This window comes from Tenrec ecaudatus, unplaced genomic scaffold (genome assembly GCF_050624435.1).
Source record: "Tenrec ecaudatus isolate mTenEca1 unplaced genomic scaffold, mTenEca1.hap1 Scaffold_461, whole genome shotgun sequence".
Lineage (NCBI taxonomy): Eukaryota > Metazoa > Chordata > Mammalia > Afrosoricida > Tenrecidae > Tenrec > Tenrec ecaudatus.
In genome coordinates, this window is record NW_027459369.1 from 89,400 (window position 1) to 161,488 (window position 72,089).

Sequence of the window (72,089 nt, forward strand, 5' to 3'; positions counted from 1 at the left end):
GTCCAACACCAATCCACAAAGACCTCCTTCATCCCACAAACCACACGCAGTGATGACAACTGCAGGGGGAAAGCTGAATCAGTGAACGTGTAAGCATCTCAGCACTGGCAGGGGTCTCCATATGGCTCTTCCAGTTCCCAGGGCTGCATCAGGGTAGGTCCATGTGGCATCTCCTCAGAGATTTCTCACAGGAAGTGAGCAGAAGAGAGAGTCTCTCCGGACTCCAAAGAGGAATGTAGGAGGCCTTAGGCTGGTCAAGGTGCTAATTGGTGAGTGACTAATTAGTCACCTGTGCTTCTGTTTGCCTTGTAGATAAAAGCATTGTGAGATAACTCAGTTATTTATGACCTCTTTAAGATTCTTTTGAACTCTGCATGTCATTGTGCTTATCTTAGAATATAGTGCTTTTAGTATTCAAGTGTTTAGACCATGGGCCTAGTTAAGTAAAGTTTTACATAGATAAGAGTTTCAGAATGCTTTTTAGAGCAAGTGCTTTCATGTTTCTTGTGTAATCATTCCCTTGTAAGGAGAGTATAAAAATAAAGCTTTGAATATACTTGGTCCATCAGACTGTTGTCCTCCCAATCCCATACTTTGTACATGACTCTTTCTTTTCCTTTCATCTGCACGTCTCATTTCAGATGCAGTTTGATGTGGGATAGCTGGTCAAATCACCCGAACAGGGAATACAGGAATTCCCAGAATTCTCAGGAGAAGGCCATGCCCACAAAAAGGCCTCATTGGCTGTGACCTGATTGACAGGCTAGACTCCACCCCTTCACTCTTAATCCTCAAATCACAAATTGACACCAGATGATGTGATTACCACAGGGACTATACTCTATTTGGTGTTCTCTCTGCTTCCTTGATGGTTATCCTCTCCTCCTTTGTGATTTTGGGGGAATTTTCTTCCTTTACTATTTTAACTGTAGACTTACCTGTTTCTTCCTGCTCGAGCATACCAATAATTCAAATATTAATTTGCTTCATGGTATCCCACATCATCCTTAGGATTTCTTCAGACAACTTTGTTTGTTTTTGCTTCTCTCATTTGCTGATTTATGTTAGGTTGTCATCAAGTTCACTGTTTTGATATTATTTCATTTGGGTGTGTTGTTTCTAGTAGCTCCATTTTTTTCTTTTTAAATTTAATTGATTTATTTTTTAAAATCATTTTTTATGGGGGCTTGTACATTTCTTACACAATTCATCCATCCATCCATGGTGTCAAGCACCTTTGTACATTTGTTACCATCACCATTTTTAAAACATTTGCTTTCTGTTTGAGCCCTTGGTATTGGTTCCTCATTCCCGCCCCCCCTCCTCTGCTCTCCCTCCTTCATAAACCCTTCATAGTTTATAAATTATTATTATTTTTTCATGTCTTACACCAACTGCTGTCTCCCTTCACCAAATTTTCTGTTGTCCATCTCCCTGGAAGGGGATTTGTAGATAATTGTGATTGGTTCCCCCTTTATCCTCCCACCTACACCTTCCCCTCCTGGTATCAAAACTCCCATTATTGGTTCTGAGGGGTTTATCTGTCCTGGATTCCCTGTAGTTCCAGCTCTTATCTGTACCTGCGTACAGCTCTGGTCTAGCTGGATTTTTAAGGTAGAATTGTGCCTCATGATATTGAGGATGGGGAATCTTTAAAGAACTAGAAGAATATTGTATATTTCATTGGTGCTACACTATACCCCGACTGGCTCATTTTTTCCCCTGTGACCCCTCTGTAAGGGATGTCTAATTGTCTACATATGGGTTTAGGGTCTCTACTTGTCCCTCTGCCCCCAATTCACATTGATATGATTTTTTGTTCTGGGACTTTGATGCCTGATGACTGATCCCATCGACACCTCATGATCACACAGCCTGGTGTGCTTCTTCCATGTGGGCTTTGTTGCTTCTCAGCTGGATGTGTGCTTGTTTATCTTCAAGCTTTTAAGCCCTCAGATGTTATATTTTTTATAGTCGGGCACCATCTGCTTTCTTCACCACATTTGCTTATCCATGTATTTTATCTTCAGAGATCGTGTCAGGAAGCTGAGCACCTCAGACCCCAGGTTATTAGAACAAAGTGTTCTTGCACTGAGGAAGTACTTGAGTAGGGACCCATTGTCTGTCCTCTACCTTAATACTTAACACATAATTATATGTACCTAGATCTATTTCCCTATTATTATATAAATATATTTATATACATACAGGCCTATATTTAGACCTCCATAAATGCCCATTTCCCCCTTGTTTTTTCCTCTATTTCCCTTTATGTTCCTCTTGTCTCACTATCATGTTGGGCTTCCTTTCAGATTTCCGTAATTCCTCTTGGCTACATTGCCCTTGATAAAAATCCTACCAGGCACCCTACATGCACCTTGACATCAATTTTAGATCACTTGTTCTCTTGTCCCTGGGTTTATTAACACCCATTTCCTTTCCCCACCTCCCCCTCTCCTGTGTCCCCATGGAACTGTGGATCCATTTGTTTTCTCCTCTGGATTGCTTATCCTTCCTATCTTATCTAGATAGACCTGCAGAGAAAATAATAAGCACAAAACCAAGGCAGAGCAAAATCAAGCAACAACGGAAAAGAAAACAATAATAACAACAACACCCCCAATGCCCCCCCCCCAAAAAAAAGTCCATAAATATTTCACGGTCGGCTTGTTGACCTTTAGGAGTGTTTTGCAGTCCAGTCTGATGGGGTGTCACAATCTGGCCCCAAAGTCTATTTTTGGCATTCCCTGGAGCCTGGTGTGTTAGTCCTGGTAGACTAGACAAACAACTTAAAAAACACACATATGTGTATAAGAAAGACATTTATCTGCAGAACAGCAAGGGAATGGAGCAACAAGGTCCCCAGGGAATGCTGAAGGTGGACTCTGGGGCCAGGGCGTGGTGCCCCAACAGACTGGCGTGGAAAACACTCTTAAAGGCCAACCAACAATCCTTGAACTAACTATAAGCTTTTCTTTCTTGTTGTGTTTTGTTTTGTTCTTTGTCAGTGGTTTGTTGTTGTTGTTTTGTTGTATATTGTTGCTTGGTTTTGCTCTGTCTTGTTTTTGTGCATGTTATTATCTCTGTAGGTCTGTCTAAATAAGATAGGCTGGATGAACTATCTGGAGGAGAAAAGAATGGGACCTACAGTTCTGGGATAAGGGGAGGTGGGGGGAAAGGAAGTGATGACAACAAACCCAGGGACAAGGGAACAACAACGAATCCAAATTGGTGGTGAGGTGGGTGTGGGAGGCCTGGTAGGGCATTATCAAGGGTAATGTAACCAAGAGGAATTGCTGAAACCCAGGTGGGGACTGAGCATGATAGTGGGACAGGAGGAAAGTCAAGGGAAATAGAGGAAAGTTCTGGGAGGCAAAGGGCATTTATAGAGCTCTAGATAAAGACATGTACATATGCAAATATATTTACATATGAAGATGGGGATATAGATCTATGTGCCTATATTTATAGGTTTAGTATTAAGGTAGCAGAAGGACATTGGGCCTCCACTCAAGTACTCCCTGAATGCAAGAATACTTTCTTCTAGTAAATTGGCATTCTGTGATGCTCACCTTCCTGACACAACTGCTGAAGATAAAGCGGGTGAATAAGCAAATGTGGTGAAGAAACCTGATGGTGCCTAGTAATATTCATAAGAAGACTTCCTGTTAAGTATAGTAAATTCTTATGAGTATATTTTGAAGAGATGTATTGTTATAAGACAGTGTGTGTTACTGAGGTGGAGGAAGCAGGGTCTTGGAGCAATGGTGGTTGGGGTATATTATATAGGGAGAGTGCCACCCTTCTGTTATTGTGTTTATAACAGAAGGCCTTTTTATAATGGGTTTCTGCACAATGCAGTACTATATGCTCTTTACACTTGGTCAGGGTGGAAATAGGCTATTGGAGTGGGGCCTCAAAGTGGGTGGAGAAGGGGCACTTCCATTCAGGAGGTGGTCCTGCTAAGGACCTAAATCCCCTTGTCTACCAGACACCTAGATAGGGGAGGGGGAACTGCTGGGAAACATGAGACTACTGGAATCTGGTAACTCTGGAGGGAAAAAATACTTTTTTGTGGCTTTCCTCCTTAAAAGAAAATAGGAAAATATCTAATATACTCTTGTAACTCCGAGAGTTCAGTGTGTGTTCCTTTCTTACTGGAGATGGATCCCTTTCAAGTTACCTGGGGTTTTTGGTTTGGTAGCCATTAGAGCTTCACCCCTGCAACAAGGGGAAGAGAAGGGATCCAGTAAGGAAGTGTAACTATGATGACTCTGCTCCGTGGGCCTTATGAGCTCCAGCATCCAGTTTCTCCTGTGTTCTGGGAGGAGATCGGGCTGTGGACTCCACTTGGGAGACTGTCTGTATTGGGATATTCCCTGTCCTGGCAGTCACAGAATTAGGGGAGTATGGAGGAGCCTGACACTCTCTACCCCAAACACCCTGCTAAGGTAGCAGAAAGGGAAGACTGCAGAGGCCTCTGCTGCATTCTCTGTGAGCAAAAATTGGAGAGGGAGGTCTAAAATAATCCTGGAGTGCTGAGAGTCTTGGTCCCATGTCTAAAGTGCCAGAATTGGCCTCCTGACCTCTCAATCTCTGAGCCAGGCAAAGGGAATTCTAGGAAGGGGACTCTATTTCAGCACCATCTTCCCAGAACTCTGATCTTTTTTTCTTTTTAATTGTGAATGAGATAGAGGTCTACATTTCAGACCATTATTTTGATATTAAACAAATTTATAATTTATCAATTCTACCAATAGCTTTTCCTGTCTGCCATCGCATTTTTTTTCCCCACCTCCCACTTGTAGGATATTTTCTTCTCATTTATTGCTATCAACTACTTTTTACCCGATTACATCTTCCATTCCCCAGTAACCATCACAGATTTTCTTTTTTTCTTTTTTTTGGTATGAAACCTTTATCCATTTATTGATCTTTCAGATAACATGCCCAAAGTAAATAAGTGGAAGTCATTCCCATCCTCATTTCTGAGCGACATTGCAGATTGTAATTCTTCTAAGACTGATTTGTTTATTGTTTCAGTAGTCCATGGTATATTCAACATTCTTTGCCAGTCCTACAGTTCAAAGGAATCATTTATTCTTCTACCTTTTTTCCCACTTTCCAATTTGTACATGCCTGTAAAGTGACATATAATATTTATTATTAGTCATTTAGAAAACATATATTTCATGTGATTTGTTAATAACTTCAAATGTCATATTTAGTAATAGTATTAATTTTATAGACAGAAATGTGTGAAGGGATGGTGAAAGCAGGTCAGCTGCATGTATTCTGAAATATTTATCACTAAAGTCTTATATGCATGCTAGGCTCAATATGGTGAGATCCAAGCATTTCCATTTTCTTTTCTCTTTGTAGCCCTGTCTATGAAACTATGGATTTGAGTATAACGTTCCTGTAAAGTTTTTCCGCAGGTGTATCTTTTCTGCATGTTATCATGTTCTTCCCTTAGGAAGTGTTATTACTGACATTAAAGAAAGAAAGCATTGCTGCTAGACAGGAAACGCATGTTTAGCCTCTAGCAAAAACCACCAAACCACTAGCTGGGCTCATTTTACAAAGGTTCCTTAGAGAATTGTGAGGGCTGCAACTATAATCAGTGTCTCAATGCAGACAGCATATAGAATTCCACGTATCCTCATACTAATCCATTCATTCACAACTCATTATAGCAATGATTCAATAAATATTTATTTGCATTCTACTATGTCAGAATACAAAACCTACTCAAATTCATTAAATGAAGAAGTAGTAAGTCTATTTCATTCTCATGAAGATCACTGAGGCAGCCACTAGGCATTCTCATGGTGTATGTTTTTCTGGAAAGGGAGTAGATTATGAAAGTGTTTCTCTCTGGCAACATGATTGTCACAGTGCTATGTTATTACCCTCAGTGTTCTTGGGGAATTCTAATCACTTACTTTTTTCCCTCTATCACAAGCAGAGTACTGAGGGACAATGAGGGTCAAATATAAATATCTTTTGATGCTCACATAAATTCTTTTCTGAGGTTGTGCATGTGTGTGTGTTCGGGTATGGAAGAGTGCACCTGGATTTAATAAAACCCTGCAAAAACAGCCAAAATTTAAAAATGTTAAGAACCCACAAATACGTGGGTTGTCTCATAGAAATTTTTTTTCTGTTTTTCATGTCATCAACAATTGAGATGTTCACATTACCAAGCAAATATGAAAGACAGACATGTATAGTGGGACAAGCATTTGACTTGGCATCAGAATCTGGTATTATTGAACTTTCCATCTGCCATGTTCTCTCACTCACGTTTTCTTTGAATGGTCATCCAAGAATACTGTGTAGGCCCACATCTCCAGACCATGTTCTCCAAAATTTAAATATGTATGATCTTCCTCCATTAAATGATTAGAATACAATCAAGATTTGGCAGTCAAGGTTAGGCCTTTCTTTCTTCCCCTCCCCCTTCCCCTAATGAACAGCCATTGTTTGCATCGCTTCTCAGCTGCAGCTATCCCCATTCCCTTTGTGCGTCCATGCATTAGCTCACTTCTCTCAATTCAGTGTTTAAATTTTCTTTAAAACAGTTTTATTGGCATATAATTCACATATTACACAATAAATAGTTCTATCATATCAAATATTGCACAACCATCATCCCAATCAATTTCAGAACATTTTTTTTATTTTTTATGGTTAAATTGCTTTTGAAATATGTTGTTTAATCACAGTCAGTTCTAGTGCTCCCTCCCTCCTAGGCGGTCAAATTCTTTATGGCACACTCAAGCTTGTTCTGGCACCTTGTCCCCTTTCTTAATTTCTTCTTTCTGATGTTAGTTTTCTAAGACCCACTATAGTTCCTCTTTTATGAAGCTCCTCTGATCTCTGCCTTTTTGAGTGAGAAATTATTCTTACATGTAAAATGATGGACAATCTGTTCACTACAATTCCAGATCTGTGAGCAGAGTAGAAGTGTCTGGGCCTGGAAGGAGGGACATAGGTACAGGGATCAAGATCAGAAAAATATCAAGGTGAAGAGTGATTTCGTATCTCAGGTAGAGAGTAACTTAGGAGTGATGGGGCTCTATTAGAAGACACGTGGGTATACATGGCAGTTGTGTGAATTGAAAACCTTGGTGAAAAAAAGAGATAACTAAAAGGTATTTTGGTGATAGTTTTATGCAAATTACACTAGCTTTGTAAAAGATGATTTATGATAAACAGCTGGGTCCTTTCTCATGCTTTGAGGAAATAGATGGAACTTTTTTTGGTAGAAACACCAGTTATCTACAATGCTACGTACCCCCTCAGTATTCTTTGTTTGTTTAGTTTTTATATCATTCCACAACCCCCTGACTCCCTTTTCTCTTCTCTATCTTTATTTTGCAGTTTCATATAGAAAAACTAAACTTTCTTAGAATCAGAAGGGAAAAAAAGTATTAAGACTTGGGTAATTGAGATCTTCCACCCCTTTCTTATAAAATATGGAGTACTTGAAAGACCTAGAACATTTGGAAACCATGAAAGAGTTAGCTCAAGTCCTACCTCTCAACTTATTATACTGCATCATTTAACAAATCATCCTACTTCCCTAAGGCTAAGTTTATTCATTTGCTAAATGAGGATAATAACCATCTTATTTTATTGAAGAGAAGCTCTAGTGGGTGTGCTGGTTACACAATCTGTTGTAAGTTTGAGACTTAAGAGTGAATGGGGTAAAGTTTAGCCTGTCAATCAGGGCACAGCTTGATATCCTCATTTGGAGATGCTAAGGAGATAAATAGTTCACAGGAGGCAGGACACACACACACACTCTCCCTGTGAGACATTCCTGTGGACAAGACACATGGAGCTATGCTAGAGCCCAGGAGCTGAAGGAACCACGTGGAGACCCCTGCCAACACTGAGATGTTTCCACTGCCACTGGATCCACAATTCTTTCCACCCACTGGCATGTGATCTTCAGCATTCACCATGATTGCATTTTTTGCATGAGTCTAAAGAGGAATTCATAGATTGGTATCAAACATATAGGCTGATATTGGACTTATGGACTTGATATGAACTGGGCTGGGATGTTTTCTTAATGTTTCATTGCTCTTGTATATAAAGCTCTTTTTTATATACATATATGTATCTATGAATTTGTGTCTCTAGTCAACCCAGACTAACACCTGGTGTTATGAGTTGGTATCACATGATGTCAGCCCTGAGGTGCTCACCCTATCTATACAATGCCTACTTGCACAACACCATCCTGTGTGGCATCTGCACACTCATCAGTTCATGCTCCTCTCTTTACTCATGCACTATTTCTTCTTGTTCTTTTTCTCCTTTTCCTCTTGACACATATTTTTACTATACCTATAAATTTTTATTATGCTTCTAAAAATAAATTCTCCATTATTTGATAATTCTTTTTATCTTTTTTTGACCTTCCCCCACCCCTCCACATTTCTTGCCTTTCTCCCACCTGTTGTAACCACCTGGCTCCTATTAACCTCTCTTGTAGACAAATTCAACCACCCCACATGACCCCACTTGACACAATTGCTATATTATGATGCTATGGAAAATAGTCAACCACAGTACACACAAAAAAATCAAGGAAAATGGGTATCAACACCTGAAAAAAACGCCAGGTCCTAAAGGATTACTTCAGAGAATATTCCCTAGGAATAGATGAAATAAAATTCAGGAGAATGGTGTTTAGATACCTTCAACAAATGGAAGAAATAATTCAAAATACTAGAAATCCTACACCTATTAGACATCTAGAAAACAAACAATAAGGTAATGTGATTAGAATACATGGTAAAAGAAATTAGTGATAGAATTTAAGAAAAGAAAAATGTAATTAGTGAGCTCAAAACATTCTGTTGAATAAAACCAACGAGAGAAACAATTAACAAAAAAGCAAAGGAAACTCAAGAAAGCCTAAGAATGATGTGGGGTATTATCAAGAGGAGCAACCTAGGTCTTTGGGAATCCTGAAGAAAGAAGAAGCAAAACATTCTTCTGAGAAAATAGTACAAGAAATGATGAAAACTCTCCCAACACTATAATGGATGTGGTAGTTACATAATCTGTTGTCAACTTGAGACTTAAGAGTGAAGGGGTGGAATTTATCTTGTCAATCAGGTTCAGCTTACTGTCCTCATTTTGAGCCACTAAGGAAACACAGAACTCACCGGAGGTGGGACACTCATGCACTCCCTGAGAGACACTACTGATGATGAGCCTGATGGAGCTATGCGGATGCAGCCAGAGCCCTGGAGCTGACCCACACCAGTGCTGAGATGCCTCTACCACCATTTGATCCAGAAGAATTTCCACCCACTGGCCTGTAATTTTTCTGCATTTGTTGTCATTGAATGTGTTCTGTGAGTCTAAAGAGGAATTTATACATTGGTGTCAGACATATGGGCTAAAATCAGACTTATGGACTTGAATGGGACTGGCTGGAAGGTTTTCTCAATATTCAATTGCTCTTGAATATAAAGCTCTTTATTATATACATATGAATGTCTCTGGATTTGTTTCTCTAGACAACCCAGACTAACAAAAACAAACAAAAAAACAGAGGACAAAATGACTATTCCGGAAGTCAAGAAAATTTCAAACAGGAGAGGCTCAAAAAGAACAACAACAACAGCAACAACAACAACAACAAATTAGAAGTATTTCAGTCAAACTCTCCAGTATCAAGGAAAATGAGACTATGAAAAGAATCTTGAGAATAAATATTGGGGAAAGAATAATCAACTACAGAGCTAACTAAATAATAATCATCTCAGATTTCTCAGTTGAAGCTATGTAGTTAAATGTGAATGCAATCCTTACCAACACATGTTGAACAATTTTTTTTCTCCCAATAATAATGCTATCGCCCCCCTCTCAAAAAAGGAGAAGACATTGGAGTGACGTATATCAAACCCTAAAAGAAAAAAAACAACTAAGTAAATACCTTATATTCAGCAAAGCTCTTCTTCAAATATGAGTAAGAAATAGGGGTATTTTCAGACAATGAACAAGTAGATGAATTTATAAAAAACAAGAATAGCAGTACAATATTATTATTGGGAACACTTTGGACAGAGAATAATAATAGCAATAAACAAAACTGAGAGCAACATACAGATTTAAAACACCATATTAAAAATGCAATGAAAACAGTACAGAAAACAACACAGAAACAGAGGAAGAACAACAAAACCAATAAAACTAAAAAAAATAGAAAAGACATAGCAAAATGACAGCAACAGACCTGCATGTATCAATAATGACACTGAATTTCAATGAATTAGGAGCATTAGGCAGGAGACGACTAGTAGATATTGGATTATAAAATAAGATTCATGAATATGCTTCCTACAAGAGATACACCTTAAACACAAAGACAAAAATAATCTTAATATCAAAGGATGAAGAAAAAATGACCAAGATGATGGCAACCAGAAAAACTGGAGTGACAATATTAACTTCTGATAAAATAGAACTCAAGACAAACTTCATGAGAGATCAAAAAAGACATTAAATAATGACTAAATGAACAATATGAAAAGAAGACATAATCATATTTATGTGACATGATCCCAATGAAACACCTTCAAAATTTATTAATCAAATTCTCACAGAACTGAAGAAATATGCAGTATGGTGATAAGAGTAGGAGACTTTAATACACCACTCTTGAGGAAAGAAAGATGTGTTAGACCGAGTTGACCAGAGACATTCCTATGTGTGTATAAGAGAATTTTATATCAGGAAGCAATTATGCATCAATAAAATATCCTAGCCTAGTCCAGATCAAGTTCATGAGTCTGATATTAGCCCATATGTCCTATACTAGCCCATGAAATCCTCTTCAGACTCATGCAGCCCATGCAATAATGCTGAAAGCAGGAAGATCACAGGCTGGTGGGTGGAAAGTCCAGTGGGTCAATTGGTAGTGGATGCATCTCAGCACTGGCTCCTCGAGCTCTCTGAGTGTGGCTCCTCAAAAGGAAAGTGAAGCAGAGAGAAAGAGTACATCCCACTTCCAGGGAAGAAGAGAGGAAGTTATCAGAGAAGGCCATACCTACAAGGGGGGTGAGGGTGGGGTGGGGGAGAGATCTGGTTGACAGGCTAGAATCCACTCCTTCATTTAAAAAAATTTTATCAGGTTGCATGAAATCATGTATATACCTCAGCAGATCATCAGGAACTAACTACAGGAGTAAATAACCAACTTTACTTTCTAGACATATACTAATACTTTACCCAACAACAGCACTATATGCATTCCTCACCAGCACATATGGTAGTCTCTAGAGTAGACCTCATGTTAGACCACAAAGAAAGCCTTAAAATATTTTAAAACATTGAGATTCTACACTCCACTTCCATGGACCAAAATGCTATAAAACTAGAAATCAGCAATAGAAACAAGAACATAAAGCCAAGTACATGGAGACATCACAGGATACTACTTAAAAAATGGTTATAGACCAACTAAGTGATCGAATTAAAAAATTCCTTGAATGAAAACACAACATAACCAGACCTTTGGGACTCAAAAACACAGCTTTCGGAGAGCACTGCATAGCAATAAATGCACACATGAAAAAAGAGGATAAAATCAAAGTTAATATCCACCTTAACACAGCATCTTCAACAACATGAACAAGAGCAACAAAACTAAACCTCACCCTACAGGAGAACTGAAATAATAAATATTAGAGCAGAAGTAGATCAAGTGAAAAAGAGAAAAACAATGGGAAAATGAACAAGACAAGTTCATTCTTTGAAAGGATTAATAAAATCAACAATCCACTGGAAAAATTAACAAAGGAAAAAAAGAGAAGTCTAATAAGATTTCATACAAATGTTTATTTTCTTTTTCTCACAAGTATTTAAAATTATGTATCATTTGCTAGATTGTTGATACTATTATTAGAAATACCAAGTGTTCCCTGCAGGTTACCGATATAAGTTTATAATGTTACCTCTCTATGTATTTATACCTAAATCTAGATCTAGACATGAATGAATTTGAGCTCACAATTATAAACCCTAATTTAAAAACAATTAGATCTTATTATTTGGCTCTGCTCAACACTTGCTTTATGAAATGATCACTGAAGATAGGGGTGTTATAGAAAGGTCTTGTGAATAAAGCAGGTGGTGCCTGGCTACCATAAAACGAATAGCATAGCACCTGGAGTCTTAAAGGGTTATCTTAAAATGAGCAGACATCTAAGGTGTCAGCTAAGTCCACACAGAAGAATCACCCCAGCCCATTCAATCCAAGGACTGTAAATAATAAAATCCAAAAGTAGAGGAGGAAATTATATTAGAGATTAAATATTAAACATCCAGTTTTCAAAAGTCTGTGGTTGACAATGGAAGCCTGATAGACATTTGCAGAATCCATTGGAGACTTAGTCTCCAATATGAACCCCCTCTGACCATTGGCAAGATATGTGAATAGTTTTGTCCTTAGAGTGCATTGGAAAATGGGTTATTTGTAGATATAGTTAATTTAAAATTTATTATATTTTCTGCCACTGAATTTTTATGACTTTCTATTTATGAAATTCAGGGTAGGTAAATATAACCAGACAGTGACTAGATTAGTAGATCTAATAGTTTTATAGGAGTCAAAGGATGTTGAGGGGAAATAGGGAACTAATAGCAATGGATACAAGAATGAAGAAAATGATTAAACATTGTGGTGATTATTGCATAATTCTCAATATTTAAACCATTGAACTGTTTCTTAAAAATAATAGTTGAAAGAGAAAAAGAAATAACCTTTCCCATTGCAAGACTAACTCTGCTGCAAAACGCCTTTCTGAAGTGTTACAAAGCAAAGATCTCACATTCAGTACTAAGGCACACCTACGCCAAAGCACAGTATTTTTAATCCTTTCATAAAGAAGACTGAAAAGGCATTTATGCATTTCAATTTTTGTGTTGATGAAGAATTTTTAATATATCACGAGCTGTCAGAAGAATGAATGAATCAATCTTGGAAAAAGCACAGTCAGAATGTTCCTTAAAAGCCAGGAGAGTGAGACATTGCCTCACATACTTCGAACATATTGCCAGAAGGATCTAGTTCCTGAAGGAGAACATCATGTTTGGTAAGGTAGAGGGCTGCCAACAGAAAAGGGGGGTCAAGGGAGACGTTGGTCAGTGTAAGACATGCCCACTGTCAAAATAATAACATGACACCACAAAATAATAACAATTTATAAATTATCAAGGGTTCATGAGGTGGGCGTGGGGGGGTGAGTATGAGAAGCTGATACCAAGGGCTCAAGTAGAAAGAAAATGTTTTGAGAATGATGATGGCAAAAAATGTACAAATGTGCTTGACACAATGGATGGATGCATGAATTGTGATAAGAGTTGTACGAGCCCCAATAAAATGATTGTTTTTAAGTAGAGGGCCAGTTTTTAAAAATTAAGAAAAGGAAAACCTGAATGAGACAAATTGGCAGTGTCTACAGCAATGGACTCAAACATAACAATTGTGATAACAGTGCAAGGTCACCATTGTAACTGACTCAATGACACCTACCAAAAGAACATATTGAAAAAAATCCTTGTGGACTGGTTATTAAGCACTTAGTTGCTAACTAAAAGGTCAATGGTTTAAACTTTCCCCACTAGAGAAAGTTATGACAGTTTGGTTCCCTAAATATTATACATTGGAAACCCTATACAAAATAAAAACAAATTCACTGCTTCTGTGAATTTCCAAGACTGCAACTCTTTATGGAACTAGAAAGCCCCATTGTGACTCCTGGAATAGTGGCCGGTGGCTTCAAACTGCCTACATCAAAGATAGCAGCCCAACTCATAACCAGTGCACCACCATCTTGTGTGGTTGTTATCAGTTGGCGTCCACTCAATGCCACTGAGTTTGTTTGGGTGTTTATTATTGTTATGAAGGTCAAATAATAGAATATATGCTAAAGTGATTTTCAATCTACAAAATAATTTCATTATAATTCATTTCTTAGTCATTTTCAAATGAATAGTTTTTCTCCCCTCCTATGAATTAGTTTGTGGGACATCGTTTTGGAAAGGAGCACTGTGACAACACTATTTTTTTCCTGTCTAAATGGCTCATATCTAAACATTGGCTCCAAGCCTCCTACATCCAGCAAGGCTCTTGGCCCTGCCAGATTTTAACTAGTGTTTCACAGTGATGAATGGAAGGAGGAGAATTAATGGGGCTTGACATAATGGCATGGAGTGCTTCCAAAGCCTCTGCTCAGAGACTTCAGAGGACAGAGACAGAGAAATGTGACTTTAATTTTGGGAGTTAAGAAGTTTTGGAAAATAAATTTTCCCACTTTGGGATGAAATGCCTGGAGGAAAATAATAATGAAACAAAACTGGAGGAGGGATGTTATCTATATATGGACATCTTAACTTTTTACACTTCTATTCCTAGAAAAGAAAAGTTAAAAACAGGAGGGAATTGATTTGGTGGCACACCAGACTTTCTTTTATGCCAGAATCACTATGACAAGCAGAGATCTTTTCTACTCTTTTTGTATAGAAGAGAATAATACCCAGCTCATTACTAATTCTAAGCAAAAGTAGCAATAATGATGGTGAAATTTATCAGGTGCTTACTATGTGCAGGTACCGTGTAGACCACTTGCCAGAATGATCATGACTGAATCTTTCAACACTGCTTTGCTGTTGGCAAGAGAGACTACTGGGGTCCAGTATGTGAATCATAGCGCACGGATGTGGTTACCATTTGTTATTCTTGAATACACATCCTAAAGTGTGACTCTACATTCCTCATTAGAAAGTTATAAAACAGGTGTTATAGTTCTCACAATCAAGTTTCAACACAATCAACTCAGAACCACAGATTCAAAGACCTAAAAGTGACAGGGAAAGATTTTCAGTTATCCTTGCTTACTTGAATGGTCAGCTCTTTAGGCATGCAATGCTTGAGAAAGGGCATCTTATGCAAATAATAAAAACTCCACTCATTTTCTAATAAGAATATTAAGATGGTGCTGAGACTCAGCAGTATTCCTTGTCTTAATGTCTCATCACTCTTCTTGGTTTTTAAAGGAATATAAAAAGAAATGAAAATATTTTAAAGGAGGAGGCTCATTAAGTCAGGCCAAGGGAACCAAGAGTACCTTTCCAGCCAACTGCCCAGTGCTACCTGGACTGCTACCTCACTCATTATTTCTCAGGTAAGTATGTGAAAAGGCTTACAGCACAAATAATCTGTCTTGGAGGAAGTTTATCACTTTGGGGGGGGGGAGTGGGTAATGATGATGAATGGCTATAATAATGAATACAGACAATGCTTTATATTTTGTAATGATTATCGGTCTTCTAGAAGCTCTATTCACAAGACAGACCTTGCCTCCATAGTACAATGTGCTGACACAGCAGGTAGAGAATCACCTGGCAGTGCTCTCTTTGTTTCTATTTATTTCTTCCCTTCCTACAATTTTGCTTGACTTTTCATGAATCAATAACCCTCACCCATAAATTTGTGCTAGGCATGCTTTTTAAAATAATTCTTATTCGTATATAAATCACATATTATCCAATTAAAAATTTAATGGTTCAATCCTATTTCAAAACATTTTCTTCTTTCTCATAGTCCTTGTTGTTAACACCCCATTTCTTTCCAACCTCCTTTGTCTTGACTCTAGGTAATTATTAAACCTCTAAACCTCTAAAAATTTAAACCAGTTAAACCTCTAAAAATTTACCTATCCTAAATTTCAAATACAGGAAAACACACAATGTTGTAAAGCACCCTGGATATATCTTCTTTCCCATATGGCCCTTCTGTAAGGGACTGTCCAATTAATTATCTTACAGGTGGATTTTGGATCTCCACTTTGTTTACCCTTCTTACCACCAATTTGATAGCATGTTATTGAACTTCTGATACCTATTCCTATCAACGCCTCATGATGACATGAGCTGGTGTGTTTCTTCCATGTGGGCTTCCCTGCTAGATGGCTGCTTGTTTAACTGTCTGCCTTTAAGGCCCCAGATGCTTTATCTTTTGATAGGGAGACACCATCAACTCTCTTCATCACATTTGTTTATGCACCCATTGTGTCTTCAGTAATCAGGTCAGGAAGGTGAATATCATAATTGTGTGTTAGTCAGGGTTGACTATAGAAACAAATTTATCGATACTCATATGTGTATAAGAAAGAGCTTTATGTCAAAGAGTAGTTGTATATTAAGAAAACATCCCAGCCTAGTCCAGATCAAGTCCAAAATTCCAGTATTAGCCCATATGTCTGATACCAGTCTGCAAATTGCTTTTCAAACTCATGCAACACATGCAATGATGCAGAATTTAGGAAGATCACAGGCCAATGGGTGAAAAGTGTTGTGGATCCATTGGTGGTGGAAGCATCAGTGCTGGTGTGGCTCTCCAGATGGCTCCTTCAGCTACAGGGCTCTTACTCTATCAGCACAGCTCCATGCAGATTTTCAGCAGGAATGTGTAGCAGAGAATGTATCTGACCTCCAGTGAGCGATTTATCTCCTTTGAACCTCCAAATGAGGTCATCAAGCTGCAACCTGATTAGATCAAACATAGTGTTACGAGTTCTTTTCTTTTCATCCCTTTACTATTATGTTCCCAGTTTTACCTAATTTAGTTTGTTAGACCTGTGAACATTCATTTGTATAATGAAGATCATTCAGTGCATGAAATCCAAGATAGATAAACCCATCAGAAACATCAATGGGAGAAATGATTCCCTGGCATTATGGAAATAGAGCGGGAGAAGCGGGAGAAGGAGGAACTAATAGAAAAAATGACTATATAATCCAACCCTAGCATAACAAACAACAGAATTGTAGGGGAACAGAGACAGTAGACCTACATAGTCCAAGGGCTCGCTTGTTAACTTTGATAGTCCAAGTGCCCGCTGGTTAACCTAGATCGTCCAAGTGCCCGCTAGTTAACCTAGATCGTCCAAGTGCCGGCTAGTTAACCTACATAGTCCAAGGGCCCACTTGTTAACCTAGATCGTCCAAGTGTCCTCTAGTTAACCTACATAGTCCAAGTGCCCGCTAGGTAACCTACATAGTGCAAGGGTCCGCTAGGTAACCTACATAGTCCACGTGCCCGCTAGTTAACATAGATAGTCCAAGTGCCCGCTAAGGAAGGTACATAGTCCAAGTACCCGCTAGGTAACCTAGAGAGTGCAAGTGCCCGCTAGTTAACCTACACAGTCCAAGTACCTTCTAGGTAACCTAGATAGTCCAAGGGCCTGCTAGTTAATCTACATAGTCCAAGTGCCCGCTAGGTAACCTACATAGTTCAAGTGTCCGCTAGTTAACCTACATAGTCCAAGTGCACGCTAGTTAACCTAGATTGTCCAATTGTCCGCTAGGTAACCTACATAGTCCAAGTGCCCTTTAGGGAACCTAGATAGTCCAAGTGCCCGCTAGGGAACCTACATAGTCCAAGGACCCGCTAGGTAACCTATATACTCCAAATGCCCGCTAGGAACCTACATAGTCCAAGTGCCCACTAGTTAACCTAGATAGTCCAAGTGCCCGCTTGTTAACCTAGACAGTCCAAGTGCCCGCTAGTTAACCAGGATCATCCAAGTGCCCTCTAGTTAACTTACATTGTCCAAGGGCCTGCTAGTTAACCTACATAGACGAAGGGCTCGCTAGTTAACCTAGATAGTCCAAGTGCCCGCTAGTTAACCTACATAGTCCAAATGCCCGCTAGGTAACCTAGACAGTCCAAGTGACCACTAGGTTACCTACATAGTCCAAGTGCCCGTTCGTTAACCTACATAGTCCAAGAGCCCGCTAGGTAACCTTGATAGTCCAAGTGCCTTCTAGTTAACCTACATAGTCCAAGTGCCCGCTGGGTAACCTAGATAGTCCAAGAGACCACTAGGTTACCTACATAGTCCAAGTGCCCGTTCGTTAACCTACATAGTCCAAGAGCCCGCTAGGTAACCTTGATAGTCCAAGTGCCTTCTAGTTAACCTACATAGTCCAAGGGCCCACTTGTTAACCTAGATCGTCCAAGTGTCCTCTAGTTAACCTACATAGTCCAAGTGCCCGCTAGGTAACCTACATAGTGCAAGGGCCCGCTAGTTAACCTAGATAGTCCAAGTGCCCGCTACTTACCCTAGATAGTCCAAGTGCCCGCTAGTTAACCTAGATAGTCCAAGTGCCCGCTAGTTAACTAGGATCGTCCAAGTGCCCTCTAGTTAACTTACATAGTCCAAGGGCCTGCTAATTAACCTACATAAACCAAGAGCCCGCTAGTTAACCTACATAGTCCAAGTGCCCGCTAGGTAACCTATACAGTCCAAGTGACCATTAGGTTACCTACATAGTCCAAGTGCCCGTTCGTTAACCTACATAGTCCAAGTGCCCGCTAGGTAACGTAGATAGCCCAAGTGCCCGCTAGGGAACGTACATAGTCCAAGGGCCCGCTAGGTAACCTAGATAGTCCAAGTGCCCGCTAGTTCACCTACATAGTCCAAGTGCCTGCTAGGTAAACTACATAGTCCAAGTGCCCACTAGGTAACCTAGACAGTCCAATTGCCTGCTAGGTAACCAAGATAGTCCAAGTGCCCGCTAGGTAACCTACATAGTCCAAGTGCCCGTTAGGTAACCTTGATAGTCCAATTGCCCGTTAGCTAACCTAGATAGTCAAAGTGTCCGCTAGTTCACCTACATAGTCCAAGTGCCCGTACGTTAACTTAGATAGTCCAAGTGCCCGCTAGGTAACCTAGACAGTCCAAGTGCCCGCTAGGTTACCTAGATAGTCCAAGTGCCCGCTAGGTAACCTAGATAGTCCAAGGGCCCGCTAGTTAACCTAGATAGTCCAAGTGCCCGCTACTTACAATAGATAGTCCAAGTGCCCGCTAGTTAACCTAGATAGTCCAAGTGCCCGCTAGTTAACTAGGATCGTCCAAGTGCCCTCTAGTTAACTTACATAGTCCAAGGGCCTGCTAATTTACCTACATAAACCAAGAGCCCGCTAGTTAACCTACATAGTCCAAGTGCCCGCTAGGTAACCTATACAGTCCAAGTGACCATTAGGTTACCTACATAGTCCAAGTGCCCGTTCGTTAACCTACATAGTCCAAGTGCCCGCTAGGTAACGTAGATACCCCAAGTGCCCGCTAGGGAACGTACATAGTCCAAGTGCCCGCTAGTTAACCTAGATAGTACAAGTGCCCGCTAGGTATCCCAGATAGTCCAACTGCCCGCTAGGGTTTGTACATAGACCAAGTGCCCGCTAGGTAACCTAGATGTCCAAGTGCCCGCTAGTTAACCTACATAGTCCAAATGACCGATAGAAACCTACATAGTCCAAGTACCCGATAGGGAACCTACATAGTCCAAGTGCTCGCTATGGAACCTACATAGTCCAAATGCCCGCTAGGGAACCTAGATAGTCCAAGTGCTATCTAGGTAACCTAGATAGTCCAAGGGCCCGCTAGTTAACCTACATAGTCCAAGGGCTCGCTTGTTAACTTTGATAGTCCAAGTGCCCGCTGGTTAACCTAGATCGTCCAAGTGCCCGCTAGTTAAACTAGATCGTCCAAGTGCCGGCTAGTTAACCTACGTAGTCCAAGGGCCCACTTGTTAACCTAGATCGTCCAAGTGTCCTCTAGTTAACCTACATAGTCCAAGTGCCCGCTAGGTAACCTACATAGTGCAAGGGTCCGCTAGGTAACCTACATAGTCCACGTGCCCGCTAGTTAACATAGATAGTCCAAGTGCCCGCTAAGGAAGGTACATAGTCCAAGTACCCGCTAGGTAACCTAGAGAGTGCAAGTGCCCGCTAGTTAACCTACATAGTCCAAGTGCCTGCTAGGTAACATAGATAGTCCAAGGGCCTGCTAGTTAACCTACATAGTCCAAGTGCACGCTAGTTAACCTAGATTGTCCAATTGTCCGCTAGGTAACCTACATAGACCAAGTGCCCTTTAGGGAACCTAGATAGTCCAAGTGCCCGCTAGGGAACCTACATAGTCCAAGTGCCCGCTAGGTAACCTATATAGTCCAAATGCCCGCTAGGAACCTACATAGTCCAAGTGCCCACTAGTTAACCTAGACAGTCCAAGTGCCCGCTAGTTAACCAGGATCATCCAAGTGCCCTCTAGTTAACTTACATTGTCCAAGGGCCTGCTACTTAACCTACATAGACGAAGGGCCCGCTAGTTAACCTAGATATTCCAAGTGCCCGCTGGTTAACCTACATAGTCCAAATGCCCGCTAGGTAACCTAGACAGTCCAAGTGACCACTAGGTTACCTACATAGTCCAAGTGCCCGTTCGTTAACCTACATAGTCCAAGTGCCCGCTAGGTAACGTAGATAGCCCAAGTGCCCGCTAGGGAACGTACATAGTACAAGTGCCCGCTAGGTAACATAGATAGTCCAAGTGCCCGCTAGTTAACCTACATAGTCCAAGTGCCTGCTAGTTAAACTACATAGTCCAAGTGCCCACTAGGTAACCTAGACAGTCCAATAGCCCGCTAGTTGACGTAGACAGTCCAAGTACCCGCTAGGGAACCTACATAGTGCAAGCGCCCGCTTGGGAACCTACATAGTCCAAGTGCTCGCTAGCCAACCTACATAGTCCCAGTGCCCGTTAGTTAACCTAGATAGTCAAAGTGCCTGCTAGGTAACCTACATAGTCCAAGTGCCCGTTAGGTAACCTAGATTGTACAAGTGTCCGCTAGTTAACCAACATAGTCCAAGTGCCCGTTCGTTAACGTAGATAGTGCAAGTGCCCGCTAGGTAACCTAGACAGTCCAAGTGCCCGCTAGGTAACCTACATAGTCCAAGAGCCCGCTATGTAACCTTGATAGTCCAAGTGCCTTCTAGTTAACCTACATAGTCCAAGTGCCGGCTAGGTAACCTAGATAGTCCAAGTGCCCGCTAGGTAACCTAGATAGTCCAAGTGCCCGCTAGGTAACCTAGATAGTCCAAGGGCCCGCTAGTTAACCTAGATAGTCCAAGTGTCCGCTAGGTAACCTACATAGTCCAAGTGCCTGCTAGGTAACCTAGATAGTCTAAGTGCCTGTTAGCTAACCTACATAGTCCAAGTGCCCTTTCGTTAACCTAGATAGGCCAATTGCCCGCTATGTAACCTAGACAGTCCAAGTGCCCGCTAGGTTACCTATATAGTCCAAGTGTCCATTCGTTAACCTAGATAGTCCAAGTGCCCTTTTGGTAACCTACATAGTACAAGTGCCCGCTTCGTAACCTGGATAATCCAAGTGCCCGCTAGTTAACCTACATAGTCAAAGTGCCCGATAGGTAACCTACACAGTCCAAGTGCCTTCTAGGGAGCCTACATAGTCCACGTGACCGCTAGGGAACCTACATAGTCCAAGTGCCCGTTAGGGAACCTATATAGTCCAAGTGCTCGCTAGGTAACCTACATAGTCCAAATGCCCGCAAGGAAACCTACATAGTCTAAGTGCCCGCTAGGGAACCTACATAATCCAAGTGCCCGTTAGGTAACCTAGATAGTCCAAGTGCCCGTTAGCTAACCTAGATAGTCCAAGGGCCCGCTAGTTGACCTACATAGTCCAAGTGCCAGCTAGGTAACCTAGATAGTACAAGTGCCCGCTAGGGATCATAGATAGTCCAAGTGCCTGTTAGCTAACCTAGATAATCCAAGTGGCGGCTATGTAACCTAGATAGACCTAGTGCCCGCTAGTTAAACTAGATAGTCCTAGTGCCCTTTAGTTAACCTAGATAGTCCAAGTGCCCTCTAAGGGGACATACATAGTCCAAGTGCCCGCAAGGGTATGTACATAGAACAAGTGCCCGCTAGGTAACCAAGATAGTCCATGTGCCCGCTAGTTAACCTACATAGTCTAAGTGCCCAATAGAAACCTATATAGTCCAAGTGCCCGATAGGGAACCTACATAGTCCAAGTGCCCGCTATGGAACCTACATAGTCCAAGTGCCCTTTAGGGAACCAATAGTCTTAGTGCTGGCTAGGGAACGTGTAACTTCCAAGTGCCCGCTAGGTAACCTAGATAATCCAAGTGTCCGCTAGGTAACCTACAAAGTCCAAGTGCCCGCTAGGTAATCTATATAGTCCAAATGCCCGCTAGGGAACCTACATAGTCCAAGTACCCGCTAATTAACCTACATAGTCCAATTGACCGTTAGCTAACCAAGATAGTCTAAGGGCCCACTAGTTAACCTACATAGTTCAAGTGCCCGCCAGGTAACGTAGATAATCCAAGTGCCCGCTAGTTAACCTACATAGTCCAAAGGCCCGCTAGATAACATACATAGTGATAGGGCCCGCTAGTTAACCTAGATCGTCCAAGTGTCCGCTAGTTAACCTACATAATCCATATACCCGTTAACTAACCTAGATAGTCCAAGGGCCCGCTAGTTGACCTACATAGTCCAAGTGCCCGCTAGGTAACCTATATAGACCAAGTGCCCGTTTGTTAACCTAGATAGTCCTAGTGCCCGTTAGTTAACCTAGATAGTCCAAGTGCCCACTAGGGGACGTACATATTCCAAGTGCCCGCTAGGTAACCCAGATAGTCCAAGTGACCGCTAGGGTTTGTACATAGACCAAGTGCCCACTAGGTAACCTAGATAGTCCAAGTGCCTGCTAGTTAACCTACATAGTCGAAGGGCCCCTTAGTTAATCTACATATTCCAAGTTCCCGCTAGTTAACCTAGATCGTCCAATTGTCCGCTAGGTAACCTACATAGTCCAAGTGCCTGCTAGGTAACCTAGATAGTCAAAGTGCCTGTTAGCTAACATACATAGTCCAAGTGCCCGTTCGTTAACCTAGATAGTCCAAGTGCCCGCTATGTAACCTAGACAGTCCAAGTTCCCGCTAGGTTAACTACATAGTCCAAGTGTCCGTTCGTTAACCTAGATAGTCCAAGTGCCCGTTTAGTAACCTACATAGTCCAAGTGCCCGCTTCGTAACCTGGATAGTCCAAGTGCCCGCTAGTTAACCTACATAGTCAAAGTGCCCGATATGTAATCTACATAGTCCAAGTGCCTTCTAGGGAGCCTACATAGTCCAAGTGACCGCTAGGGAACCTACATAGTCCAAGTGCCCTTTTGGGAACCTACAAAGTCCAAGTGCTCGCAAGGTAACCTACATAGTCCAAATGCCCGCAAGGAAACCTACATAGTCTAAGTGCCAACTAGGGAACCTACATAATCCAAGTGCCCGTTAGGTAACCTAGATAGTCCAAGTGCCCGTTAGCTAACCTAGATAGTCCAAGGGCCCGCTACTTGACCTACACAGTCCAAGTGCCAGCTGGTAACCTAGATAGTACAAGTGCCCGCCAGGTATCCCAGATAGTCCAAGTGCCCGCTAGGGTTTGTACATAGACCAAGTGCCCGCTAGGTAACCTAGATGTCCAAGTGCCCGCTAGTTAACCTACATAGCCCAAATGCCCGATAGAAACCTACATAGTCCAAGTACCCGATAGGGAACCTACATAGTCCAAGTGCCCGCTAAGGAACCTACATACTCCAAATGCCCGCTAGGGAACCTAGATAGTCCAAATGCTATCTAGGTAACCTAGATAGTCTACGGGCCCGCTAGTTAACCTACATAGTCCAAAGGCTCGCTTGTTAACTTTGATAGTCCAAGTGCCCGCTGGTTAACCTAGATCGTCCAAGTGCCCGCTAGTTAACCTAGATCGTCCAAGTGCCGGCTAGTTAACCTACATAGTCCAAGGGCCCACTTGTTAGCCTAGATCGTCCAAGTGTCCTCTAGTTAACCTACATAGTCCAAGTGACCGCTAGGTAACCTACATAGTGCAAGGGTCCGCTAGGTAACCTACATAGTCCACGTGCCCGCTAGTTAACATAGATAGTCCAAGTGCCCGCTAAGGAAGGTACATAGTCCAAGTACCCGCTAGGTAACCTAGAGAGTGCAAGTGCCCCCTAGTTAACCTACATAGTCCAAGTGCCTGCTAGGTAACCTAGATAGTCCAAGGGCCTGCTAGTTAACCTACATAGTCCAAGTGCCCGCTAGGTAACCTACATAGTTCAAGTGTCCGCTAGTTAACCTACATAGTCCAAGTGCACGCTAGTTAACCTAGATTGTCCAATTGTCCGCTAGGTAACCTACATAGTCCAAGTGCCCTTTAGGGAACCTAGATAGTCCAAGTGCCCGCTAGGGAACCTACATTGTCCAAGTGCCCGCTAGGTAACCTATATAGTCCAAATGCCCGCTAGGAACCTACATAGTCCAAGTGCCAACTAGTTAACCTAGATAGTCCAAGTGCCCGCTAGTTAACCTAGACAGTCCAAGTGCCCGCTAGTTAACCAGGATCATCCAAGTGCCCTCTAGTTAACTTACATTGTCCAAGGGCCTGCTACTTAACCTACATAGACGAAGGGCCCGCTAGTTAACCTAGATAGTCCAAGTGCCCGCTAGTTAACCTACATAGTCCAAATGCCCGCTAGGTAACCTAGACAGTCCAAGTGACCACTAGGTTACCTACATAGTCCAAGTGCCCGTTCGTTAACCTACATAGTCCAAGTGCCCGCTAGGTAACGTAGATAGCCCAAGTGCCCGCTAGGGAACGTACATAGTCCAAGTGCCCGCTAGGTAACCTAGATAGTCCAAGTGCCCGCTAGTTAACCTACATAGTCCAAGTGCCTGCTAGTTAAACTACATAGTCCAAGTGCCCACTAGGTAACCTAGACAGTCCAATTGCCCGCTAGTTAACGTAGACAGTCCAAGTACCCGCTAGGGAACCTACATAGTCCAAGCGCACGCTTGGGAACCTACATAGTCCAAGTGCTCGCTAGCCAACCTACATAGTCCCAGTGCCCGTTAGTTAACCTAGATAGTCAAAGTGCCTGCTAGGTAACCTACATAGTCCAAGTGCCCGTTAGGTAACCTTGATAGTCCAATTGCCCGTTAGCTAACCTAGATTGTACAAGTGTCCGCTAGTTAACCAACATAGTCCAAGTGCCCGTTCGTTAACGTAGATAGTGCAAGTGCCCGCTAGGTAACCTAGACAGTCCAAGTGCCCGCTAGGTAACCTACATAGTCCAAGAGCCCGCTAGGTAACCTTGATAGTCCAAGTGCCTTCTAGTTAACCTACATAGTCCAAGTGCCCGCTAGGTAACCTAGATAGTCCAAGTGCCCGCTAGTTAACCTAGATAGTTCAAGTGCCCGCTAGGTAACCTAGATAGTCCAAGGGCCTGCTAGTTAACCTAGATAGTCCAAGTGTCCGCTAGGTAACCTACATAGTCCAAGTGCCTGCTAGGTAACCTAGATAGTCTAAGTGCCTGTTAGCTAACCTACATAGTCCAAGTGCCCTTTCGTTAACCTAGATAGGCCAATTGCCCGCTATGTAACCTAAACAGTCCAAGTGCCCGCTAGGTTACCTATATAGTCCAAGTGTCCATTCGTTAACCTAGATAGTCCAAGTGCCCTTTTGGTAACCTACATAGTCCAAGTGCCCGCTTCGTAACCTGGATAGTCCAAGTGCCCGCTAGTTAACCTACATAGTCAAAGTGCCCGATAGGTAACCTACATAGTCCAAGTGCCTTCTAGAGAGCCTACATAGTCCACGTGACCGCTAGGGAACCTACATAGTCCAAGTGCCCGTTAGGGAACCTATATAGTCCAAGTGCTCGCTAGGTAACCTACATAGTCCAAATGCCCGCAAGGAAACCTACATAGCCTAAGTGCCCGCTAGGGAACCTACATAATCCAAGTGCCCGTTAGGTAACCTAGATAGTCCAAGTGCCCGTTAGCTAACCTAGATAGTCCAAGGGCCCGCTAGTTGACCTACATAGTCCAAGTGCCAGCTAGGTAACCTAGATAGTAAAAGTGCCCGCTAGGGATCATAGATAGTCCAAGTGCCTGTTAGCTAACCTAGATAGTCCAAGTGGCGGCTATGTAACCTAGATAGACCTAGTGCCCGCTACTTAAACGAGATAGTCCTAGAGCCCTTTAGTTAACCTAGATAGTCCAAGTGCCCTCTAGGGGACATACATAGTCCAAGTGCCCGCTAGGGTATGTACATAGAATAAGTGCCCGCTAGGTAACCTAGATAGTCCATGTGCCCGCTAGTTAACCTACATAGTCTAAGTGCCCGATAGGAACCTATATAGTCCAAGTGCCCGATAGGGAACCTACATAGTCCAAGTGCCCGCTATGGAACCTACATAGTCCAAGTACCCTTTAGGGAACCAATAGTCTTAGTGCTGGCTAGGGAACCTGTATCATCCAAGTGCCCGCTAGGTAACCTAGATAATCCAAGTGCCCGCTAGGTAACCTACAAAGTCCAAGTGCCCGCTAGGTAATCTATATAGTCCAAATGCCCGCTAGGGAACCTACATAGTCCAAGTACCCGCTAATTAACCTACATAGTCCAATTGACCGTTAGCTAACCAAGATAGTCTAAGGGCCCACTAGTTAACCTACATAGTTCAAGTGCCCGCCAGGTAACGTAGATAATCCAAGTGCCCGCTAGTTAACCTACATAGTCCAAAGGCCCGCTAGATAACCTACATAGTGATAGGGCCCGCTAGTTAACCTAGATCGTCCAAGTGTCCGCTAGTTAACCTACATAATCCATATGCCCGTTAACTAACCTAGATAGTCCAAGGGCCCGCTAGTTGACCTACATAGTCCAAGTGCCCGCTAGGTAACCTAGATAGACCAAGTGCCCGTTTGTTAACCTAGATAGTCCTAGTGCCCGTTAGTTAACCTAGATAGTCCAAGTGCCCACTAGGGGACGTACATATTCCAAGTGCCCGCTAGGTAACCCAGATAGTCCAAGTGACCGCTAGGGTTTGTACATAGACAAAGTGCCCGCTAGGTAACCTAGATAGTCCAAGTGCCTGCTAGTTAACCTACATAGTCGAAGGGCCCCTTAGTTAATCTACATATTCCAAGTTCCCGCTAGTTAACCTAGATCGTCCAATTGTCCATAGGTAACCTACATAGTCCAAGTGCCTGCTAGGTAACCTAGATAGTCAAAGTGCCTGTTAGCTAACATACATAGTCCAAGTGCCCGTTCGTTAACCTAGATAGTCCAAGTGCCCGCTATGTAACCTAGACAGTCCAAGTTCCCGCTAGGATAACTACATAGTCCAAGTGTCCGTTCGTTAACCTAGATAGTCCAAGTGCCCGTTTAGTAACCTACATAGTCCAAGTGCCCGCTTCGTAACCTGGATAGTCCAAGTGCCCGCTAGTTAACCTACATAGTCAAAGTGCCCGATATGTAATCTACATAGTCCAAGTGCCTTCTAGGGAGCCTACATAGTCCACGTGACCGCTAGGGAACCTACATAGTCCAAGTGCCCTTTTGGGAACCTACAAAGTCCAAGTGCTCGCAAGGTAACCTACATAGTCCAAATGCCCGCAAGGAAACCTACATAGTCTAAGTGCCAACTAGGGAACCTACATAATCCAAGTGCCCGTTAGGTAACCTAGATAGTCCAAGTGCCCGTTAGCTAACCTAGATAGTCCAAGGGCCCGCTACTTGACCTACACAGTCCAAGTGCCAGCTGGTAACCTAGATAGTACAAGTGCCCGCTAGGTATCCCAGATAGTCCAAGTGCCCGCTAGGGTTTGTACATAGACCAAGTGCCCGCTAGGTAACCTAGATGTCCAAGTGCCCGCTAGTTAACCTACATAGCCCAAATGCCCGATAGAAACCTACATAGTCCAAGTACCCGATAGGGAACCTACATAGTCCAAGTGCCCGCTAAGGAACCTACATACTCCAAATGCCCGCTAGGGAACCTAGATAGTCCAAATGCTATCTAGGTAACCTAGATAGTCTAAGGGCCCGCTAGTTAACCTACATAGTCCAAAGGCTCGCTTGTTAACTTTGATAGTCCAAGTGCCCGCTGGTTAACCTAGATCGTCCAAGTGCCCGCTAGTTAACCTAGATCGTCCAAGTGCCGGCTAGTTAACCTACATAGTCCAAGGGCCCACTTGTTAGCCTAGATCGTCCAAGTGTCCTCTAGTTAACCTACATAGTCCAAGTGACCGCTAGGTAACCTACATAGTGCAAGGGTCCGCTAGGTAACCTACATAGTCCACGTGCCCGCTAGTTAACATAGATAGTCCAAGTGCCCGCTAAGGAAGGTACATAGTCCAAGTACCCGCTAGGTAACCTAGAGAGTGCAAGTGCCCCCTAGTTAACCTACATAGTCCAAGTGCCTGCTAGGTAACCTAGATAGTCCAAGGGCCTGCTAGTTAACCTACATAGTCCAAGTGCCCGCTAGGTAACCTACATAGTTCAAGTGTCCGCTAGTTAACCTACATAGTCCAAGTGCACGCTAGTTAACCTAGATTGTCCAATTGTCCGCTAGGTAACCTACATAGTCCAAGTGCCCTTTAGGGAACCTAGATAGTCCAAGTGCCCGCTAGGGAACCTACATTGTCCAAGTGCCCGCTAGGTAACCTATATAGTCCAAATGCCCGCTAGGAACCTACATAGTCCAAGTGCCAACTAGTTAACCTAGATAGTCCAAGTGCCCGCTAGTTAACCTAGACAGTCCAAGTGCCCGCTAGTTAACCAGGATCATCCAAGTGCCCTCTAGTTAACTTACATTGTCCAAGGGCCTGCTACTTAACCTACATAGACGAAGGGCCCGCTAGTTAACCTAGATAGTCCAAGTGCCCGCTAGTTAACCTACATAGTCCAAATGCCCGCTAGGTAACCTAGACAGTCCAAGTGACCACTAGGTTACCTACATAGTCCAAGTGCCCGTTCGTTAACCTACATAGTCCAAGTGCCCGCTAGGTAACGTAGATAGCCCAAGTGCCCGCTAGGGAACGTACATAGTCCAAGTGCCCGCTAGGTAACCTAGATAGTCCAAGTGCCCGCTAGTTAACCTACATAGTCCAAGTGCCTGCTAGTTAAACTACATAGTCCAAGTGCCCACTAGGTAACCTAGACAGTCCAATTGCCCGCTAGTTAACGTAGACAGTCCAAGTACCCGCTAGGGAACCTACATAGTCCAAGCGCACGCTTGGGAACCTACATAGTCCAAGTGCTCGCTAGCCAACCTACATAGTCCCAGTGCCCGTTAGTTAACCTAGATAGTCAAAGTGCCTGCTAGGTAACCTACATAGTCCAAGTGCCCGTTAGGTAACCTTGATAGTCCAATTGCCCGTTAGCTAACCTAGATTGTACAAGTGTCCGCTAGTTAACCAACATAGTCCAAGTGCCCGTTCGTTAACGTAGATAGTGCAAGTGCCCGCTAGGTAACCTAGACAGTCCAAGTGCCCGCTAGGTAACCTACATAGTCCAAGAGCCCGCTAGGTAACCTTGATAGTCCAAGTGCCTTCTAGTTAACCTACATAGTCCAAGTGCCCGCTAGGTAACCTAGATAGTCCAAGTGCCCGCTAGTTAACCTAGATAGTTCAAGTGCCCGCTAGGTAACCTAGATAGTCCAAGGGCCTGCTAGTTAACCTAGATAGTCCAAGTGTCCGCTAGGTAACCTACATAGTCCAAGTGCCTGCTAGGTAACCTAGATAGTCTAAGTGCCTGTTAGCTAACCTACATAGTCCAAGTGCCCTTTCGTTAACCTAGATAGGCCAATTGCCCGCTATGTAACCTAAACAGTCCAAGTGCCCGCTAGGTTACCTATATAGTCCAAGTGTCCATTCGTTAACCTAGATAGTCCAAGTGCCCTTTTGGTAACCTACATAGTCCAAGTGCCCGCTTCGTAACCTGGATAGTCCAAGTGCCCGCTAGTTAACCTACATAGTCAAAGTGCCCGATAGGTAACCTACATAGTCCAAGTGCCTTCTAGAGAGCCTACATAGTCCACGTGACCGCTAGGGAACCTACATAGTCCAAGTGCCCGTTAGGGAACCTATATAGTCCAAGTGCTCGCTAGGTAACCTACATAGTCCAAATGCCCGCAAGGAAACCTACATAGCCTAAGTGCCCGCTAGGGAACCTACATAATCCAAGTGCCCGTTAGGTAACCTAGATAGTCCAAGTGCCCGTTAGCTAACCTAGATAGTCCAAGGGCCCGCTAGTTGACCTACATAGTCCAAGTGCCAGCTAGGTAACCTAGATAGTACAAGTGCCCGCTAGGGATCATAGATAGTCCAAGTGCCTGTTAGCTAACCTAGATAGTCCAAGTGGCGGCTATGTAACCTAGATAGACCTAGTGCCCGCTACTTAAACTAGATAGTCCTAGTGCCCTTTAGTTAACCTAGATAGTCCAAGTGCCCTCTAGGGGACATACATAGTCCAAGTGCCCGCTAGGGTATGTACATAGAATAAGTGCCCGCTAGGTAACCTAGATAGTCCATGTGCCCGCTAGTTAACCTACATAGTCTAAGTGCCCGATAGGAACCTATATAGTCCAAGTGCCCGATAGGGAACCTACATAGTCCAAGTGCCCGCTATGGAACCTACATAGTCCAAGTACCCTTTAGGGAACCAATAGTCTTAGTGCTGGCTAGGGAACCTGTATCATCCAAGTGCCCGCTAGGTAACCTAGATAATCCAAGTGCCCGCTAGGTAACCTACAAAGTCCAAGTGCCCGCTAGGTAATCTATATAGTCCAAATGCCCGCTAGGGAACCTACATAGTCCAAGTACCCGCTAATTAACCTACATAGTCCAATTGACCGTTAGCTAACCAAGATAGTCTAAGGGCCCACTAGTTAACCTACATAGTTCAAGTGCCCGCCAGGTAACTTAGATAATCCAAGTGCCCGCTAGTTAACCTACATAGTCCAAAGGCCCGCTAGATAACCTACATAGTGATAGGGCCCGCTAGTTAACCTAGATCGTCCAAGTGTCCGCTAGTTAACCTACATAATCCATATGCCCGTTAACTAACCTAGATAGTCCAAGGGCCCGCTAGTTGACCTACATAGTCCAAGTGCCCGCTAGGTAACCTAGATAGACCAAGTGCCCGTTTGTTAACCTAGATAGTCCTAGTGCCCGTTAGTTAACCTAGATAGTCCAAGTGCCCACTAGGGGACGTACATATTCCAAGTGCCCGCTAGGTAACCCAGATAGTCCAAGTGACCGCTAGGGTTTGTACATAGACAAAGTGCCCGCTAGGTAACCTAGATAGTCCAAGTGCCTGCTAGTTAACCTACATAGTCGAAGGGCCCCTTAGTTAATCTACATATTCCAAGTTCCCGCTAGTTAACCTAGATCGTCCAATTGTCCATAGGTAACCTACATAGTCCAAGTGCCTGCTAGGTAACCTAGATAGTCAAAGTGCCTGTTAGCTAACATACATAGTCCAAGTGCCCGTTCGTTAACCTAGATAGTCCAAGTGCCCGCTATGTAACCTAGACAGTCCAAGTTCCCGCTAGGTTAACTACATAGTCCAAGTGTCCGTTCGTTAACCTAGATAGTCCAAGTGCCCGTTTAGTAACCTACATAGTCCAAGTGCCCGCTTCGTAACCTGGATAGTCCAAGTGCCCGCTAGTTAACCTACATAGTCAAAGTGCCCGATATGTAATCTACATAGTCCAAGTGCCTTCTAGGGAGCCTACATAGTCCAAGTGACCGCTAGGGAACCTACATAGTCCAAGTGCCCTTTTGGGAACCTACAAAGTCCAAGTGCTCGCAAGGTAACCTACATAGTCCAAATGCCCGCAAGGAAACCTACATAGTCTAAGTGCCAACTAGGGAACCTACATAATCCAAGTGCCCGTTAGGTAACCTAGATAGTCCAAGTGCCCGTTAGCTAACCTAGATAGTCCAAGGGCCCGCTACTTGACCTACACAGTCCAAGTGCCAGCTGGTAACCTAGATAGTACAAGTGCCCGCTAGGTATCCCAGATAGTCCAAGTGCCCGCTAGGGTTTGTACATAGACCAAGTGCCCGCTAGGTAACCTAGATGTCCAAGTGCCCGCTAGTTAACCTACATAGCCCAAATGCCCGATAGAAACCTACATAGTCCAAGTACCCGATAGGGAACCTACATAGTCCAAGTGCCCGCTAAGGAACCTACATACTCCAAATGCCCGCTAGGGAACCTAGATAGTCCAAATGCTATCTAGGTAACCTAGATAGTCTAAGGGCCCGCTAGTTAACCTACATAGTCCAAAGGCTCGCTTGTTAACTTTGATAGTCCAAGTGCCCGCTGGTTAACCTAGATCGTCCAAGTGCCCGCTAGTTAACCTAGATCGTCCAAGTGCCGGCTAGTTAACCTACATAGTCCAAGGGCCCACTTGTTAGCCTAGATCGTCCAAGTGTCCTCTAGTTAACCTACATAGTCCAAGTGACCGCTAGGTAACCTACATAGTGCAAGGGTCCGCTAGGTAACCTACATAGTCCACGTGCCCGCTAGTTAACATAGATAGTCCAAGTGCCCGCTAAGGAAGGTACATAGTCCAAGTACCCGCTAGGTAACCTAGAGAGTGCAAGTGCCCCCTAGTTAACCTACATAGTCCAAGTGCCTGCTAGGTAACCTAGATAGTCCAAGGGCCTGCTAGTTAACCTACATAGTCCAAGTGCCCGCTAGGTAACCTACATATTTCAAGTGTCCGCTAGTTAACCTACATAGTCCAAGTGCACGCTAGTTAACCTAGATTGTCCAATTGTCCGCTAGGTAACCTACATAGTCCAAGTGCCCTTTAGGGAACCTAGATAGTCCAAGTGCCCGCTAGGGAACCTACATTGTCCAAGTGCCCGCTAGGTAACCTATATAGTCCAAATGCCCGCTAGGAACCTACATAGTCCAAGTGCCAACTAGTTAACTTAGATAGTCCAAGTGCCCGCTAGTTAACCTAGACAGTCCAAGTGCCCGCTAGTTAACCAGGATCATCCAAGTGCCCTCTAGTTAACTTACATTGTCCAAGGGCCTGCTACTTAACCTACATAGACGAAGGGCCCGCTAGTTAACCTAGATAGTCCAAGTGCCCGCTAGTTAACCTACATAGTCCAAATGCCCGCTAGGTAACCTAGACAGTCCAAGTGACCACTAGGTTACCTACATAGTCCAAGTGCCCGTTCGTTAACCTACATAGTCCAAGTGCCCGCTAGGTAACGTAGATAGCCCAAGTGCCCGCTAAGGAACGTACATAGTCCAAGTGCCCGCTAGGTAACCTAGATAGTCCAAGTGCCCGCTAGTTAACCTACATAGTCCAAGTGCCTGCTAGTTAAACTACATAGTCCAAGTGCCCACTAGGTAACCTAGACAGTCCAATTGCCCGCTAGTTAACGTAGACAGTCCAAGTACCCGCTAGGGAACCTACATAGTCCAAGCGCACGCTTGGGAACCTACATAGTCCAAGTGCTCGCTAGCCAACCTACATAGTCCCAGTGCCCGTTAGTTAACCTAGATAGTCAAAGTGCCTGCTAGGTAACCTACATAGTCCAAGTGCCCGTTAGGTAACCTTGATAGTCCAATTGCCCGTTAGCTAACCTAGATTGTACAAGTGTCCGCTAGTTAATCAACATAGTCCAAGTGCCCGTTCGTTAACGTAGATAGTGCAAGTGCCCGCTAGGTAACCTAGACAGTCCAAGTGCCCGCTAGGTAACCTACATAGTCCAAGAGCCCGCTAGGTAACCTTGATAGTCCAAGTGCCTTCTAGTTAACCTACATAGTCCAAGTGCCCGCTAGGTAACCTAGATAGTCCAAGTGCCCGCTAGTTAACCTAGATAGTTCAAGTGCCCGCTAGGTAACCTAGATAGTCCAAGGGCCTGCTAGTTAACCTAGATAGTCCAAGTGTCCGCTAGGTAACCTACATAGTCCAAGTGCCTGCTAGGTAACCTAGATAGTCTAAGTGCCTGTTAGCTAACCTACATAGTCCAAGTGCCCTTTCGTTAACCTAGATAGGCCAATTGCCCGCTATGTAACCTAAACAGTCCAAGTGCCCGCTAGGTTACCTATATAGTCCAAGTGTCCATTCGTTAACCTAGATAGTCCATGTGCCCTTTTGGTAACCTACATAGTCCAAGTGCCCGCTTCGTAACCTGGATAGTCCAAGTGCCCGCTAGTTAACCTACATAGTCAAAGTGCCCGATAGGTAACCTACATAGTCCAAGTGCCTTCTAGAGAGCCTACATAGTCCACGTGACCGCTAGGGAACCTACATAGTCCAAGTGCCCGTTAGGGAACCTATATAGTCCAAGTGCTCGCTAGGTAACCTACATAGTCCAAATGCCCGCAAGGAAACCTACATAGTCTAAGTGCCCGCTAGGGAACCTACATAATCCAAGTGCCCGTTAGGTAACCTAGATAGTCCAAGTGCCCGTTAGCTAACCTAGATAGTCCAAGGGCCCGCTAGTTGACCTACATAGTCCAAGTGCCAGCTAGGTAACCTAGATAGTAAAAGTGCCCGCTAGGGATCATAGATAGTCCAAGTGCCTGTTAGCTAACCTAGATAGTCCAAGTGGCGGCTATGTAACCTAGATAGACCTAGTGCCCGCTACTTAAACTAGATAGTCCTAGTGCCCTTTAGTTAACCTAGATAGTCCAAGTGCCCTCTAGGGGACATACATAGTCCAAGTGCCCGCTAGGGTATGTACATAGAATAAGTGCCCGCTAGGTAACCTAGATAGTTCATGTGCCCGCTAGTTAACCTACATAGTCTAAGTGCCCGATAGGAACCTATATAGTCCAAGTGCCCGATAGGGAACCTACATAGTCCAAGTGCCCGCTATGGAACCTACATAGTCCAAGTACCCTTTAGGGAACCAATAGTCTTAGGGCTGGCTAGGGAACCTGTATCATCCAAGTGCCCGCTAGGTAACCTAGATAATCCAAGTGCCCGCTAGGTAACCTACAAAGTCCAAGTGCCCGCTAGGTAATCTATATAGTCCAAATGCCCGCTAGGGAACCTACATAGTCCAAGTACCCGCTAATTAACCTACATAGTCCAATTGACCGTTAGCTAACCAAGATAGTCTAAGGGCCCACTAGTTAACCTACATAGTTCAAGTGCCCGCCAGGTAACTTAGATAATCCAAGTGCCCGCTAGTTAACCTACATAGTCCAAAGGCCCGCTAGATAACCTACATAGTGATAGGGCCCGCTAGTTAACCTAGATCGTCCAAGTGTCCGCTAGTTAACCTACATAATCCATATGCCCGTTAACTAACCTAGATAGTCCAAGGGCCCGCTAGTTGACCTACATAGTCCAAGTGCCCGCTAGGTAACCTAGATAGACCAAGTGCCCGTTTGTTAACCTAGATAGTCCTAGTGCCCGTTAGTTAACCTAGATAGTCCAAGTGCCCACTAGGGGACGTACATATTCCAAGTGCCCGCTAGGTAACCCAGATAGTCCAAGTGACCGCTAGGGTTTGTACATAGACAAAGTGCCCGCTAGGTAACCTAGATAGTCCAAGTGCCTGCTAGTTAACCTACATAGTCGAAGGGCCCCTTAGTTAATCTACATATTCCAAGTTCCCGCTAGTTAACCTAGATCGTCCAATTGTCCATAGGTAACCTACATAGTCCAAGTGCCTGCTAGGTAACCTAGATAGTCAAAGTGCCTGTTAGCTAACATACATAGTCCAAGTGCCCGTTCGTTAACCTAGATAGTCCAAGTGCCTGCTATGTAACCTAGACAGTCCAAGTTCCCGCTAGGTTAACTACATAGTCCAAGTGTCCATTCGTTAACCTAGATAGTCCAAGTGCCCGTTTAGTAACCTACATAGTCCAAGTGCCCGCTTCGTAACCTGGATAGTCCAAGTGCCCGCTAGTTAACCTACATAGTCAAAGTGCCCGATATGTAATCTACATAGTCCAAGTGCCTTCTAGGGAGCCTACATAGTCCAAGTGACCGCTAGGGAACCTACATAGTCCAAGTGCCCTTTAGGGAACCTACAAAGTCCAAGTGCTCGCAAGGTAACCTACATAGTCCAAATGCCCGCAAGGAAACCTACATAGTCTAAGGGCCAACTAGGGAACCTACATAATCCAAGTGCCCGTTAGGTAACCTAGATAGTCCAAGTGCCAGTTAGCTAAACTAGATAGTCCAAGGGCCCGCTACTTGACCTACACAGTCCAAGTGCCAGCTAGGTAACCTAGATAGTACAAGTGCCCGCTAGGTATCCCAGATAGTCCAAGTGCCCGCTAGGGTTTGTACATAGACCAAGTGCCCGCTAGGTAACCTAGATGTCCAAGTGCCCGCTGGTAACCTACATAGTCCAAGAGCCCGCTAGAAAACCTAGATAGTCCAAGTGCCCGTTAGCTATCCTAGATAGTCCAAGGGCCCGCTACTTGACCTACACAGTCCAAGTGCCAGCTAGGTAACCTAGATAGTACAAGTGCCCGCTAGGTATCCCAGATAGTCCAAGTGCCCGCTAGGGTTTGTACATAGACCAAGTGCCCGCTAGGTAACCTAGATGTCCAAGTGCCCGCTAGTTAAACTACATAGTCCAAATGCCCGATAGAAACCTACATAGTCCAAGTACCCGATAGGGAACCTACATAGTCCAAGTGCTCCCTATGGAACCTACATAGTCCAAATACCCGCTAGGGAACCTAGATAATCCAAGTGCTATCTAGGTAACCTAGATAGTCCAAGGACCCGCTAGTTAACCTACATAGTCCAAGGGCTCGCTTGTTAACTTTGATAGTCCAAGTGCCCGCTGGTTAACCTAGATCGTCCAAGTGCCCGCTAGTTAACCTAGATCGTCCAAGTGCCGGCTAGTTAACCTACATAGTCCAAGGGCCCACTTGTTAACCTAGATCGTCCAAGTGTCCTCTAGTTAACCTACATAGTCCAAGTGCCCGCTAGGTAACCTACATAGTGCAAGGGTCCGCTAGGTAACCTACATAGTCCACGTGCCCGCTAGTTAACATAGATAGTCCAAGTGCCCGCTAAGGAAGGTACATAGTCCAAGTACCCGCTAGGTAACCTAGAGAGTGCAAGTGCCCGCTAGTTAACCTACATAGTCCAAGTGCCTGCTAGGTAACCTAGATAGTCCAAGGGCCTGCTAGTTAACCTACATAGTCCAAGTGCCCGCTAGGTAACCTACATAGTTCAAGTGTCCGCTAGTTAACCTACATAGTCCAAGTGCACGCTAGTTAACCTAGATTGTCCAATTGTCCGCTAGGTAACCTACATAGTCCAAGTGCCCTTTAGGGAACCTAGATAGTCCAAGTGCCCGCTAGGGAACCTACATAGTCCAAGTGGCCGCTAGGTAACCTATATAGTCCAAATGCCCCCTAGGAACCTACATAGTCCAAGTGCCCACTAGATAACCTAGATAGTCCAAGTGCCCGCTAGTTAACCTAGACAGTCCAAGTGCCCGCTAGTTAACCAGGATCATCCAAGTGCCCTCTAGTTAACTTACATTGTCCAAGGGCCTGCTAGGTAACCTACATAGACGAAGGGCCCGCTAGTTAACCTACATAGTCCAAATGCCCGCTAGGTAACCTAGACAGTCCAAGTGACCACTAGGTTACCTACATAATCCAAGTGCCCGTTCGTTAACCTACATAGTCCAAGTGCCCGCTAGGTAACGTAGATAGCCCAAGTGCCCGCTAGGGAACGTACATAGTCAAAGTGCCCGCTAGGTAACCTAGATAGTCCAAGTGCCCGTTAGCTAACCTAGATAGTCCAAGTGCCCACTAGTTAACCTACATAGTCAAAGTGCCCGATAGGTAACCTACATAGTCCAAGTGCCTTCTAGGGAGCCTACATTGTCCACGTGACCACTAGGGAACCTACATAGTCCAAGTGCCCGTTAGGGAACCTATATAGTCCAAGTGCTCGCTAGGTAACCTACATAGTCCAAATGCCCGCAAGGAAACCTACATAGTCTAAGTGCCCGCTAGGGAACCTACATAATCCAAGTGCCCGTTAGGTAACCTAGATAGTCCAAGTGCCCGTTAGCTAACCTAGATAGTCCAAGTGTCTGCTAGGTAACCTACATAGTCCAAGTGCCTGCTAGGTAACCTAGATAGTCTAAGTGCCTGTTAGCTAACCTACATAGTCCAAGTGCCCTTTCGTTAACCTAGATAGGCCAATTGCCCGCTATGTAACCTAGACAGTCCAAGTGCCCGCTAGGTTACCTATATAGTCCAAGTGTCCATTCGTTAACCTAGATAGTCCAAGTGCCCTTTTGGTAACCTACATAGTCCAAGTGCCCGCTTCGTAACCTGGATAGTCCAAGTGCCCGCTAGTTAACCTACATAGTCAAAGTGCCCGATAGGTAACCTACATAGTCTAAGTGCCCGCTAGGGAACCTACATAATCCAAGTGCCCGTTAGGTAACCTAGATAGTCCAAGTGCCCGTTAGCTAACCTAGATAGTCCAAGGGCCCGCTAGTTGACCTACATAGTCCAAGTGCCAGCTAGGTAACCTAGATAGTACAAGTGCCCGCTAGGGATCATAGATAGTCCAAGTGCCTGTTAGCTAACCTAGATAGTCCAAGTGGTGGCTATGTAACCTAGATAGACCTAGTGCCCGCTACTTAAACGAGATAGTCCTAGTGACCTTTACTTAACCTAGATAGTCCAAGTGCCCTCTAGGGGACATACATAGTCCAAGTGCCCGCAAGGGTATGTACATAGAACAAGTGCCCGCTAGGTAACCTAGATAGTCCATGTGCCCGCTAGTTAACCTACATAGTCTAAGTGCCCGATAGAAACCTATATAGTCCAAGTGCCCGCTATGGAACCCACATAGTCCAAGTACCCTTTAGGGAACCAATAGTCTTAGTGCTGGCTACGGAACCTGTATCATCCAAGTGCCCGCTAGGTAACCTAGATAATCCAAGTGCCCGCTAGGTAACCTACAAAGTCCAAGTGCCCGCTAGGTAATCTATATAGTCCAAATGCCCGCTAGGGAACCTACATAGTCCAAGTACCCGCTAATTAACCTACATAGTCCAATTGACCGTTAGCTAACCAAGATAGTCTAAGGGCCCACTAGTTAACCTACATAGTTCAAGTGCCCGCCAGGTAACGTAGATAATCCAAGTGCCCGCTAGTTAACCTACATAGTCCAAAGGCCCGCTAGATAACCTACATAGTGATAGGGCCCGCTAGTTAACCTAGATCGTCCAAGTGTCCGCTAGTTAACCTACATAATCCATATGCCCGTTAACTAACCTAGATAGTCCAAGGGCCCGCTAGTTGACCTACATAGTCCAAGTGCCTGCTAGGTAACCTAGATAGACCAAGTGCCCATTTGTTAACCTAGATAGTCCTAGTGCCCGTTAGTTAACCTAGATAGTCCAAGTGCCCACTAGGGGACGTACATATTCCAAGTGCCCGCTAGGTAACCCAGATAGTCCAAGTGACCGCTAGGGTTTGTACATAGACAAAGTGCCCGCTAGGTAACCTAGATAGTCCAACTGCCCGCTAGTTAACCTACATAGTCGAAGGGCCCCTTAGTTAATCTACATATTCCAAGTTCCCGCTAGTTAACCTAGATCGTCCAATTGTCCGCTAGGTAACCTACATAGTCCAAGTGCCTGCTAGGTAACCTAGATAGTCAAAATGCCTGTTAGCTAACATACATAGTCCAAGTGCCCGTTCGTTAACCTAGATAGTCCAATTGCCCGCTATGTAACCTAGACAGTCCAAGTACCCGCTAGGTTAACTACATAGTCCAAGTGTCCGTTCGTTAACCTAGATAGTCCAAGTGCCCGTTTAGTAACCTACATAGTCCAAGTGCCCGCTTCGTAACCTGGATAGTCCAAGTGCCCGCTAGTTAACCTACATAGTCAAAGTGCCCGATATGTAATCTACATAGTCCAAGTGCCTTCTAGGGAGCCTACATAGTCCAAGTGACCGCTAGGGAACCTACATAGTCCAAGTGCCCTTTAGGGAACCTACAAAGTCCAAGTGCTCGCAAGGTAACCTACATAGTCCAAATGCCCGCAAGGAAACCTACATAGTCTAAGTGCCAACTAGGGAACCTACATAATCCAAGTGCCCGTTAGGTAACCTAGATAGTCCAAGTGCCCGTTAGCTAACCTAGATAGTCCAAGGGCCCGCTACTTGACCTACACAGTCCAAGTGCCAGCTAGGTAACCTAGATAGTACAAGTGCCCGCTAGGTATCCCAGATAGTCCAAGTGCCCGCTAGGGTTTGTACATAGACCAAGTGCCCGCTAGGTAACCTAGATGTCCAAGTGCCCGCTAGTTAACCTACATAGTCCAAATGCCCTATAGAAACCTACATAGTCCAAGTACCCGATAGGGAACCTACATAGTCCAAGTGCCCGCTATGGAACCTACATACTCCAAATGCCCGCTAGGGAACCTAGATAGTCCAAGTGCTATCTAGGTAACCTAGATAGTCTAAGGGCCCGCTAGTTAACCTACATAGTCCAAAGGCTCGCTTGTTAACTTTGATAGTCCAAGTGCCCGCTGGTTAACCTAGATCGTCCAAGTGCCCGCTAGTTAACCTAGATCATCCAAGTGCCGGCTAGTTAACCTACATAGTCCAAGGGCCCACTTGTTAACCTAGATCGTCCAAGTGTCCTCTAGTTAACCTACATAGTCCAAGTGACCGCTAGGTAACCTACATAGTGCAAGGGTCCGCTAGGTAACCTACATAGTCCACGTGCCCGCTAGTTAACATAGATAGTCCAAGTGCCCGCTAAGGAAGGTACATAGTCCAAGTACCCGCTAGGTAACCTAGAGAGTGCAAGTGCCCGCTAGTTAACCTACATAGTCCAAGTGCCTTCTAGATAACCTAGATAGTCCAAGGGCCTGCTAGTTAACCTACATAGTCCAAGTGCCCACTAAGTAACCTACATAGTTCAAGTGTCCGCTAGTTAACCTACATAGTCCAAGTCCACGCTAGTTAACCTAGATTGTCCAATTGTCCGCTAGGTAACTTTGATAGTCCAAGTGCCTTCTAGTTAACCTACATAGTCCAAGTGTCCGTTCGTTAACCTAGATAGTCCAAGTGCCCGTTTAGTAACCTACATAGTCCAAGTGCCCGCTTCGTAACCTGGATAGTCCAAGTGCCCGCTAGTTAACCTACATAGTCAAAGTGCCCGATATGTAATCTACATAGTCCAAGTGCCTTCTAGGGAGCCTACATAGTCCAAGTGACCGCTAGGGAACCTACATAGTCCAAGTGCCCTTTAGGGAACCTACAAAGTCCAAGTGCTCGCAAGGTAACCTACATAGTCCAAATGCCCGCAAGGAAACCTACATAGTCTAAGCGCCAACTAGGGAACCTACATAATCCAAATGCCCGTTAGGTAACCTAGATAGTCCAAGTGCCCGTTAGCTAACCTAGATAGTCCAAGGGCCCGCTCCTTGACCTACACAGTCCAAGTGCCAGCTAGGTAACCTAGATAGTACAAGTGCCCGCTAGGTATCCCAGATAGTCCAAGTGCCCGCTAGGGTTTATACATAGACCAAGTGCCCGCTAGGTAACCTAGATGTCCAAGTGCCCGCTAGTTAACCTACATAGTCCAAATGCCCGATAGAAACCTACATAGTCCAAGTACCCGATAGGGAACCTACATAGTCCAAGTGCCCGCTATGGAACCTACATAGTCCAAATGCCCGCTAGGGAACCTAGATAGTCCAAGTGCTAACTAGGTAACCTAGATCGTCTAAGGGCCCGCTAGTTAACCTACATAGTCCAAGGGCTCGCTTGTTAACTTTGATAGTCCAAGTGCCCGCTGGTTAACCTAGATCGTCCAAGTGCCCGCTAGTTAACCTAGATCGTCCAAGTGCCGGCTAGTTAACCTACATAGTCCAAGGGCCCACTTGTTAACCTAGATCGTCCAAGTGTCCTCTAGTTAACCTACATAGTCCAAGTGCCCGCTAGGTAACCTACATAGTGCAAGGGTCCGCTAGGTAACCTACATAGTCCACGTGCCCGCTAGTTAACATAGATAGTCCAAGTGCCCGCTAAGGAAGGTACATAGTCCAAGTACCCGCTTGGTAACCTAGAGAGTGCAAGTGCCCGCTAGTTAACCTACATAGTCCAAGTGCCTTCTAGGTAACCTAGATAGTCCAAGGGCCTGCTAGTTAACCTACATAGTCCAAGTGCCCGCTAGGTAACCTACATAGTTCAAGTGTCCGCTAGTTAACCTATATAGTCCAAATGCCCGCTAGGAACCTACATAGTCCAATTGCCCACTAGTTAACCTAGATAGTCCAAGTGCCCGCTTGTTAACCTAGACAGTCCAAGTGACCGCTAGTTAACCAGGATCATCCAAGTGCCCTCTAGTTAACTTACATTGTCCAAGGGTCTGCTAGTTAACCTACATAGACGAAGGGCCCGCTAGTTAACCTAGATAGTCCAAGTGCCCGCTGGTTAACCTATATAGTCCAAATGCCCGCTAGGTAACCTAGACAGTCCAAGTGACCACTAGGTTACCTACATAGTCCAAGTGCCCGTTCGTTAACCTACATAGTCCAAGAGCCCGCTAGGTAACCTTGATAGTCCAAGTGCCTTCTAGTTAACCTACATAGTCCAAGTGCCCGCTAGGTAACCTAGATAGTCCAAGTGCACGCTAGTTAACCTAGATAGTCCAAGTGCCCGCTAGGTAACCTAGATAGTCCAAGGGCCCGCTAGTTAACCTAGATAGTCCAAGTGCCCGCTACTTACCCTAGATAGTCCAAGTGCCCGCTAGTTAACCTAGATAGTCCAAGTGCCCGCTAGTTAACTAGGATCGTCCAAGTGCCCTCTAGTTAACTTACATAGTCCAAGGGCCTGCTAGTTAACCTACATAAACCAAGAGCCCGCTAGTTAACCTACATAGTCCAAGTGCCCGCTAGGTAACCTATACAGTCCATGTGACCATTAGGTTACCTACATAGTCCAAGTGCCCGTTCGTTAACCTACATAGTCCAAGTGCCCGCTAGGTAACGTAGATTGCCCAAGTGCCCGCTAGGGAACGTACATAGTCCAAGGGCCCGCTAGGTAACCTAGATAGTCCAAGTGCCCGCTAGTTCACCTACATAGTCCGAGTGCCTGCTAGGTAAACTACATAGTCCAAGTGCCACTAGGTAACCTAGACAGTCCAATTGCCTGCTAGGTAACCAAGATAGTCCAAGTGCCCGCTAGGTAACCTACATAATCCAAGTGCCCGTTAGGTAACCTTGATAGTCCAATTGCCCGTTAGCTAACCTAGATAGTCAAAGTGTCCGCTAGTTAACCTACATAGTCCAAGTGCCCGTTCGTTAACCTAGATAGCCCAAGTGCCCGCTAGGTTACCTACATAGTCCAAGTGCACGTTTGTTAACCTAGATAGTCCAAGTGCCCGCTGGTAACCTACATACTCCAAGAGCCCGCTAGGTAACCTAGATAGTCCAAGTGCCCGCTAGGTAACCTACATAGTCCATGTGCCCGCTAGGTAACCTACATAGTCCAAGTGCCTGCTAGGTAACCTAGATAGTCAAAGTGCCTGTTAGCTAACCTACATAGTCCAAGTGCCCGTTCGTTAACCTAGATAGTCCAAGTGCCCGCTAGTTAACCTAGATAGTCCAAGTGCCCGCTAGTAAACCTAGATAGTCCAAGGGCCCACTAGTTAACCTAGATAGTCCAAGTGCCTACTAGATAACCTAGATCGTCCAAGTGTCCGCTAGGTAACCTACATAGTCCAAGTGCCTGCTAGGTAACCTAGATAGTCAAAGTGCCTGTTAGCTAACATACATAGTCCAAGTGCCCGTTCGTTAACCTAGATAGTCCAAGTGCCCGCTATGTAACCTAGACAGTCCAAGTTCCCGCTAGGTTAACTACATAGTCCAAGTGTCCGTTCGTTAACCGAGATAGTCCATGTGCCCGTTTAGTAACCTACATAGTCCAAGTGCCCGCTTCGTAACCTGGATAGTCCAAGTGCCCGCTAGTTAACCTACATAGTCAAAGTGCCCGATATGTAATCTACATAGTCTAAGTGCCTTCTAGGGAGCCTACATAGTCCAAGTGACCGCTAGGGAACCTAGATAGTCCAAGTGCCCTTTAGGGAACCTACAAGGTCCAAGTGCTCACAAGGTAACCTACATAGTCCAAATGCCCGCAAGGAAACCTACATAGTCTAAGTGCCAACTAGGGAACCTACATAATCCAAGTGCCCGTTAGGTAACCTAGATAGTCCAAGTGCCGGTTAGCTAACCTAGATAGTCCAAGGGCCCGCTACTTGACCTACACAGTCCAAGTGCCAGCTAGGTAACCTAGGTAGTACAAGTGCCCGCTAGGTATCCCAGATAGTCCAAGTGCCTGCTAGGTTACCTACATAGTCCAAGTGCACGTTTGTTAACCTAGATAGTCCAAGTGCCCGCTGGTAACCTACATACTCCAAGAGCCCGCTAGGTAACCTAGATAGTCCAAGTGCCCGCTAGGTAACCTACATAGTCCATGTGCACGCTAGGTAACCTACATAGTCCAAGTGCCTGCTAGGTAACCTAGATAGTCAAAGTGCCTGTTAGCTAACCTACATAGTCCAAGAGCCCGTTCGTTAACCTAGATAGTCCAAGTGCCCGCTAGTTAACCTAGATAGTCCAAGTGCCCGCTAGTAAACCTAGATAGTCCAAGGGCCCACTAGTTAACCTAGATAGTCCAAGTGCCTACTAGATAACCTAGATCGTCCAAGTGTCCGCTAGGTAACCTACATAGTCCAAGTGCCTGCTAGGTAACCTAGATAGTCAAAGTGCCTGTTAGCTAACATACATAGTCCAAGTGCCCGTTCGTTAACCTAGATAGTCCAAGTGCCCGCTATGTAACCTAGACAGTCCAAGTTCCCGCTAGGTTAACTACATAGTCCAAGTGTCCGTTCGTTAACCGAGATAGTCCATGTGCCCGTTTAGTAACCTACATAGTACAAGTGCCCGCTTCGTAACCTGGATAGTCCAAGTGCCCGCTAGTTAACCTACATAGTCAAAGTGCCCGATATGTAATCTACATAGTCCAAGTGCCTTCTAGGGAGCCTACATAGTCCAAGTGACCGCTTGGGAACCTACATAGTCCAAGTGCCCTTTAGGGAACCTACAAAGTCCAAGTGCTCGCAAGCTAACCTACATAGTCCAAATGCCCGCAAGGAAACCTACATAGTCTAAGTGCCAACTAGGGAACCTACATAATCCAAGTGCCCGTTAGGTAACCTAGATAGTCCAAGTGCCCGTTAGCTAACCTAGATAGTCCAAGGGCCCGCTACTTGACCTACACAGTCCAAGTGCCAGCTAGGTAACCTAGGTAGTACAAGTGCCCGCTAGGTATCCCAGATAGTCCAAGTGCCCGCTAGGCTTTGTACATAGACCAAGTGCCCGCTAGGTAACCTAGATGTCCAAGTGCCCGCTGGTAACCTACATAGTCCAAGAGCCCGCTAGGTAACCTAGATAGTCCAAGTGCCCGTTAGCTAACCTAGATAGTCCACGGGCCCGCTACTTGACCTACACAGTCCAAGTGCCAGCTAGGTAACCTAGATAGTACAAGTGCCCGCTAGGTATCCCAGATAGTCCAAGTGCCCGCTAGGGTTTGTACATAGACCAAGTGCCCGCTAGGTAACCTAGATGTCCAAGTGCCCGCTAGTTAACCTACATAGTCCAAATGCCCGATAGAAACCTACATAGTCCAAGTACCCGATAGGGAACCTACGTAGTCCAAGTGCTCGCTATGGAACCTACATAGTCCAAATGCCCGCTAGGGAACCTAGATAGTCCAAGTGCTATCTAGGTAACCTAGATAGTCCAAGGGCCCGCTAGTTAACCTACATAGTCCAAGGGCTCGCTTGTTAACTTTGATAGTCCAAGTGCCCGCTGGTTAACCTAGATCGTCCAAGTGCCCGCTAGTTAACCTACATAGTCCAAGTGCCCGCTAGGTAACCTACATAGTGCAAGGGTCCGCTAGGTAACCTACATAGTCCACGTGCCCGCTAGTTAACATAGATAGTCCAAGTGCCCGCTAGGTAACCTACATAGTGCAAGGGTCCGCTAGGTAACCTACATAGTCCACGTGCCCGCTAGTTAACATAGATAGTCCAAGTGCCCACTAAGGAAGGTACATAGTCCAAGTACCCGCTAGGTAACCTAGAGAGTGCAAGTGCCCGCTAGTTAACCTACATAGTCCAAGTGCCTGCTAGGTAACCTAGACAGTCCAAGTGCCCGCTAGTTAACCAGGATCATCCAAGTGCCCTCTAGTTAACTTACATTGTCCAAGGGCCTGCTAGGTAACCTACATAGTGCAAGGGTCCGCTAGGTAAACTACATAGTCCACGTGCCCGCTAGTTAACAAGGATAGTCCAAGTGCCCGCTAAGGAAGGTACATAGTCCAAGTACCCGCTAGGTAACCTAGAGAGTGCAAGTGCCCGCTAGTGAACCTACATAGTCCAAGTGCCTGCTAGGTAACCTAGATAGTCCAAGGGCCTGCTAGTTAACCTACATAGTCCAAGTGCCCGCTAGGTAACCTACATAGTTCAAGTGTCCGCTAGTTAACCTACATAGTCCAAGTGCACGCTAGTTAACCTAGATTGTCCAATTGTACGCAAGGTAACCTACATAGTCCAAGTGCCCTTTAGGGAACCTAGATAGTCCAAGTGCCCGTAGGGAACCTACATAGTCAAGTGCCCACTAGGTAACCTATATAGTCCAAATGCCCGCTAGGAACCTACATAGTCCAAGTGCCAACTAGTTAACCTAGATAGTCCAACTGACCGCTAGTTAACCTAGACAGTCCAAGTGCCCGCTAGTTAACCAGGATCATCCAAGTGCCCTCTAGTTAACTTACATTGTCCAAGGGCCTGCTAGTTAACCTACATAGACGAAGGGCCCGCTAGTTAACCTAGATAGTCCAAGTGCCCGCTAGTTAACCTACATAGTCCAAATGCCCGCTAGGTAACCTAGACAGTCCAAGTGAGCACTAGGTTACCTACATAGTCCAAGTGCCCGTTCCTTAACCTACATAGTCCAAGTGCCCGCTAGGTAACGTAGATAGCCCAAGAGCCCGCTAGGGAACGTACATAGTCAAAGTGCCCGCTAGTTAACCTACATAGTCCAAGTGCCTGCTAGTTAAACTACATAGTCCAAGTGCCCACTAGGTAACCTAGACAGTCCAATTGCCCGCTAGTTAACGTAGACAGTCCAAGTACCCGCTAGGGAACCTACATAGTCCAAGCGCCCGCTTGAGAACCTACATAGTCCAAGTGCTCGCTAGCCAACCTACATAGTCCAAGTGCCCGTTAGTTAACCTAGATAGTCAAAGTGCCTGCTAGGTAACCTACATAGTCCAAGTGCCCGATAGGTAACCTTGATAGTCCAATTGCCCGTTAGCTAACCTAGATTGTACAAGTGTCCGCTAGTTAACCAACATAATCCAAGTGCCCGTTCGTTAACGTAGATAGTCCAAGTGCCCGCTAGGTAACCTAGACAGTCCAAGTGCCCGCTAGGTAACCTACATAGTCCAAGAGCCCGCTAGGTAACCTTGATAGTCCAAGTGCCTTCTAGTTAACCTACATAGTCCAAGTGCCCTCTAGGTAACCTAGATAGTCCAAGTGCCCGCTAGTTAACCTAGATAGTCCAAGTGCCCGCTAGGTAACCTAGATAGTCCAAGGGCCCGCTAGTTAACCTAGATAGTCCAAGTGTCCGCTAGGTAACCTACATAGTCCAAGTGCCTGCTAGGTAACCTAGATAGTCTAAGTGCCTGTTAGCTAACCTACATAGTCCAAGTGCCCTTTCGTTAACCTAGATAGGCCAAATGCCCGCTATGTAACCTAAACAGTCCAAGTGCCCGCTAGGTTACCTATATAGTCCAAGTGTCCATTCGTTAACCTAGATAGTCCAAGTGCCCTTTTGGTAACCTACATGGTCCAAGTGCCCGCTTCGTAACCTGGATAGTCCAAGTGCCCGCTAGTTAACCTACATAGTCAAAGTGCCCGATAGGTAACCTACATAGTCCAAGTGCCTTCTAGAGAGCCTACATAGTCCACGTGACCGCTAGGGAACCTACATAGTCCAAGTGTCCGTTAGGGAACCTATATAGTTCAAGTGCTAGCTAGGTAACCTACATAGTCCAAATGCACGCAAGGAAACCTACATAGTCTAAGTGCCCGCTAGGGAACCTACATAATCCAAGTGCCCGTTAGGTAACCTAGATAGTCCAAGTGCCCGTTAGCTAACCTAGATAGTCCAAGGCCCGCTAGTTGACCTACATAGTCCAAGTGCCAGCTAGGTAACCTAGATAGTACAAGTGCCCGCTAGGGATCATAGATAGTCCAAGTGCCTGTTAGCTAACCTAGATAGTCCAAGTGGCGGCTATGTAACCTAGATAGACCTAGTGCCCGCTACTTAAACGAGATAGTCCTAGAGCCCTTTAGTTAACCTAGATAGTCCAAGTGCCCTCTAGGGGACATACATAGTCCAAGTGCCCGCTAGGGTATGTACATAGAATAAGTGCCCGCTAGGTATCCTAGATAGTCCATGTGCCCGCTAGTTAACCTACATAGTCTAAGTGCCCGATAGAAACCTATATAGTCCAAGTGCCCGATAGGGAACCTACATAGTCCAAGTGCCCGCTATGGAACCTACATAGTCCAAGTACCCTTTAGGGAACCAGTAGTCTTAGTGCTGGCTAGGGAACCTGTATCATCCAAGTGCCCGCTAGGTAACCTAGATAATCCAAGTGCCCGCTAGGTAACCTACAAAGTCCAAGTGCCCGCTAGGTAATCTATATAGTCCAAATGCCCGCTAGGGAACCTACATAGTCCAAGTACCCGCTAATTAACCTACATAGTCCAATTGACCGTTAGCTAACCAAGATAGTCTAAGGGCCCACTAGTTAACCTACATAGTTCAAGTGCCCGCCAGGTAACTTAGATAATCCAAGTGCCCGCTAGTTAACCTACATAGTCCAAAGGCCCGCTAGATAACCTACATAGTGATAGGGCCCGCTAGTTAACCTAGATCGTCCAAGTGTCCGCTAGTTAACCTACATAATCCATATGCCCGTTAACTAACCTAGATAGTCCAAGGGCCCGCTAGTTGACCTACATAGTCCAAGTGCCCGCTAGGTAACCTAGATAGACCAAGTGCCCGTTTGTTAACCTAGATAGTCCTAGTGCCCGTTAGTTAACCTAGATAGTCCAAGTGCCCACTAGGGGACGTACATATTCCAAGTGCCCGCTAGGTAACCCAGATAGTCCAAGTGACCGCTAGGGTTTGTACATAGACAAAGTGCCCGCTAGGTAACCTAGATAGTCCAAGTGCCTGCTAGTTAACCTACATAGTCGAAGGGCCCCTTAGTTAATCTACATATTCCAAGTTCCCGCTAGTTAACCTAGATCGTCCAATTGTCCGCTAGGTAACCTACATAGTCCAAGTGCCTGCTAGGTAACCTAGATAGTCAAAGTGCCTGTTAGCTAACATACATAGTCCAAGTGCCCTTTCGTTAACCTAGATAGTCCAAGTGCCCGCTATGTAACCTAGACAGTCCAAGTTCCCGCTAGGTTAACTACATAGTCCAAGTGTCCGTTCGTTAACCTAGATAGTCCAAGTGCCCGTTTAGTAACCTACATAGTCCAAGTGCCCGCTTCGTAACCTGGATAGTCCAAGTGCCCGCTAGTTAACCTACATAGTCAAAGTGCCCGATATGTAATCTACATAGTCCAAGTGCCTTCTAGGGAGCCTACATAGTCCAAGTGACCGCTAGGGAACCTACATAGTCCAAGTGCCCTTTAGGGAACCTACAAAGTCCAAGTGCTCGCAAGCTAACCTACATAGTCCAAATGCCCGCAAGGAAACCTACATAGTCTAAGTGCCAACTAGGGAACCTACATAATACAAGTGCCCGTTAGGTAACCTAGATAGTCCAAGTGCCCGCTAGGTATCCCAGATAGTCCAAGTGCCCGCTAGGGTTTGTACATAGACCAAGTGCCCGCTAGGTAACCTAGATGTCCAAGTGCCCGCTGGTAACCTACATAGTCCAAGAGCCCGCTTGGTAACCTAGATAGTCCAAGTGCCCGTTAGCTAACCTAGATAGTCCAAGGGCCCGCTACTTGACCTACACAGTCCAAGTGCCAGCTAGGTAACCTAGATAGTACAAGTGCCCGCTAGGTATCCCAGATAGTCCAAGTGCCCGCTAGGGTTTGTACATAGACCAAGTGCCCGCTAGGTAACCTAGATGTCCAAGTGCCCGCTAGTTAACCTACATAGTCCAAATGCCCGATAGAAACCTACATAGTCCAAGTACCCGATAGGGAACCTACATAGTCCAAGTGCTCGCTATGGAACCTACATAGTCCAAATGCCCGCTAGGGAACCTAGATAGTCCAAGTGCTGTCTAGGTAACCTAGATAGTCCAAGGGCCCGCTAGTTAACCTACATAGTCCAAGGGCTCGCTTGTTAACTTTGATAGTCCAAGTGCCCGCTGGTTAACCTAGATCGTCCAAGTGCCGGCTAGTTAACCTACATAGTCCAAGGGCCCACTTGTTAACCTAGATCGTCCAAGTGTCCTCTAGTTAACCTACATAGTCCAAGTGCCCGCTAGGTAACCTACATAGTGCAAGGGTCCGCTAGGTAACCTACTTAGTCCACGTGCCCGCTAGTTAACATAGATAGTCCAAGTGCCCGCTAAGGAAGGTACATAGTCCAAGTACCCGCTAGGTAACCTAGAGAGTGCAAGTGCCCGCTAGTTAACCTACATAGTCCAAGTGCCTGCTAGGTAACCTAGATAGTCCAAGGGCCTGCTAGTTAACCTACATAGTCCAAGTGCCCACTAGGTAACCTACATAGTTCAAGTGTCCGCTAGTTAACCTACATAGTCCAAGTGCACGCTAGTTAACCTAGATTGTCCAATTGTCCGCTAGGTAACCTACATAGTCCAAGTGCCCTTTAGGGAACCTAGATAGTCCAAGTGCCCGCTAGGGAACCTACATAGTCCAAGTGCCCGCTAGGTAACCTATATAGTCCAAATGCCCGTTAGGAACCTACATAGTCCAAGTGCCCACTAGTTAACCTAGATAGTCCAAGTGCCCGCTAGTTAACCTAGACAGTCCAAGTGCCCGCTAGTTAACCAGGATCATCCAAGTGCCCTCTAGTTAACTTACATTGTCCAAGGGCCTGCTAGTTAACCTACATAGACGAAGGGCCCGCTAGTTAACCTACATAGTCCAAATGCCCGCTAGGTAACCTAGACAGTCCAAGTGACCACTAGGTTACCTACATAGTCCAAGTGCCCGTTCGTTAACCTACATAGTCCAAGTGCCCGCTAGGTAACGTAGATAGCCCAAGTGCCCGCTAGGGAACGTATATAGTCAAAGTGCCCACTAGGTAACCTAGATAGTCCAAGTGCCCGCTAGTTAACCTACATAGTCCAAGTGCCTGCTATTTAAACTACATAGTCCAAGTGCCCACTAGGTAACCTAGACAGTCCAATTGCCCGCTAGTTAACGTAGACAGTCCAAGTACCCGCTAGGGAACCTACATAGTCCAAGCGCCCGCTTGGGAACCTACATAGTCCAAGTGCTCGCTAGCCAACCTACATAGTCCCAGTGCCCGTTAGTTAACCTAGATAGTCAAAGTGCCTGCTAGGTAACCTACATAGTCAAAGTGCCCGTTAGGTAACCTTGAAAGTCCAATTGCCCGTTAGCTAACCTAGATTGTACAAGTGTCCGCTAGTTAACTTACATAGTCCAAATGCCCGCTAGGTAACCTAGACAGTCCAAGTGACCACTAGGTTACCTACATAGTCCAAGTGCCCGTTCGTTAACCTACATAGTCCAAGAGCCAACTAGGTAACCTTGATAGTCCAAGTGCCTTCTAGTTAACCTACATAGTCCAAGTGCCCGCTAGGTAACCTAGATAGTCCAAGTGCCCGCTATGTAACCTAGATAGTCCAAAGGCCCGCTAGTTAACCTAGATAGTCCAAGTGCCCGCTAGGAACCTAGATAGTCCAAGTGCCCGCTAGTTAACCTAGATAGTCCAAGTGCCCGCTAGGTAACCTAGATAGTCCAAGGGCCCGCTAGGTATCCCAGATAGTCCAAGTGCCCGCTAGGGTTTGTACATAGACCAAGTGCCCGCTAGGTAACCTAGATGTCCAAGTGCCCGCTAGTTAACCTACATAGTCCAAATGCCCGATAGAAACCTACATAGTCCAAGTACCCGATAGGGAACCTACATAGTCCAAGTGCTCGCTATGGAATCTACATAGTCCAAATGCCCGCTAGGGAACCTAGATAGTCCAAGTGCTATCTAGGTAACCTAGATAGTCCAAGGGCCCGCTAGTTAACCTACATAGTCCAAGGGCTCGCTTGTTAACTTTGATAGTCCAAGTGCCCGCTGGTTAACCTAGATCGTCCAAGTGCCGGCTAGTAAACCTACATAGTCCAAGGGCCCACTTGTTAACCTAGATCGTCCAAGTGTCCTCTAGTTAACCTACATAGTCCAAGTGCCCGCTAGGTAACCTACATAGTGCAAGGGTCCGCTAGGTAACCTACTTAGTCCACGTGCCCGCTAGTTAACATAGATAGTCCAAGTGCCCGCTAAGGAAGGTACATAGTCCAAGTACCCGCTAGGTAACCTAGAGAGTGCAAGTGCCCGCTAGTTAACCTACATAGTCCAAGTGCCTGCTAGGTAACCTAGATAGTCCAAGGGCCTGCTAGTTAACCTACATAGTCCAAGTGCCCTTAGGTAACCTACATAGTTCAAGTGTCCGCTAGTTAACCTACATAGTCCAAGTGCACGCTAGTTAACCTAGATTGTCCAATTGTCCGCTAGGTAACCTACATAGTCCAAGTGCCCTTTAGGGAACCTAGATAGTCCAAGTGCCCGCTAGGGAACCTACATAGTCCAAGTGCCCGCTAGGTAACCTATATAGTCCAAATGCCCGTTAGGAACCTACATAGTCCAAGTGCCCACTAGTTAACCTAGATAGTCCAAGTGCCCGCTAGTTAACCTAGACAGTCCAAGTGCCCGCTAGTTAACCAGGATCACCCAAGTGCCCTCTAGTTAACTTACATTGTCCAAGGGCCTGCTAGTTAACCTACATAGACGAAGGGCCCGCTAGTTAACCTACATAGTCCAAATGCCCGCTAGGTAACCTAGACAGTCCAAGTGACCACTAGGTTACCTACATAGTCCAAGTGCCCGTTCGTTAACCTACATAGTCCAAGTGCCCGCTAGGTAACGTAGATAGCCCAAGTGCCCGCTAGGGAACGTATATAGTCAAAGTGCCCGCTAGGTAACCTAGATAGTCCAAGTGCCCGCTAGTTAACCTACATAGTCCAAGTGCCTGCTAGTTAAACTACATAGTCCAAGTGCCCACTAGGTAACCTAGACAGTCCAATTGCCCGCTAGTTAACGTAGACAGTCCAAGTACCCGCTAGGGAACCTACATAGTCCAAGCGCCCGCTTGGGAACCTACATAGTCCAAGTGCTCGCTAGCCAACCTACATAGTCCCAGTGCCCGTTAGTTAACCTAGATAGTCAAAGTGCCTGCTAGGTAACCTACATAGTCCAAGTGCCCGTTAGGTAACCTTGATAGTCCAATTGCCCGTTAGCTAACCTACATTGTACAAGTGTCCGCTAGTTAACTTACATAGTCCAAATGCCCGCTAGGTAACCTAGACAGTCCAAGTGACCACTAGGTTACCTACATAGTCCAAGTGCCCGTTCGTTAACCTACATAGTCCAAGAGCCCGCTAGGTAACCTTGATAGTCCAAGTGCCTTCTAGTTAACCTACATAGTCCAAGTGCCCGCTAGGTAACCTAGATATTCCAAGTGCCCGCTATGTAACCTAGATAGTCCAAAGGCCCGCTAGTTAACCTAGATAGTCCAAGTGCCCGCTAGGAACCTAGATAGTCCAAGTGCCCGCTAGTTAACCTAGATAGTCCAAGTGCCCGCTAGGTAACCTAGATAGTCCAAGGGCCCGCTAGTTAACCTAGATAGTCCAAGTGTCCGCTAGGTAACCTACATAGTCCAAGTGCCTGCTAGGTAACCTAGATAGTCTAAGTGCCTGTTAGCTAACCTACATAGTCCAAGTGCCCTTTCGTTAACCTAGATAGGCCAATTGCCCGCTATTTAACCTAGACAGTCCAAGTGCCCGCTTCGTAACCTGGATAGTCCAAGTGCCCGCTAGTTAACCTACATAGTCAAAGTGCCCGATAGGTAACCTACATAGTCCAAGTGCCTTCTAGGGAGCCTACATAGTCCACGTGACCGCTAGGGAACCTACATAGTCCAAGTGCCCGTTAGGGAACCTATATAGTCCAAGTGCTCGCTAGGTAACCTACATAGTCCAAATGCCCGCAAGGAAACCTACATAGTCTAAGTGCCCGCTAGGGAACCTACATAATCCAAGTGCCCGTTAGGTAACCTAGATAGTCCAAGTGCCCGTTAGCTAACCTAGATAGTCCAAGGGCCCGCTAGTTGACCTACATAGTCCAAGTGCCAGCTAGGTAACCTAGATAGTACAAGTGCCCGCTAGGGATCATAGATAGTCCAAGTGCCTGTTAGCTAACAGATAGTCCAAGTGGCGGCTATGTAACCTAGATAGACCTAGTGCCCGCTACTTAAACGAGATAGTCCTAGTGCCCTTTAGTTAACCTAGATAGTCCAAGTGCCCTCTAGGGGACATACATAGTCCAAGTGCCCGCTAGGGTATGTACATAGAACAAGTGCCCGCTAGGTAACCTAGATAGTCCATGTGCCCGCTAGTTAACCTACATAGTCTAAGTGCCCGATAGAAACCTATATAGTCCAAGTGCCCGAGAGGGAACCTACATAGTCCAAGTGCCCGCTATGGAACCTACATAGTCCAAGTACCCTTTAGGGAACCAGTAGTCTTAGTGCTGGCTAGGGAACCTGTATCATCCAAGTGCCCGCTAGGTAACCTAGATAATCCAAGTGCCCGCTAGGTAACCTACAAAGTCCAAGTGCCCGCTAGGTAATCTATATAGTCCAAATGCCCGCTAGGGAACCTACATAGTCCAAGTACCCGCTAATTAACCTACATAGTCCAATTGACCGTTAGCTAACCAAGATAGTCTAAGGGCCCACTAGTTAACCTACATAGTTCAAGTGCCCGCCAGGTAACGTAGATAATCCAAGTGCCCGCTAGTTAACCTACATAGTCCAAAGGTCCGCTAGATAACATACATAGTGATAGGGCCCGCTAGTTTACCTAGATCGTCCAAGTGTCCGCTAGTTAACCTACATAATCCATATGCCCGTTAACTAACCTAGATAGTCCAAGGGCCCGCTAGTTGACCTACATAGTCCAAGTGCCCGCTAGGTAACCTAGATAGACCAAGTGCCCGTTTGTTAACCTAGATAGTCCTAGTGCCCGTTAGTTAACCTAGATAGTCCAAGTGCCCACTAGGGGATGTACATATTCCAAGTGCCCGCTAGGTAACCCAGATAGTCCAAGTGACCGCTAGGGTTTGTACATAGACAAAGTGCCCGCTAGGTAACCTAGATAGTCCAAGTGCCCGCTAGTTAACCTACATAGTCGAAGGGCCCCTTAGTTAATCTACATATTCCAAGTTCCCGCTAGTTAACCTAGATCGTCCAATTGTCCGCTAGGTAACCTACATAGTCCAAGTGCCTGCTAGGTAACCTAGATAGTCTAAGTGCCTGTTAGCTAACATACATAGTCCAAGTGCCCGTTCGTTAACCTAGATAGTCCAAGTGCCCGCTATGTAACCTAGACAGTCCAAGTTCCCGCTAGGTTAACTACATAGTCCAAGTGTCCGTTCGTTAACCTAGATAGTCCAAGTGCCCGTTTAGTAACCTACATAGTCCAAGTGCCCGCTTCGTAACCTGGATAGTCCAAGTGCCCGCTAGTTAACCTACATAGTCAAAGTGCCCGATATGTAATCTACATAGTCCAAGTGCCTTCTAGGGAGCCTACATAGTCAAAGTGACCGCTAGGGAACCTACATAGTCCAAGTGCCCTTTAGGGAACCTGCAAAGTCCAAGTGCTCGCAAGGTAACCTACATAGTCCAAATGCCCGCAAGGAAACCTACATAGTCTAAGTGCCAACTAGGGAACCTACATTATCCAAGTGCCCGTTAGGTAACCTAGATAGTCCAAGTGCCCGTTAGCTAACCTAGATAGTCCAAGGGCCCGATACTTGACCTACACAGTCCAAGTGCCAGCTAGGTAACCTAGATAGTACAAGTGCCCGCTAGGTATCCCAGATAGTCCAAGTGCCCGCTAGGGTTTGTACATAGACCAAGTGCCCGCTCGGTAACCTAGATGTCCAAGTGCCCGCTGGTAACCTACATAGTCCAAGAGCCCGCTTGGTAACCTAGATAGTCCAAGTGCCCGTTAGCTAACCTAGATAGTCCAAGGGCCCGCTACTTGACCTACACAGTCCAAGTGCCAGCTAGGTAACCTAGATAGTACAAGTGCCCGCTAGGTATCCCAGATAGTCCAAGTGCCCGCTAGGGTTTGTACATAGACCAAGTGCCCGCTAGGTAACCTAGATGTCCAAGTGCCCGCTAGTTAACCTACATAGTCCAAATGCCCGATAGAAACCTACATAGTCCAAGTACCCGATAGGGAACCTACATAGTCCAAGTGCTCGCTATGGAACCTACATAGTCCAAATGCCCGCTAGGGAACCTAGATAGTCCAAGTGTTATCTAGGTAACCTAGATAGTCCAAGGGCCCGCTAGTTAACCTACATAGTCTAAGGGCTCGCTTGTTAACTTTGATAGTCCAAGTGCCCGCTGGTTAACCTAGATCGTCCAAGTGCCCGCTAGTTAACCTAGATCGTCCAAGTGCCGGCTAGTTAACCTACATAGTCCAAGGGCCCACTTGTTAACCTAGATCGTCCAAGTGTTCTCTAGTTAACCTACATAGTCCAAGTGCCCGCTAGGTAACCTACATAGTGCAAGGGTCCGCTAGGTAACCTACATAGTCCACGTGCCCGCTAGTTAACATAGATAGTCCAAGTGCCCGCTAAGGAAGGTACATAGCCCAAGTACCCGCTAGGTAACCTAGAGAGTGCAAGTGCCCGCTAGTTAACCTACATAGTCCAAGTGCCTGCTAGGTAACCTAGATAGTCCAAGGGCCTGCTAGTTAACCTACATAGTCCAATTGCCCGCTAGGTAACCTACATAGTTCAAGTGTCCGCTAGTTAACCTACATAGTCCAAGTGCACGCTAGTTAACCTAGATTGTCCAATTGTCCGCTAGGTAACCTACATAGTCCAAGTGCCCTTTAGGGAACCTAGATAGTCCAAGTGCCCGCTAGGGAACCTACATAGTCCAAGTGCCCACTAGGTAACCTATATAGTCCAAATGCCCGCTAGGAACCTACATAGTCCAAGTGCCCACTAGTTAACCTAGATAGTCCAAGTGCCCGCTAGTTAACCTAGACAGTCCAAGTGCCCGCTAGTTAACCAGGATCATCCAAGTGCCCTCTAGTTAACTTACATTGTCCAAGGGCCTGCTAGTTAACCTACATAGACGAAGGGCCCGCTAGTTAACCTAGATAGTCCAAGTACCCGCTAGTTAACCTACATAGTCCAAATGCCCGCTAGGTAACCTAGACAGTCCAAGTGACCACTAGGTTACCTACATAGTCCAAGTGTCCGTTCGTTAACCTACATAGTCCAAGTGCCCGCTAGGTAACGTAGATAGCCCAAGTGCCCGCTAGGGAACGTACATAGTCAAAGTGCCCGCTAGGTAACCTAGATAGTCCAAGTGCCCGCTAGTTAACCTATATAGTCCAAGTGCCTGCTAGTTAAACTACATAGTCCAAGTGCCCACTAGGTAACCTAGACAGTCCAATTGCCCGCTAGTTAACGTAGACAGTCCAAGTACCCGCTAGGGAACCTACATAGTCCAAGCGCCCGCTTGGGAACCTACATAGTCCAAGTGCTCGCTAGCCAACCTACATAGTCCCAGTGCCCGTTAGTTAACCTAGATAGTCAAAGTGCCTGCTAGGTAACCTACATAGTCCAAGTGCCCGTTAGGTAACCTTGATAGTCCAATTGCCCGTTAGCTAACCTACATTGTACAAGTGTCCGCTAGTTAACTTACATAGTCCAAATGCCCGCTAGGTAACCTAGACAGTCCAAGTGACCACTAGGTTACCTACATAGTCCAAGTGCCCGTTCGTTAACCTACATAGTCCAAGAGCCCGCTAGGTAACCTTGATAGTCCAAGTACCTTCTAGTTAACCTACATAGTCCAAGTGCCCGCTAGGTAACCTAGATAGTCCAAGTGCCCGCTAGGTAACCTAGATAGTCCAAGGGCCCGCTAGTTAACCTAGATAGTCCAAGTGCCCGCTAGGTAACCTAGATAGTCCAAGTGCCCGCTAGTTAACCTAGATAGTCCAAGTGCCCGCTAGGTAACCTAGATAGTCCAAGGGCCCGCTAGTTAACCTAGATAGTCTAAGTGCCTGTTAGCTAACCTACATAGTCCAAGTGCCCTTTCGTTAACCTAGATAGGCCAATTGCCCGCTATGTAACCTAGACAGTCCAAGTGCCCGCTAGGTTACCTATATAGTCCAAGTGTCCATTCGTTAACCTAGATAGTCCAAGTGCCCTTTTGGTAACCTACATAGTCCAAGTGCCCGCTTCGTAACCTGGATAGTCCAAGTGCCCGCTAGTTAACCTACATAGTCAAAGTGCCCGATAGGTAACCTACATAGTCCAAGTGCCTTCTAGGGAGCCTACATAGTCCACGTGACCGCTAGGGAACCTACATAGTCCAAGTGCCCGTTAGGGAACCTATATAGTCCAAGTGCTCGCTAGGTAACCTACATAGTCCAAATGCCCGCAAGGAAACCTACATAGTCTAAGTGCCCGCTAGGGAACCTACATAATCCAAGTGCCCGTAAGGTAACCTAGATAGTCCAAGTGCCCGTTAGCTAACCTAGATAGTCCAAGGGCCCGCTAGTTGACCTACATAGTCCAAGTGCCAGCTAGGTAACCTAGATAGTACAAGTGCCCGCTAGGGATCATAGATAGTCCAAGTGCCTGTTAGCTAACCTAGATAGTCCAAGTGGCGGCTATGTAACCTAGATAGACCTAGTGCCCGCTACTTAAACTAGATAGTCCTAGTGCCCTTTAGTTAACCTAGATAGTCCAAGTGCCCTCTAGGGGACATACATAGTCCAAGTGCCCGCTAGGGTATGTACATAGAACAAGTGCTCGCTAGGTAACCTAGATAGTCCATGTGCCCGCTAGTTAACCTACATAGTCTAAGTGCCCGATAGGGAACCTACATAGTCCAAGTGCCCGCTATGGAACCTACATAGTCCAAGTACCCTTTAGGGAACCAATAGTCTTAGTGCTGGCTAGGGAACCTGTATTATCCAAGTGCCCGCTAGGTAACCTAGATAATCCAAGTGCCCGCTAGGTAACCTACAAAGTCCAAGTGCCCGATAGGTAATCTATATAGTCCAAATGCCCGCTAGGGAACCGACATAGTCCAAGTACCCGCTAATTAACCTACATAGTAGAATTGACCGTTAGCTAACCAAGATAGTCTAAGGGCCCACTAGTTAACCTACATAGTTCAAGTGCCCGCCAGGTAACGTAGATAATCCAAGTGCCCGCTAGTTAACCTACATAGTCCAAAGGCCCGCTAGATAACATACATAGTGATAGGGCCCGCTAGTTAACCTAGATCGTCCAAGGGTCCGCTAGTTAACCTACATAATCCATATGCCCGTTAACTAACCTAGATAGTCCAAGGGCCCGCTAGTTGACCTACATAGTCCAAGTGCCCGCTAGGTAACCTAGATAGACCAAGTGCCCGTTTGTTAACCTAGATAGTCCTAGTGCCCGTTAGTTAACCTAGATAGTCCAAGTGCCCACTAGGGGACGTACATATTCCAAGTGCCCGCTAGGTAACCCAGATAGTCCAAGTGACCGCTAGGGTTTGTACATAGACAAAGTGCCCGCTAGGTAACCTAGATAGTCCAAGTGCCCGCTAGTTAACCTACATAATCGAAGGGCCCCTTAGTTAATCTACATATTCCAAGTTCCCGCTAGTTAACCTAGATCGTCCAATTGTCCGCTAGGTAACCTACATAGTCCAAGTGCCTGCTAGGTAACCTAGATAGTCTAAGTGCCTGTTAGCTAACATACATAGTCCAAGTGCCCTTTCGTTAACCTAGATAGGCCAATTGCCCGCTATGTAACCTAGACAGTCCAAGTTCCCGCTAGGTTACCTATATAGTCCAAGTGTCCATTCGTTAACCTAGATAGTCCAAGTGCCCTTTTGGTAACCTACATAGTCCAAGTGCCCGCTTCGTAACCTGGATAGTCCAAGTGCCCGCTAGTTAACCTACATAGTCAAAGTGCCCGATAGGTAACCTACATAGTCCAAGTGCCTTCTAGGGAGCCTACATAGTCCACGTGACCGCTAGGGAACCTACATAGTCCAAGTGCTCGCTAGGTAACCTACATAGTCCAAATGCCCGCAAGGAAACCTACATAGTCTAAGTGCCCGCTAGGGAACCTACATAATCCAAGTGCCCGTTAGGTAACCTAGATAGTCCAAGTGCCCGTTAGCTAACCTAGATAGTCCAAGGGCCCGCTAGTTGACCTACATAGTCCAAGTGCCAGCTAGGTAACCTAGATAGTACAAGTGCCCGCTAGGGATCATAGATAGTCCAAGTGCCTGTTAGCTAACCTAGATAGTCCAAGTGGCGGCTATGTAACCTAGATAGACCTAGTGCCCGCTACTTAAACTAGATAGTCCTAGTGCCCTTTAGTTAACCTAGATAGTCCAAGTGCCCTCTAGGGGACATACATAGTCCAAGTGCCCGCTAGGGTATGTACATAGAACAAGTGCCCGCTAGGTAACCTAGATAGTCCATGTGCCCGCTAGTTAACCTACATAGTCTAAGTGCCCGATAGAAACCTATATAGTCCAAGTGCCCGATAGGGAACCTACATAGTCCAAGTGCCCGATAGGGAACCTACATAGTCCAAGTGCCCGCTATGGAACCTACATAGTCCAAGTACCCTTTAGGGAACCAATAGTCTTAGTGCTGGCTAGGGAACCTGTATCATCCAAGTGCCCGCTAGGTAACCTAGATAATCCAAGTGCCCGCTAGGTAACCTACAAAGTCCAAGTGCCCGCTAGGTAATCTATATAGTCCAAATGCCCGCTAGGGAACCTACATAGTCCAAGTACCCGCTAATTAACCTACATAGTCCAAATGACCGTTAGCTAACCAAGATAGTCTAAGGGCCCACTAGTTAACCTACATAGTTCAAGTGCCCGCCAGGTAACGTAGATAATCCAAGTGCCCGCTAGTTAACCTACATAGTCCAAAGGTCCGCTAGATAACATACATAGTGATAGGGCCCGCTAGTTAACCTAGATCGTCCAAGTGTCCGCTAGTTAACCTACATAATCCATATGCCCGTTAACTAACCTAGATAGTCCAAGGGCCCGCTAGTTGACCTACATAATCCAAGTGCCCGCTAGGTAACCTAGATAGACCAAGTGCCCGTTTGTTAACCTAGATAGTCCTAGTGCCCGTTAGTTAACCTAGATAGTCCAAGTGCCCACAAGGGGACGTACATATTCCAAGTGCCCGCTAGGTAACCCAGATAGTCCAAGTGACCGCTAGGGTTTGTACATAGACAAAGTGCCCGCTAGGTAACCTAGATAGTCCAAGTGCCCGCTAGTTAACCTACATAATCGAAGGGCCCCTTAGTTAATCTACATATTCCAAGTTCCCGCTAGTTAACCTAGATCGTCCAATTGTCCGCTAGGTAACCTACATAGTCCAAGTGCCTGCTAGGTAACCTAGATAATCTAAGTGCCTGTTAGCTAACATACATAGTCCAAGTGCCCTTTCGTTAACCTAGATAGGCCAATTGCCCGCTATGTAACCTAGACAGTCCAAGTGCCCGCTAGGTTACCTATATAGTCCAAGTGTCCATTCGTTAACCTAGATAGTCCAAGTGCCCTTTTGGTAACCTACATAGTCCAAGTGCCCGCTTCGTAACCTGGATAGTCCAAGTGCCCGCTAGTTAACCTACATAGTCAAAGTGCCCGATAGGTAACCTACATAGTCCAAGTGCCTTCTAGGGAGCCTACATAGTCCACGTGACCGCTAGGGAACCTACATAGTCCAAGTGCCCGTTAGGGAACCTATATAGTCCAAGTGCTCGCTAGGTAACCTACATAGTCCAAATGCCCGCAAGGAAACCTACATAGTCTAAGTGCCCGCTAGGGAACCTACATAATCCAAGTGCCCGTTAGGTAACCTAGATAGTCCAAGTGCCCGTTAGCTAACCTAGACAGTCCAAGGGCCCGCTAGTTGACCTACATAGTCCAAGTGCCAGCTAGGTAACCTAGATAGTACAAGTGCCCGCTAGGGATCATAGATAGTCCAAGTGCCTGTTAGCTAACATAGATAGTCCAAGTGGCGGCTATGTAACCTAGATAGACCTAGTGCCCGCTACTTAAACTAGATAGTCCTAGTGCCCTTTAGTTAACCTAGATAGTCCAAGTGCCCTCTAGGGGACATACATAGTCCAAGTGCCCGCTAGGGTATGTACATAGAACAAGTGCCCGCTAGGTAACCTAGATAGTCCATGTGCCCGCTAGTTAACCTACATAGTCTAAGTGCCCGATAGAAACCTATATAGTCCAAGTGCCCGATAGGGAACCTACATAGTCCAAGTGCCCGCTATGGAACCTACATAGTCCAAGTACCCTTTAGGGAACCAATAGTCTTAGTGCTGGCTAGGGAACCTGTATCATCCAAGTGCCCGCTAGGTAACCTAGATAATCCAAGTGCCCGCTAGGTAACCTACAAAGTCCAAGTGCCCGCTAGGTAATCTATATAGTCCAAATGCCCGCTAGGGAACCTACATAGTCCAAGTACCCGCTAATTAACCTACATAGTCCAATTGACCGTTAGCTAACCAAGATAGTCTAAGGGCCCACTAGTTAACCTACATAGTTCAAGTGCCCGCCAGGTAACGTAGATAATCCAAGTGCCCGCTAGTTAACCTACATAGTCCAAAGGCCCGCTAGATAACCTACATAGTGATAGGGCCCGCTAGTTAACCTAGATCGTCCAAGTGTCCGCTAGTTAACCTACATAATCCATATGCCCGTTAACTAACCTAGATAGTCCAAGGGCCCGCTAGTTGACCTACATAGTCCAAGTGCCCGCTAGGTAACCTAGATAGTCCAAGTGCCCGTTAGCTAACCTAGATAGTCCAAGGGCCCGCTACTTGACCTACACAGTCCAAGTGCCAGCTAGGTAACCTAGATAGTACAAGTGCCCGCTAGGTATCCCAGATAGTCCAAGTGCCCGCTAGGGTTTGTACATAGACCATGTGCCCGCTAGGTAACCTAGATGTCCAAGTGCCCGCTAGTTAACCTACATAGTCCAAGTGCCCGATAGAAACCTACATAGTCCAAGTACCCGATAGGGAACCTACATAGTCCAAGTTCTCGCTATGGAACCTACATAGTCCAAATGCCCGCTAGGGAACCTAGATAGTCCAAGTGCTATCTAGGTAACCTAGATAGTCCAAGGGCCCGCTAGTTAACCTACATAGTCCAAGGGCTCGCTTGTTAACTTTGATAGTCCAAGTGCCCGCTAGGTAACCTAGATAATCCAAGTGCCCGCTAGGTAACCTACAAAGTCCAAGTGCCCGCTAGGTAATCTATATAGTCCAAATGCCCGCTAGGGAACCTACATAGTCCAAGTACCCGCTAATTAACCTACATAGTCCAATTGACCGTTAGCTAACCAAGATAGTCTAAGGGCCCACTAGTTAACCTACATAGTTCAAGTGCCCGCCAGGTAACGTAGATAATCCAAGTGCCCGCTAGTTAACCTACATAGTCCAAAGGCCCGCTAGATAACCTACATAGTGATAGGGCCCGCTAGTTAACCTAGATCGTCCAAGTGTCCGCTAGTTAACCTACATAATCCATATGCCCGTTAACTAACCTAGATAGTCCAAGGGCCCGCTAGTTGACCTACATAGTCCAAGTGCCCGCTAGGTAACCTAGATAGTCCAAGTGCCCGTTAGCTAACCTAGATAGTCCAAGGGCCCGCTACTTGACCTACACAGTCCAAGTGCCAGCTAGGTAACCTAGATAGTACAAGTGCCCGCTAGGTATCCCAGATAGTCCAAGTGCCCGCTAGGGTTTGTACATAGACCATGTGCCCGCTAGGTAACTGAGATGTCCAAGTGCCCGCTAGTTAACCTACATAGTCCAAGTGCCCGATAGAAACCTACATAGTCCAAGTACCCGATAGGGAACCTACATAGTCCAAGTGCTCGCTATGGAACCTACATAGTCCAAATGCCCGCTAGGGAACCTAGATAGTCCAAGTGCTATCTAGGTAACCTAGATAGTCCAAGGGCCCGCTAGTTAACCTACATAGTCCAAGGGCTCGCTTGTTAACTTTGATAGTCCAAGTGCCCGCTGGTTAACCTAGATCGTCCAAGTGCCCGCTAGTTAACCTACATAGTCCAAGGGCCCACTTGTTAACCTAGATCGTCCAAGTGTCCTCTAGTTAACCTACATAGTCCAAGTGCCCGCTAGGTAACCTACATAGTGCAAGGTTCCGCTAGGTAACCTACATAGTCCACGTGCCCGCTAGTTAACATAGATAGTCCAAGTGCCCGCTTAGGAAGGTACATAGTCCAAGTACCCGCTAGGTAACCTAGAGAGTGCAAGTGCCCGCTAGTTAACCTACATAGTCCAAGTGCCCGCTAGGTAACCTACATAGTTCAAGTGTCCGCTAGTTAACCTACATAGTCCAAGTGCACGCTTGTTAACCTAGATTGTCCAATTGTCCGCTAGGTAACCTACATAGTCCAAGTGCCCTTTAGGGATCCTAGATAGTCCAAGTGCCCGCTAGGGAACCTAGATAGTCCAAGTGCCCGCTAGGTAACCTATATAGTCCAAATGCCCGCTAGGAACCTACATAGTCCAAGTGCCCACTAGTTAACCTAGATAGTCCAAGTGCCCGCTAGTTAACCTAGACAGTCCAAGTGCCCGCTAGTTAACCAGGATCATCCAAGTGCCCTCTAGTTAACTTACATTGTCCAAGGGCCTGCTAGTTAACATACATAGACGAAGGGCCCGCTAGTTAACCTAGATAGTCTAAGTGCCCGCTAGTTAACCTACATAGTCCAAATGCCCGCTAGGTAACCTAGACAGTCCAAGTGACCACTAGGTTACCTACATAGTCCAAGTGCCCGTTCGTTAACCTACATAGTCCAAGTGCCCGCTAGGTAACGTAGATAGCCCAAGTGCCCGCTAGGGAACGTACATAGTCCAAGTGCCCGCTAGGTAACCTAGATAGTCCAAGTGCCCGCTAGTTAACCTACAATGTCCAAGTGCCTGCTAGTTAAACTACATAGTCCAAGTGCCCACTAGGTAACCTAGACAGTCCAATTGCCCGCTAGTTAACGTAGACAGTCCAAGTACCCGCTAGGTAACCTACATAGTCCAAGCGCACGCTTGGGAACCTACATAGTCCAAGTGCTCGCTAGCCAACCTACATAGTCCCAGTGCCCGTTAGTTAACCTAGATAGTCAAAGTGCCCGCTAGGTAACCTACATAGTCCAAGTGCCCTTTAGGTAACCTTGATAGTCCAATTGCCCGTTAGCTAACCTAGATTGTACAAGTGTCCGCTAGTTAACCAACATAGTCCAAGTACCCGTTCGTTAACGTAGATAGTCCAAGTGCCCGCTAGGTAACCTAGACAGTCCAAGTGCCCGCTAGGTAACCTACATAGTCCAAGTGCCCTTTAGGTAACCTTGATAGTCCAATTGCCCGTTAGCTAACCTAGATTGTACAAGTGTCCGCTAGTTAACCAACATAGTCCAAGTACCCGTTCGTTAACGTAGATAGTCCAAGTGCCCGCTAGGTAACCTAGACAGTCCAAGTGCCCGCTAGGTAACCTACATAGTCCAAGTGCCCTTTAGGTAACCTTGATAGTCCAATTGCCCGTTAGCTAACCTAGATTGTACAAGTGTCCGCTAGTTAACCAACATAGTCCAAGTACCCGTTCGTTAACGTAGATAGTCCAAGTGCCCGCTAGGTAACCTAGACAGTCCAAGTGCCCGCTAGGTAACCTACATAGTCCAAGGGCCCGCTAGTTGACCTACATAGTCCAAGTGCCCGCTAGGTAACCTAGATAGACCAAGTGCCCGTTTGTTAACCTAGATAGTCCTAGTGCCCGTTAGTTAACCTAGATAGTCCAAGTGCCCACTAGGGGACGTACATATTCCAAGTGCCCGCTAGGTAACCCAGATAGTCCAAGTGACCGCTAGGGTTTGTACATAGACAAAGTGCCCGCTAGGTAACCTAGATAGTCCAAGTGCCCGCTAGTTAACCTACATAATCGAAGGGCCCCTTAGTTAATCTACATATTCCAAGTTCCCGCTAGTTAACCTAGATCGTCCAATTGTCCGCTAGGTAACCTACATAGTCCAAGTGCCTGCTAGGTAACCTAGATAGTCTAAGTGCCTGTTAGCTAACATACATAGTCCAAGTGCCCTTTCGTTAACCTAGATAGGCCAATTGCCCGCTATGTAACCTAGACAGTCCAAGTGCCCGCTAGGTTACCTATATAGTCCAAGTGTCCATTCGTTAACCTAGATAGTCCATGTGCCCTTTTGGTAACCTACATAGTCCAAGTGCCCGCTTCGTAACCTGGATAGTCCAAGTGCCCGCTAGTTAACCTACATAGTCAAAGTGCCCGATAGGTAACCTACATAGTCCAAGTGCCTTCTAGGGAGCCTACATAGTCCACGTGACCGCTAGGGAACCTACATAGTCCAAGTGCCCGTTAGGGAACCTATATAGTCCAAGTGCTCGCTAGGTAACCTACATAGTCCAAATGCTCGCAAGGAAACCTACATAGTCTAAGTGCCCGCTAGGGAACCTACATAATCCAAGTGCCCGTTAGGTAACCTAGATAGTCCAAGTGCCCGTTAGCTAACCTAGATAGTCCAAGGGCCCGCTAGTTGACCTACATAGTCCAAGTGCCAGCTAGGTAACCTAGATAGTACAAGTGCCCGCTAGGGATCATAGATAGTCCAAGTGCCTGTTAGCTAACCTAGATAGTCCAAGTGGCGGCTATGTAACCTAGATAGACCTAGTGCGCGCTACTTAAACTAGATAGTCCTAGTGCCCTTTAGTTAACCTAGATAGTCCAAGTGCCCTCTAGGAGACATACATAGTCCAAGTGCCCGCTAGGGTATGTACATAGAACAAGTGCCCGCTAGGTAACCTAGATAGTCCATGTGCCCGCTAGTTAACCTACATAATCTAAGTGCCCGATAGAAAACTATATAGTCCAAGTGCCCGATAGGGAACCTACATAGTCCAAGTGCCCGCTATGGAACCTACATAGTCCAAGTACCCTTTAGGGAACCAATAGTCTTAGTGCTGGCTAGGGAACCTGTATCATCCAAGTGCCCGCTAGGTAACCTAGATAATCCAAGTGCCCGCTAGGTAACCTACAAAGTCCAAGTGCCCGCTAGGTAATCTATATAGTCCAAATGCCCGCTAGGGAACCTACATAGTCCAAGTACCCGCTAATTAACCTACATAGTCCAAATGACCGTTAGCTAACCAAGATAGTCTAAGGGCCCACTAGTTAACCTACATAGTTCAAGTGCCCGCCAGGTAACGTAGATAATCCAAGTGCCCGCTAGTTAACCTACATAGTCCAAAGGTCCGCTAGATAACATACATAGTGATAGGGCCCGCTAGTTAACCTAGATCGTCCAAGTGTCCGCTAGTTAACCTACATAATCCATATGCCCGTTAACTAACCTAGATAGTCCAAGGGCCCGCTAGTTGACCTACATAATCCAAGTGCCCGCTAGGTAACCTAGATAGACCAAGTGCCCGTTTGTTAACCTAGATAGTCCTAGTGCCCGTTAGTTAACCTAGATAGTCCAAGTGCCCACAAGGGGACGTACATATTCCAAGTGCCCGCTAGGTAACCCAGATAGTCCAAGTGACCGCTAGGGTTTGTACATAGACCATGTGCCCGCTAGGTAACCTAGATAGTCCAAGTGCCCGCTAGTTAACCTACATAATCGAAGGGCCCCTTAGTTAATCTACATATTCCAAGTTCCCGCTAGTTAACCTAGATCGTCCAATTGTCCGCTAGGTAACCTACATAGTCCAAGTGCCTGCTAGGTAACCTAGATAGTCTAAGTGCCTGTTAGCTAACATACATAGTCCAAGTGCCCTTTCGTTAACCTAGATAGGCCAATTGCCCGCTATGTAACCTAGACAGTCCAAGTGCCCGCTAGGTTACCTATATAGTCCAAGTGTCCATTCGTTAACCTAGATAGTCCAAGTGCCCTTTTGGTAACCTACATAGTCCAAGTGCCCGCTTCGTAACCTGGATAGTCCAAGTGCCCGCTAGTTAACCTACATAGTCAAAGTGCCCGATAGGTAACCTACATAGTCCAAGTGCCTTCTAGGGAGCCTACATAGTCCACGTGACCGCTAGGGAACCTACATAGTCCAAGTGCCCGTTAGGGAACCTATATAGTCCAAGTGCTCGCTAGGTAACCTACATAGTCCAAATGCCCGCAAGGAAACCTACATAGTCTAAGTGCCCGCTAGGGAACCTACATAATCCAAGTGCCCGTTAGGTAACCTAGATAGTCCAAGTGCCCGTTAGCTAACCTAGACAGTCCAAGGGCCCGCTAGTTGACCTACATAGTCCAAGTGCCAGCTAGGTAACCTAGATAGTACAAGTGCCCGCTAGGGATCATAGATAGTCCAAGTGCCTGTTAGCTAACATAGATAGTCCAAGTGGCGGCTATGTAACCTAGATAGACCTAGTGCCCGCTACTTAAACTAGATAGTCCTAGTGCCCTTTAGTTAACCTAGATAGTCCAAGTGCCCTCTAGGGGACATACATAGTCCAAGTGCCCGCTAGGGTATGTACATAGAACAAGTGCCCGCTAGGTAACCTAGATAGTCCATGTGCCCGCTAGTTAACCTACATAGTCTAAGTGCCCGATAGAAACCTATATAGTCCAAGTGCCCGATAGGGAACCTACATAGTCCAAGTGCCCGCTATGGAACCTACATAGTCCAAGTACCCTTTAGGGAACCAATAGTCTTAGTGCTGGCTAGGGAACCTGTATCATCCAAGTGCCCGCTAGGTAACCTAGATAATCCAAGTGCCCGCTAGGTAACCTACAAAGTCCAAGTGCCCGCTAGGTAATCTATATAGTCCAAATGCCCGCTAGGGAACCTACATAGTCCAAGTACCCGCTAATTAACCTACATAGTCCAATTGACCGTTAGCTAACCAAGATAGTCTAAGGGCCCACTAGTTAACCTACATAGTTCAAGTGCCCGCCAGGTAACGTAGATAATCCAAGTGCCCGCTAGTTAACCTACATAGTCCAAAGGCCCGCTAGATAACCTACATAGTGATAGGGCCCGCTAGTTAACCTAGATCGTCCAAGTGTCCGCTAGTTAACCTACATAATCCATATGCCCGTTAACTAACCTAGATAGTCCAAGGGCCCGCTAGTTGACCTACATAGTCCAAGTGCCCGCTAGGTAACCTAGATAGTCCAAGTGCCCGTTAGCTAACCTAGATAGTCCAAGGGCCCGCTACTTGACCTACACAGTCCAAGTGCCAGCTAGGTAACCTAGATAGTACAAGTGCCCGCTAGGTATCCCAGATAGTCCAAGTGCCCGCTAGGGTTTGTACATAGACCATGTGCCCGCTAGGTAACCTAGATGTCCAAGTGCCCGCTAGTTAACCTACATAGTCCAAGTGCCCGATAGAAACCTACATAGTCCAAGTACCCGATAGGGAACCTACATAGTCCAAGTTCTCGCTATGGAACCTACATAGTCCAAATGCCCGCTAGGGAACCTAGATAGTCCAAGTGCTATCTAGGTAACCTAGATAGTCCAAGGGCCCGCTAGTTAACCTACATAGTCCAAGGGCTCGCTTGTTAACTTTGATAGTCCAAGTGCCCGCTAGGTAACCTAGATAATCCAAGTGCCCGCTAGGTAACCTACAAAGTCCAAGTGCCCGCTAGGTAATCTATATAGTCCAAATGCCCGCTAGGGAACCTACATAGTCCAAGTACCCGCTAATTAACCTACATAGTCCAATTGACCGTTAGCTAACCAAGATAGTCTAAGGGCCCACTAGTTAACCTACATAGTTCAAGTGCCCGCCAGGTAACGTAGATAATCCAAGTGCCCGCTAGTTAACCTACATAGTCCAAAGGCCCGCTAGATAACCTACATAGTGATAGGGCCCGCTAGTTAACCTAGATCGTCCAAGTGTCCGCTAGTTAACCTACATAATCCATATGCCCGTTAACTAACCTAGATAGTCCAAGGGCCCGCTAGTTGACCTACATAGTCCAAGTGCCCGCTAGGTAACCTAGATAGTCCAAGTGCCCATTAGCTAACCTAGATAGTCCAAGGGCCCGCTACTTGACCTACACAGTCCAAGTGCCAGCTAGGTAACCTAGATAGTACAAGTGCCCGCTAGGTATCCCAGATAGTCCAAGTGCCCGCTAGGGTTTGTACATAGACCATGTGCCCGCTAGGTAACTGAGATGTCCAAGTGCCCGCTAGTTAACCTACATAGTCCAAGTGCCCGATAGAAACCTACATAGTCCAAGTACCCGATAGGGAACCTACATAGTCCAAGTGCTCGCTATGGAACCTACATAGTCCAAATGCCCGCTAGGGAACCTAGATAGTCCAAGTGCTATCTAGGTAACCTAGATAGTCCAAGGGCCCGCTAGTTAACCTACATAGTCCAAGGGCTCGCTTGTTAACTTTGATAGTCCAAGTGCCCGCTGGTTAACCTAGATCGTCCAAGTGCCCGCTAGTTAACCTACATAGTCCAAGGGCCCACTTGTTAACCTAGATCGTCCAAGTGTCCTCTAGTTAACCTACATAGTCCAAGTGCCCGCTAGGTAACCTACATAGTGCAAGGTTCCGCTAGGTAACCTACATAGTCCACGTGCCCGCTAGTTAACATAGATAGTCCAAGTGCCCGCTTAGGAAGGTACATAGTCCAAGTACCCGCTAGGTAACCTAGAGAGTGCAAGTGCCCGCTAGTTAACCTACATAGTCCAAGTGCCCGCTAGGTAACCTACATAGTTCAAGTGTCCGCTAGTTAACCTACATAGTCCAAGTGCACGCTTGTTAACCTAGATTGTCCAATTGTCCGCTAGGTAACCTACATAGTCCAAGTGCCCTTTAGGGATCCTAGATAGTCCAAGTGCCCGCTAGGGAACCTAGATAGTCCAAGTGCCCGCTAGGTAACCTATATAGTCCAAATGCCCGCTAGGAACCTACATAGTCCAAGTGCCCACTAGTTAACCTAGATAGTCCAAGTGCCCGCTAGTTAACCTAGACAGTCCAAGTGCCCGCTAGTTAACCAGGATCATCCAAGTGCCCTCTAGTTAACTTACATTGTCCAAGGGCCTGCTAGTTAACATACATAGACGAAGGGCCCGCTAGTTAACCTAGATAGTCTAAGTGCCCGCTAGTTAACCTACATAGTCCAAATGCCCGCTAGGTAACCTAGACAGTCCAAGTGACCACTAGGTTACCTACATAGTCCAAGTGCCCGTTCGTTAACCTACATAGTCCAAGTGCCCGCTAGGTAACGTAGATAGCCCAAGTGCCCGCTAGGGAATGTACATAGTCCAAGTGCCCGCTAGGTAACCTAGATAGTCCAAGTGCCCGCTAGTTAACCTACAATGTCCAAGTGCCTGCTAGTTAAACTACATAGTCCAAGTGCCCACTAGGTAACCTAGACAGTCCAATTGCCCGCTAGTTAACGTAGACAGTCCAAGTACCCGCTAGGTAACCTACATAGTCCAAGCGCACGCTTGGGAACCTACATAGTCCAAGTGCTCGCTAGCCAACCTACATAGTCCCAGTGCCCGTTAGTTAACCTAGATAGTCAAAGTGCCTGCTAGGTAACCTACATAGTCCAAGTGCCCTTTAGGTAACCTTGATAGTCCAATTGCCCGTTAGCTAACCTAGATTGTACAAGTGTCCGCTAGTTAACCAACATAGTCCAAGTACCCGTTCGTTAACGTAGATAGTCCAAGTGCCCGCTAGGTAACCTAGACAGTCCAAGTGCCCGCTAGGTAACCTACATAGTCCAAGTGCCCTTTAGGTAACCTTGATAGTCCAATTGCCCGTTAGCTAACCTAGATTGTACAAGTGTCCGCTAGTTAACCAACATAGTCCAAGTACCCGTTCGTTAACGTAGAT